Source organism: Lacerta agilis, chromosome 16 (genome assembly GCF_009819535.1).
Source record: "Lacerta agilis isolate rLacAgi1 chromosome 16, rLacAgi1.pri, whole genome shotgun sequence".
NCBI lineage: Eukaryota > Metazoa > Chordata > Lepidosauria > Squamata > Lacertidae > Lacerta > Lacerta agilis.
This window is the reverse complement of record NC_046327.1, coordinates 25,025,546-25,096,675: the sequence shown is the minus strand read 5'-3', so window position 1 is coordinate 25,096,675 and position 71,130 is coordinate 25,025,546. Positions and strand designations below refer to the sequence as shown.

General features: G+C 46.4%; 2 protein-coding genes across 5 annotated transcripts; one reads left to right on the top strand and one right to left on the bottom strand.

Annotated features, from left to right (window-relative positions):
• Positions 1–4,162: 4,162 nt before the first annotated feature.
• On the bottom strand, positions 4,163–14,687 carry COPS7A (COP9 signalosome subunit 7A). 2 transcript variants are annotated; one of them, XM_033173422.1, is made up of 8 exons: positions 14,575–14,687; positions 11,886–12,096; positions 9,878–9,953; positions 8,520–8,608; positions 8,219–8,421; positions 6,259–6,364; positions 4,925–5,076; positions 4,163–4,718 (listed from the first exon to the last, which is right to left on the bottom strand). In XM_033173422.1, exons 2-8 carry the CDS (start codon positions 12,045–12,047, stop codon positions 4,679–4,681), a joined length of 828 nt encoding a protein of 275 aa, XP_033029313.1. In that variant the 5' UTR covers positions 12,048–12,096; positions 14,575–14,687; the 3' UTR covers positions 4,163–4,678. The 2 variants fall into 2 exon arrangements, with proteins under 2 accessions (XP_033029313.1, XP_033029314.1); XM_033173423.1 differs by lacking the exon at positions 14,575–14,687 and adding an exon at positions 14,367–14,494.
• Positions 14,688–32,972: 18,285 nt separating this feature from the next.
• On the top strand, positions 32,973–60,546 carry PIANP (PILR alpha associated neural protein). 3 transcript variants are annotated; one of them, XM_033173461.1, is made up of 6 exons: positions 32,973–33,002; positions 49,926–49,995; positions 51,341–51,906; positions 52,920–53,001; positions 56,036–56,263; positions 59,975–60,545. In XM_033173461.1, the coding sequence occupies exons 2-6, from the start codon at positions 49,979–49,981 to the stop codon at positions 59,994–59,996; spliced, it is 915 nt and encodes a 304-aa protein (XP_033029352.1). In that variant the 5' UTR covers positions 32,973–33,002; positions 49,926–49,978; the 3' UTR covers positions 59,997–60,545. The 3 variants fall into 3 exon arrangements, with proteins under 3 accessions (XP_033029352.1, XP_033029353.1, XP_033029354.1); XM_033173462.1 differs by lacking the exon at positions 32,973–33,002 and adding an exon at positions 34,031–34,190; XM_033173463.1 differs by lacking the exon at positions 32,973–33,002 and having other exon boundaries at positions 49,926–49,999; positions 59,975–60,546.
• The last annotated feature ends 10,584 nt before the right edge of the window (positions 60,547–71,130 follow it).

The window sequence follows — 71,130 nt, the reverse complement described above, 5'->3', positions numbered from 1 at the left end:
CCACTCCTTTCAGATCAGAACACTCCGATCTCTTCCAGGGTGGCTAAATATTGTGCTGCAGTATGCAGGGATTAATTTTCACAAACATATAATTTTGCTTTTCATGCCTGGCGTTTTATAGTATGATCCAGCTATTAGCAATTTTATTGCTGTGGGTTTCTATTTTGTTTTGTCAGATGTTATTTTATATATCTGCACCAAAGTTTCTTTCTCGTCACTGATCGTAACAAAGAGATCGACTGATTGAAAAGAGAAGAAGAAGAAGAGTTTGGATTTGATATCCCGCTTTTCACTACCCGAAGGAGCCTCAAAGCGGCTAACATTCTCCTTTCCCTTCCTCCCCCACAACAAACACTCTGTAAGGTGAGCGGGGCTGAGAGACTTCAGAGAAGTGTGACTGGCCCAAGGTCACCAGCAGCTGCGTGTGGAGGAGTGGAGACACGAACCCGGTTCCCCAGATTACGAGTCTACGGCTCTTAACCACTACACCAAACTGGCCCTAAATTTTCCCCATTCCACAACTGCAATACAGACATTCAAGGGTTGCTTGCTGCAGCTAAAAATATATATACATGCATACCAAGGGCGTTGGGGGAGGGGCTGTGGTCTAACCCCCAGAGCCTCTTGGGCTTGCCGATCAGAAGGTCGGCAGTTCAAATCCCCACGATGGAGTGAGCTCCTGTTGCTCTGTCCCAGCTCCTGCCAACCTAGCGGTTCGAAAGCACACCAGTGCATGTAGATAAATAGGTACCACTGTGGCAGGAAGGTAAACGGCATTTCTGTGTGCTCTGGTTTCCGTCACGGTGTTCCGTTGCAACAGAAGCGGTTTAGTCCTGCTGGCTACATGACCTGGAAAGCTTTTCTGTGGACAAATGCCAGCTCCCTCGGCCTGAAAGCAAGATGAGAGCTACAACCTCAGTCGCCTTTGACTGGACTTAACTGTCCAGGGGTCCTTTACCTATACCAGGGATACAAACTTGAATAAAATATGGGGGGCACAGGTAAGCCCCGCCCCACATAATCAGTCACGGGACACAGCACACAAACACTATTTGAATGGGAATTCCCCTCAACTTTGAAGGGGTCTGCCCCCTTAAACATTTTATTGGGAGGGCCAAAGGGATCTCAGCCCCTAGGAGTTGGTTCCTATGGAGTATACATATTATCAGTTATTTTATTTTATTTGCACAGTGCCATCAATGCACATGGCTCTTCTTGGTTTTCTAATGGTATGCAGCATGACAAAGCAAGAAACAGTAAAAGGAGGGGGGGGGGAAGTTTCAGAAAACAACCTTGGAGGCACCAAAGGTCCTGATGGAAGGAAATATGAGAGTTCTTTGAGCTGAGGGAATAATCTTACTCTGCTGCAGGTCTAGTGAAGGACTTGAAATTTGGGGGTCAGTAGACTCATGTTAAACCACAGAGCCTAGGGCTTGCCGATCAGAAGGTTCAAATTTCCGCAACGGGCTCAGAGCCCATTGCTTGGTCCCTGCTCCTGCCCAACTAGCAGTTCGAAAGCACGTCAAAGTGCATAGATAAATAGGTACTGCTCCGGCGGGAAGGTAAACGTTTCCATGCGCTGCTCTGGTTTGCCAGAAGCGGCTTTGTCATGCTGGCCACATGACCTTGAAGCTGTACACCGGCTCCCTCAGCCAATAAAGTGAGATGAGCGCCGCAACCCCAGAGTCATCCGCGACTGGACCTAATGGTCCCTTTACCTTTACCTAGACTCAAGTCACATAGTTGGTTTCCAGGGGGAGGAATGGAAGCGCAACATAAATGGAACCAACCATAGAGGCTGCTTTGAATCACCAATACCAAATTTTGATCAACAGTTGCCCAGATGGATACAAATGCAGAGCGGTTTCCCCGCCCTCTCAAACCCAGATGAGACTAGGAGTTTGTGTATTATCTTATTGAAATGCCTGTGACTTCCTTCTAACTACCCATTATCAGCCATGACCTTCCTTTTGCATCATAATTCCCTTTCTGCTTTCTTTTACTTCTCCCAAGTAAGCATGGGGGGCGCCTCTCTTCTGTTTTTAACTGAGACAGTTCATAACTAATTATTATTATCTGTGCCCCAACCTACGCACGCCAAGGTCAAAAGTGCTATGTGTGTTCTCAATTTGTTTCTGAATTCAAATCAACAGCTCGTCTTTAAATCCATGATTGGTTTGGGACTCAGTGCCTAAACCAGGGGTGGTTAACCCATGGAAGGGGGGCCTGATCTGCACCTCTCTCTCTCGAACAATTTTTTTTACTGGCCCCTTCATATTCCTCCTTCCATTTTGGCAGCAACAGCAATAGGGGAAGCAGCACAGTACAGTCGTACCTTGATCTCAAACCTCTTGGCTCCTGAACAAATTGGCTCCCGAACGAGTGAGTGTTCCGGTTTTCGACCGATTTTTGGAAGCCAAACATCTGGCGCAGCTTCCAATTGGCTGCAGGATGCTCTTGTAGCCAATCGGAAGCCACGCCTTGATTTTCGAATGGTTTCAGGAGTCAGACTCCCAGAACGCATTCTGTTTGAGAACCAAGGTATGACTAGGATGGGTGGAGGTTTAAACTTCAGGGATACAAATCACCCCTCTTGCATCACCAGATCAATCACTTGGCGAGCAAGGAGGAATCACTCCGCCTGCATGGGTGCAATTATGTGTGAAAGTGTGGGGTGGCCACACCAACCATTTTGCCACTCCCACCGCTGGCATATGGCGCATAGCTGTCAACCTTTTCCTTTTTTTGCGGGAAATTCCCTTATTATAGCATTGGGAAATAGCAGGGAGGGTTGACAGCTATGTATATAGCGGTGGGGGACAGCAGGGAGGGTTGACAGCTATGGGCTCCCAATTGGCCAAGCAAGAAGCCGTATCAGAGTTCAATGACATATTCCAGTTAGGCAAAAACAGTTGAGGGAGGTACAAAGCAGTGTGGCAGAGCCTAAGAAGAGGCTTGAGAATGAGATTAAGAGTTGCGTGCTAGACTGTATTTCACCCCTGGGCCAGATGTTCCTCAACCTGGAGCCATTTATTTAAAAGCATAAAGATAAGTTTCTGCTAATTACCTTCTTCCAGAAAACCCTCTTCCAAAACAGATTCATCGCTGCATAGCTCGACAAAAGGTGCATCAAACACAATCCCCGCATTTTCAATGACCAGCAGCTATCAGCTGGAGATATATCCAAAATATAAAACAGGATTACGTGTTTCTGCATGCCGAGAGAATTTTCTGTGGAAGCGGAGGTCTAGAACGTTTAACTACCTTTTAATGGCTAAGTAAGAATTCTATTTTTTAAAAAGTTTTTTTTAATTGATTTTCATCAAGTTATGAATGAAAAAGCACCAAGTTTCCTCTGTGGCTTTCTATTTTCAGTGGTGGGTGAGATCTACCCCAACCCCTGATTTTAAGATGTGCATATATATTGGTCTATGCTAGAAATGGATTGCAAGGAACCACCACAGTTTCAACACTATGAGACCTGGGACAAACATGGCACGTATACTGAAGTTGCACATTTTGCCAGACTACTGAATGGTCAGAAACCCAAGCTTTTTTTTAAAATAAAAACTCACATGTTCATTTTTTCAGTTATTAGAGGGTGCATATACAATGTGGTCTCTCTAGGAGTGCTGCAGATTTTTGCTGCCTATGCTACTTCTGATACAGGCAAAAATGTTTTCCTTTTTAACCAGGCATTTGGTTGTATGATTTACATCCTATGCCCTTTTAAAATGTGTTTTTTGGTGGTGGTGGTGGTGGGGCTACAGGGTTGTTGTTTTCATTTTTGTTATGTATTTTGTGGTTTTCTATCTTGATTTTATTCTGTGAAATGCCTTGAGACCCCTGGGTATATAAATTCAATAAATAATAATAATAATAATAATAATCCCACTAGTTGGTCACCAACGTAATAAAAGTGACAGGGGCAAGGCCTCTCTCTCCTATGGCCCCAATCTTTCATTTGGGGGACATGAAATAATTCTATCCCATGCCAAAGGGAATTCTGAGCTCCACACACATCACCTCCCATCCTGTTTCCCCAAAAAGAGAAGGGTCTCCAGTGCGGTAATGAAATGAAACCAAAGTGAAGACAGCTCCTGTAGATATGTCCATAGATTTATTTCTTTAAATCGCTTTATATATTTATACTTTTTTTTCCCAAAACAATCCATCCGACACACTCACACACGCCCCCTCCCCACCCGATCCCAGGAAAGCAAATGATTTGAGATGTCAAACTGCGTCCCAGAGCAAATGTCCCAGGGTCTGCTCGCAGAACTAAAGTGGCTAACAGCTGCCAGATTCATTTCCACCCAGGCTTCCACAATATTCTGTTGGGTGCAAAGATAACTGAAACAGAGGTCACTTTATGGCTCTTTAAGATGCACCCCACACGAGGATGGGGACAGGGAGAGACAGAGAAGAGGGAAAGCAAAAAAAGAAGTCGTCGCAGGCAGAAAATAAGTGGGAAGGATTATGAGAGAGCAGCGGAAGGTGAGAATGGATGAAAGTAAGAGGGGAGGAGCAAAATGGAAAGAACAAACTACATGCAAGGGGGAGGGGAACAGAAAGAGAAATTGGGAAAGGGGGAAGGGGTTGCACGGAAAGACACCCAGGTTGGAGAAGAAAGCATCACGCGGGGGACACCTGCCGTCCTCCCCAGCCAAAGGTCCTGCTAGTTCGACTTGGACCAGATCTTTGCACTGCCTCGGAGCCTGCAGAGAAGGAAGAGGTGTTAGAATGAGCGCCGGCAGGAATTTCGCCTAAATTAGGGATTTTATAGACACTGCATGGTTAGTAATCACTGAGCCCCAAGGTAAGGGAGTTGAACTGCAGGCGAAACACAAGATGTGTGTGTGTGTGTTTTTCTAGCCCATGTGCAGAGAGAAGATGGCCAGCCTTGAACAGAATTCCACCTCACCCTTTGCCTTTGGAAGCTTTTTTGCTGGCCTGCCGCTGGTTGGTACCCGGAGCAGGCTCCCGGAGTTCGGAAAGATGCTGCTCAGGATCCTGGGATGTCGCGGCGGCTGCGGCTGCTGTCGTCACTTTAATTGTCTTCTTCAGATTTGCTACCTGCTGGGGCAAGAGGGCAGGGGGAGTGGGGGGGGGGGGAGAGTAACAAGGAGAACAAAATTAAAGTGCCCAATTTAAAGCAAACAAACAACAGCATAGTTCATTACCCTGGAGGGGAAAAAAACCCCATGTATGCACCAAGAATACAGGAAAGTTCTCTCCTGGCAGCTCAAGGAGAAGGTAGCTAGGCAATGCCTCACCAGACTTAACTGAAGGATGTTATCTTCTCTCAACACCCCAACCAAGGTGTCCAACTTCTGATTTAGGAGGGATCTGTCTCTGCAAATGTTTCTACAGTGTCCTCTGGTGTCCTGCATCATTTGCTGCAGGGACTTTCCATTTAAACTGAGGCTGCATATTTGTGTGTCATCTGATGTCATAACGATGTCAGATACTGATGATTTGGTTGTCAAAGTTGGCCTACAGGAGTGGGAATGATAAGGATATGGCCTGCCAAGCCAAGAAAGTCCCCCACTCCTGCTCTGCATACACTTTATGATGGGCAAACTAATGCCAGTGTACTGGAAGAAGCAAAGACCACCAGGGTTGAAGTGATGATTCTTCAACATCAACTTCACTGGACTAGTCATGTTGTGCGGATGCCTGATGATCGTCTTCCAGAGCAACTACTCTATTCCCAACTTAAAAATGGAAAGTATAATAATGCTGGTGGTCAACAAAAGAGGTTCAAAGACTCCCTCAAGGCAAGTCTTTAAAAAGGTAGTATAAACACCGACAACTGGGAAACACTGGCCTGTGAGCGCTCCAATTGGAGAACAGCCTTTACCAAAGGTGTCATGGGTTTGGAAGACGCTCAAACTCAGGACGAAAGGGAGAAACTTGCTAAGAGGAAGGCACGCTTGGCAGAACCCTCACCATGACCAACTCCCGCCCGGAAACCTAGGTCCCCACTGTGCAAGGATGTGTGGATCCAGAATTGGCCTCCACAGTCACTTATGGACTCACTTTTGAAACCGTGTTTGTGGAAGACAATCGTACTCGGCTACAAGTGATTGCCAAAGAAGAAGAAGAAGAGGGAATTGCATCTCTGAGTTTAATTCATTTGGGGGAGAGTGTACCTCAGCCACTCAAGTGTTCCAGGAGTATAAATGCAGCATATAACCCTATGCTTCAACACGTTAGATACCACGGAGAAGCTCTGTCTCAGTCCTGCTCGCTCACCTCACTCTCAATCTGCTGCTTGAGACCCAGCTGCTGCTCTTTGTGCTGATTAGCCCGGCTCACTTGTTCTTCGATGCTCGAAAGGACGACCTCACAGCCCTGGCACCTGTAAGAGGCAGGCAAAAGGTGAATAAGGCAGGACAGAGGCCTGCAAAGCTGCCAACAGGTGAACATCTGATAAGAGAAGCACAAAGCCTTAGAGAAGAAGGAGGAGCACAGGCATCAAAATACAATTCTGTAGAATTACAGGAAGCAGAGAAGTGGGAAAGATGGAAGAAGAACGTGGGGTTTAACATACAGGGCTGCAATACATATATAAAAACGCCACCATTAGGTTTTGCCACAGCTAGGGCCAGGGTTGTTTATGCCACAACCCCACTGAAAAAGCTCAGGGTGCAATCACCGAAATTCAGCTTCTGAAGCATCTCAGCTTTTAATTTAAAATAAACCACAAACACACATACAAAGTTGTTAGCGCTTACTGCTATAGTGTAAAGCTTCCCTGCGCAACCTTCCAGAGAACAAAAGGTTAACAAGATACAAATCCCACAATTAAAACGGAAACTTAAGCAATAAACATAGAATTCAAATATGCCAATGGGCTTGTCCGATATTGAAACATCATTACAGCGGCTCACTGCCAAGTCTGAAATAAGTTTTTGCTCAGGTTCTAGAGGCTGCCAAGGTACAGAAGGAACCCCTATGGGTCACATAAACATCTGAAACTTGGCTTTCCTGAAATGAAATTGAACTGTAAGGGGGCTACAACAGCACAAAGAAACTTGGAGAGCGGGCTCAAGTAAAGAGCAGCATAGCATGCAAAGTGGAAGGCCTTCCAACTCAGAAGCTCCACAAATACATGGTGCAAATGTGACCCAGTGGTTCTTATCTACCATTGATTGTGGCAGCTTGTATGGTGCAGGAGGGAAAGCAAAATGCCATGAAAGCTCATCTGAGGCTGATGAAAACAACAGCAGCCAAGTAAGAGGTTCTATTACACTCATATTTTTGGTACCAGTTTTTTGGGGGGGGTATTTTAAAATAATTATCAATAGGTGTTTTGATTAAATCTCAAAAGTTTTAATATCAGCTGGTGGAGGAGCTGAGGAGCTGCAGAGCCAAAGTAGGGTGTAAGGTACCTGATGACCCAGATCATAACACAGTTTTGATAAGTGGCTATCTGGGGTGTTTTTCTGATTCTTCAGCATGGCATTAAGTACATGGGTTGTACTTAAGGAGAGCCCCATCCCTGCCCCAATCAAAGCTGCTGGAATACAGCATCAGCAAAAGGTAAGCCTGGGTCCCTAATATCTGAGGGCTGGTCCTTCTTCCATCTGCTAACAAGCAGTGCCAACAAGCTTTTGTTTTGCAACCTGGGAATCGCTTTCTTTGGGTGTTTTTTTGGTCATACAGTGGACGCTCGGGTTGCGAACATGATCCGTGCGTGAGGCACGTTCACAACCTGCAGTGCCGTGTCTGCGCACGTGCGGGTCGCGATTCGGCGCTTCTGCGCATGCGCCGAAACCCGGAAGTAACCCGTTCCGGTACTTCCAGGTTCGGTGCGGTGCGCAACCCGAAATCGCGCAACCTGAAGCAGCTGTAACCCGAGGTATGACTGTACATGTTTCTGGTCCTTGAAGTAAAGAGAACATACTGCTTTAAATGCGTTGTAGCTTTTTGCAGGGAACTAACAAAGGGAGATGTTCAGGAATTACAAAGTTTGGTGTATGAAGCCACTTAGCCATTCTCACATCATAACACAAAACGGTTAGCAAAAGAAACACATGGTGGACACTGTGGAGCGCCCAACAGTGTGGCACCAAGGAGGAAGAAAGAGTTGCTATTGTTAGATTCCGCCCTGCAATCAAGATTACGTCTAGTTCCTTCTGCCAGAAGAACTCAGTTACAGCATGCCCTACTGGTCTGTGCTTGGCCTGTGTAAGTTCACAGTCTTCCTTACCATTCCTGAAGGGTGCGAGTGATGGCGCTGAGTTCCTCCCTGCGGATGTCCCTCCCAATGCTGTAATCGACCTCTAATCGCTGGTTGCGTTGGTCCAGGCTCCCCCGCAGTACATCTGCGTACACGGCCTCAATCACCAAGTCCTCCAGCTGACGCACATTCTTCAGCTGGAGCTGCTCCAGCAGCACTGCGTACGGAATGCACTGTGGGCGGTGGTGGGGATACAAGCCGGCGTGAGGTGCAATCCCCCCCAAATAATGAGGAGGACAGGCAATAGAACAAGAGGCACATATATTATTACCTTGAGCTTGGAAGCCAACGTGACAACAGACAGATGGCGCAATTTGTTCTTCTGAGCCTCTGTTAACGGAGGCAGATTCCCAGCTTCAGCTGCTCTCGGGAGACAGAAAGAATAGCTATTATCACAGCAGGTTCAATTCCTTCAAATCTTCGTTGCCAGCTTTGGATTAGGTTCCACCGTCTCTTTCCATGCTCCATCTTTTTTTCCAAATTTCTACTGCCCAGTACTTTATTTTGGGTCAGTCTCAGAGGCCCTGCTCTCAAACTGCTAAGGTGGGTTCTCCCCTTCAACAATGTACAAACATTTACGTAAGCAGAACACATACATATACAGTGATTCCCCCCCCCAACCCTCCAGTAATCCTACACACACACACACACACACACACACACACACCCCACACACTCACTCGGATATAGACCCTGAAAGTAACAAATCCAGAGTAGGCCAACAAGTCTAAATAAATGCCCACAACATTCAATTAATGTTTGATGTTATCGCTACCAGTAAAGGTAAAGGACCCTTGGTAAAGAACAAGGTGAAGTCCAGTCAAATGGGACTATGGGGTGCAGCGCTCATCTCGTTTTCAGGCTGAGGGAGCTGGCGTTCGTCCACAGGCAGCTTTCCAGGTCATATGGCCAGCATGACTAAACCACTTCTGGTACAACAGAACACCATAACGGAAGCCAGAGCGCATGGAAATGCCGTTTACCTTCCCGCCACAGCAGTACCTATTTATCTACTTGCACTGACATGCTTTCAAACTGCTAGGATGGCAGGAGCTGGGACAGAGCAATGGGAGCTCACTTCATCACGGGGATTCAAACCGCTGACCTTCTGATCGGCAAGCCCAAGAGGCTCAGGCGTTTAGACCACAGTGTCACCCGCATCTAACCACCCCATTCAAGCAATATTTGCTGTTATCGCTACCACTCCAGGGCCTGTCCAAGAACTGAGAGTCATTCTGCTCATATGCAGCACAAGCCCACCGTACTTGGCCAGAGGCAGTAGAAAAAGGAGTTGCAACAAAGAAGGGTAGGATACAAAAATAGAGACGACAGAGCAGATTAGCGAGATCACAAGCTATTGGACAACCCTCCACAATACTTCAATATCCAATGGCCCCGTTTTGTATCCTCATCTCCTTTCTGATCTATAGAAATGTCACCCACATCCTTCTGCAATCCTTGATCCTAGGCAGGATTGGTCCTGAGCTGGTACACCCTGATTTAGGATAAAGGCTTTTATTTTATTTCTCCAGATCCCTTAATTGCGTTGGCTCTGCTCTTGCTTTTCTATACCTTGCCTCACAATCACAATTGACTATTCCTGTTTCCCAAGAACAAGAGAAAACATACCTAAGTAATCTGAGTATGTCCCATACGCAAAGACTGTCAGTAGTCGGAATACAGCGGAGAACTCACTGTCAGCTAGCTGAAGGAAAGGGGGGGGGGAGAGAGAAACACCAGTAGAAACATATGAGAAATTACAACCATTTCTATTTGCTTAAAAAATCCTTTCCAATCTGTCTCAAAGGCAGGAACAGCACAAGTTTAATTGCTAATGAAATTGCTAAGAGTTCTAGTGTGTTCTTCTCTTAGAAATGCTAGTTTTCTATCATTTACTGACATATGTCTCCACTGCGGCCCAGAATAATCCATTCAAAGGTCTACCACCTCAATGAGAACCATGTCAGTGTGTGTTTGTTACACACACTCCTCACAACTTTCCTCATCTTGGCTGGCTGCATTTTACAGGTGCTCAAATTGCAACTTTTTGTAGCTGAGAAAATGCAATCCCTGCTCAGCCACAAAGCTTACTGGATGACCGTCACTCAGCCTAGCCTACTACACAGGAAAGATGGGATAAATTTATAAGGTAGCCAGATTTTCAAGAAGGTTGAGAGGGTGAAGAGCAGAATACCTATTTTTCCTCCCTGCCACTACAGCAAGTTTTTCCTACTATGTATTAGGATTCTGTGCTGCTCTCATTGAAAAGCATTGAAAAGAACACTGTATGACAGTTACAGATAGGTAGCCGTGTTGGTCTGCCATAGTCAAAACAAAATAAAAAATTCCTTCCAGTAGCACCTTAGAGACCAACTAAGCTTGTTCTTGGTATGAGCTTTCGTGTGCATGCACACTTCTTCAGACACACTGAAACAGAAGTCACCAGGCCTTTATACAGGTGAAACTCGAAAAATTAGAATATCATGGAAAGGTTCATTTCTTTCAGTAATTCAACTTAAAAGGTGAAACTAATATATGAGATAGACTCATGACATGCAAAGCGAGATATGTCAAGCCTTTATTTGTTATAATTGTGATGATTATGGCGTACAGCTGATGAGAACCCCAAATTAACAATTTCAACTTTGGGGTTTTCATCAGCTGTATGCCATAATCATCACAATTATAACAAACAAAGGCTTGATATATCTCTCTTTGCATGTCTATCTCATATATTCAACTCCAGTAGCTAATGAAACAATTGCTTACATAAATGGACTTTTCCACGATATTCTAATTTTCCGAGTTTCACCTGAATATAGTGAGAGAGTGGGGGGGGGTATTACTCAGAAGGGTGGTGGGAATGGGTGATTGGCTGATAGGTGTGGAAAACCTGTTGGCGACTGTTAACGACTGCAATTGGTCTTACAGGAAAAAGCAAGGGGTGAGATGACAGCTTAGGAAAATGGTATACTGGCAATGGTTTCCATATTGACTTCTCTGGCAAATGACCCCTAAATATCAGTTATGGACCTTCTAAGCACTGCAGAGGATGCACCATGTAGAGCACCAGCTAGTCCTCGCCATAATCCTTGCAAACTAATAGCATGCCAGGGAAGACACACTAGTCCTCCCTTAACGCCACCCATCATGAGGGAAAATCAGCAGCCCTACAGGGAAGCTTGTGTGCCATTACTGATGACCTCATTCCAGAATCCCAGATGGCTTTAAGGAACCCCAGGGCTTCACAAATGCCCTATGAAAAGCACCTACTCATAGCCTGTTTTCTTCAATCATTATGAGGAAAGGCCCCTAATCCCCATTCATTACCACACACCAGTTTGTGGCAGCTAGTCAGGGAGAAACCTGCTGGAGCTGCTCATTTAAACGTAGTGCAGAAATAAAGTTGTCAGGAGGTGTGAAACACTGAAACCCTGCTTTGTAGTGGAAATGTGTGAGGTTTATATATATATAGTCATAGTGCTATGTCAGGGCTAAGAGAGGCTGCCTTGCTTACCCTAAATAGAGGTATGAGGGTTTACTCCAATTTGGGGGGGAGGGAGTGGATTCCTTCATCTGCCTGCTTAGAGCACTATAAGGTCCCCTAGGCCATCATCTTCCACATCTCAGAGCTCACCTCGCGAACATTGGGCATGTCCAGCAGTTCCCCAAAGACGTAAATGCCAGGGGCTTCGAGCACTTGATGAATGAGGCTGGCCAGGGCAGCTCCACGGGCAGATTTCGCCAGCAGCAGGAACTGCTCCTGGTTCTGCCCAGTCACCTTCACCTCAGCTGCCATGATGTCACCAAGTCAGCCTGCTTCAGGGCCAGACCGCAGCCTCCGCAAGCTAAAGGAAGGAGCAAATTTGACAGCTGAAGATTTCCCTCCCATTCTTTCCCCAGAACCAAAAAAACACGTTAAACATGTACAATGGTACCTTGGCTTGCAAACAGTCTGGTTTGCATACATTTTGGATTACAAACACGTCAAACCCGGAAGTGAGTGTCCCGGTTTGCAAACTTTTTTCAGATTACGACCCATTTTTTGGGGGGGGGGGATTATGAACAAATTTAACCCATTGGCAAAAGCGCGCCTTGAGTTACAACCTGTTTTGGTTTACAAACGGACCTCTGGAACGGATTATGGTTGTAAACCAAGATACCACTGTACATTTACACAGAACAGGAACATAGGGAGCTGCCTTGTATCAAGACTAGTGAAGTGAGGTGAGAATATTCTCCTGAGAATATTCTCAAGAATGAGAATATTATCAAGAATATTCTCTGCTAGAAAACTGTCCAGAGAATATTCTCCACAAACTGTAAATTCTAATGTAAGAACCAGTTTTACAACCCACATTTTAAAAAATCTAATAAATAATAAGTCGACCTGTGTTATTGCCAGTGTAAGTAATGAATATTGTTGTTTTTTTGATCCAGTTACATTACTGGGCATTGTGTCATTCACCATTGGCAGTTCTGAAAGGTGAGCTACAGAAAACATCTCCTTTTTTTAGTTTAAAAATGCTATTCATTCATTTAATTTGATGAACATTTGAATTCGTATGTATTTCAACTATATGTAATAGCCTTTTTTTCTATTTTGGTGTGACCTTATTCTTAGCAATTCTATACCATGGGCCATACAGTGTGATTATTATTTTTATACAGAAAGTAGCTTTAATGCTTTATACACTGAAAGTACCTATGCCTATACAATTATGTGTAACACCATGTGAGGTGGCCTTGATTTAAACAGCTGGTGTTTCTATATTTTTATTTAGTGCCAGTAACTTGTTTTTGCAGTGCCATTCAATGGTACAAGGTCAAAGAATGTGAATTTGCTGCATTGCCCCACTGAATAAAAGTATCTGTGCAGTTTTTGGTTGCCATCTGAACAAGTTTACTCATGAATAAACATGTATATTAACTAATTATATCATTTTCAATGCATTAAAATGAATATTCTATTTTAAATGAAAATTCTCTAATATTCTCATTAATTGAGAATATTCTCGAGAATATTCTCCAAAAGATTGTTCTTGAGAATTTATTATCACTAACCAAGACAGATCATTAGCCCATGTAGCTCAGAATTACCTACTCAATTCCCCAAGGTTTGAGGCAAGAGTCTCTCCCTGTGCTGTTTTGGAGATGCCAAGGATTGAACCTGGCATGTTAAACACGCAGAACATGTGCTCTAACACTGAACAACAGCCCTGGTTATACAGGGCGAGTCCTTTAAAAGAGGCCCCGTGGATACAGAGTACACATGTTCCACGGGGCCTCTTTTAAAAGCCTCACCCTGTACTAGTGGAGTATGTGGCTATTGGTCACCCCTTAACAAAGCATTCTGTGGGCTACTCAAAAGAGAACATGAAAGAATAACATTAACATTTCACAATGCAATACAAACATAGTAAGATTAAAACAACATCAGAATATACTGCTGATTATACATCTGATTAGCTGAGCCCTAGCATACCTGCTCATATAAACAGCAGCAGTAGGTTTATTATGGGACCAACAATTTAACCCGATGGACGGTAGAATTTTTTTTGTTAACTCCTTAACAATCCAGGTAGCCAAAGAAGGCTACATTCCTAACCCGATCCCACCCATGTCCCACTTTCTTGTGAGCAAGGCCTGCTGAATTCTGAGTAGACATGGTTAGGGCTATGCTGCAGTTTACAAAGGCAGCTACACCCTGCCAACTCAGGGCTGTGTGTAAGGTAATAAGGAGCACACGGGCAGATCCGTTTGGGTCTGCAGGGCCTGGCCCAGGGATAGAAAAGGTAGGTGGGGGGGGGGAGGATAGAGAATGGGGAATGGGGGCGATGCAGGAGGGCACCAGCAGGATCAGCGCAAAGAATCTGAGGGATGGAACAGGTGGTAGAAAGGGAGGTCCACCACCTGCTTTTCAGGTGAGCGGGCCAGGGCCGGTCCAATACATTTTGGTGCCTGAGGCAGACCCCAAAATGGTGCTCCGCTTCCCCACCAAGGAAAAAGGAGTGAGGGAAGACTACATTAAGAACAAGGTGGGGGTGGGGGTGGGGTGAAGAATGACACCGGGGTCTGCTTCCCCTGTGGATCCTGTTGCCTGAGGCGCTCGCCTCACCTTGCCTCGTGTGTGGGCCAGCCCTGAATAAAGGTCCATATCCGGATCTGCTGCCCCTGTGGATCTTGCTGCCTGAGATACCCTCTCATCTTGCTTCATGGGTGGGCCGGCCCTAGCAGTGGGGGACACAGAGACCCATCTCCCTCTCTCAAGTCTCCTCCTCCACCCCCAGGCAGAGGAGACAACCGCTTGCCAGGCCGCTCCCTACCTGAGGTCTTTCCCTTCCCCGCCGGGACCCGCTGCTGGGGAGACCCTCTCTGCAAAAGAGACAGACCACTTCCGGGTTGGCGGCGTCACAGCTGCCCTCCAGGCCACGCCTCCTCGCGCCGCCGCCTCATTGGCCAGCTCTTCGCTTGGCCACGCCTCTCTTTTACATCGCCGGCGGAGGAGCTTTCTGAGCAGCGAGGTCGCCTCTATCAAGGGGCTTCGGCCGTGTTTCTATGTTTTGCTTTCGGTCGGGCGGGAAATCGCCTGTAGATTTTTTTCCCCTCACGCTTGAGTAAGGGCCGTTTGCCTAGGGGAAAGTCCTGTCCAGCCAAGATCATATTAATCTATTTCCTTCATAAAATGTAATAAACCGCTTGGTTGTTCAAACGCACACAAAAAAACAACCCTCAAAAGCGAAAACTGTTAAAACCGCGAAAGACATTCACAACCCCGCTCTTGTAAAAATATACAAAAGTTACGATGGTAGAACAGATTAAGATTACCTCAACTTTCTAAGCACTTTACATTGTGGGCATATAGGAGAATAATACAACTTGGTGGCCAATCGGCAGCCACACACCAAAATCCCGGCCATATAAGCCCCACTCCTAAAAAAAAAAAAAAAAAAAAAAATACTGTACAGATCAAAACGCGGAGTGAGAAAACATGCCTGTGCCTTTGCTCCACGTTTTGGCAATTTTAAGGCTGGCTCTATGTACAGGTCGGCTTCGCCCTGATCAAGAGTACAGTCCTTTCAGCGATAGGAAAATGTTTATTAAAAATAAATAAACGAGGCAGAGTACCTTTGAGCATGTGCAAAGTACTCCCCGTTCCCCTCACAAAACCTAATCTCTTTCCTACTGCTCTATCAGGGTTTCCCAAACTTGGGTCTCCAACTATTTTGGGACTCCTATCATCCCTAGCTAGCAAAAACCAGTGCTCAGGGATGATGGGAATTGTAGTCCCAAGAAACAGCAGGCGACCCAGGTTTGGGAAACCCTGCTACATTCTGGAAATTAGCTAAGGCGGTGAATTCTGCAGCAGCAGAACCGGATGCCTTCATGTGCCCCAGCTGCAACAAAACATGTCTCTTCTACATCGGTCTCTACAGCCACAGCAGGCACTGCAACCATCCAACAGTTAGACCTGACACCCAAAGGCGCACTCCTCCATTGTCTTCCGAGACAGACGGATGCCAACTCAACAGTATGTCTGTGTTTAAAACTGGACAAAATTCAACGAAAGGATGGTGTGTGTTTTATAATAGAAAGAGACTGTCCCCTCCCTCTGTATATGAAGATGGGCCACTGTGCAATTGTCATTGAAAAGAGGGTATGGTAGTTTCAGACAAAAACTGTGTTCAGCTGAGGTACCTTCAAAAGACCACGAGAGGCTCTGATTTTTCAGTGCTGTTGGCTGGAAAGAGGCTCTTTCCAGTATGAGGAACAGTAAGACACCATCTGATATTGTCTGTCTGCCCGCCTGTCTGTCGCAACAAGCAAACAGACCCACCAATTGTAGAATGCTATTTCCAGAGAAATTTTCCTGACCCCTACTTTGTCATATTTTCAGGAACGGATGAATACACTTTTAGTCTCTTGGCCAATTGAAGAGCATTAGCGGTTTGGCTTTTGGTGTGGTTGTTTTTGTGTTCATTTTGGAGTTAGGAGTGGAATTCTTTTTAAGGAAAACTTTTGGTATTTCCATATCTTGTTTGTGCTAATGAACTTGCCACTGTGTATTGTATTTTTGTATTTTATTGTCCTGTAAATTGCTTCAGGACTCCTTTTGGGTGTGTGTAGCAATATGAAAATGTAATAAACTAAACTGAACTACTGATCTATTATCAACACTTCCAGCCTAAGGCTGCAGTCCAAACTGTAATTACCCGGGAGTAAACACCACTAAATTCAATAGTGCTTACTTCTGGTATGTGTAGTCACACCATGTATTTTTATAGGTGTCTGCCCCCCTGCTGAAAGAATAATTGGAACTGTGGCTTACCCCTTGCAGAGATACAATTCCCAGCATCCTTAAACTACACTTCCCAGGATTTGTGGGGAGTGTAAATGCTTTAAATGCATGGTGTGCATGCAGACATGGTTAGGATTGCACCACCCACCTGTCAAATTTGGTTCGCTAGGAGATTAGGCCATAAAAGGTTTCCTCACTCCTGGCATCGAGTAAAGATATCCTGCCCTGTCAACGCAAACAGAAATGAATCTGACACTAATGAAGCCATGCTGATGTGAACAGTTGCAGGGGGGCAGGATAGGGAGCAGAGAAATAACTGCACTACTCTCTAGGGCAATAATGTGAACACACACACTGTGAGGTAGCACAGGCTGCAGGATGGTAATTTCATCAAGGGGCATCTGTTGAATTTCTTGGCTAGGCAGGGATGCAAACATGGTAGTATCACACAACACCCAACACATTATTCACCACACCAGCCTGATTTCACAATACCCTAGTTTATGAATATTCTAACATTAAAAAATATTTAAGAATGATGGAATTCCAACACATGGCGACACCAAAGTTCGGTGCCCAGTCATATTGCTGAAGCTGACTATCAAACAGCTATTCACCTTGCCGAGTCATGTGTGAAGTCTTTCTCTAGGCATTTAATTAAAAAGTAGCCAAGTGTAGCCTCTTGGAAAGGTCCAGCGTTCTAAAGGTGTTTTATGTGTGGCTGTGTGACATGACTTTCCTTCCCAAGTTTTCTTTACAAAATTACTAGTTTCATGGAGAATCCGCCGGAAGAGTCACCAAGTTATGTAAGGCGCATGAGAGAAATGTTCCATTCTAGCACAGTATGGGTCATTAGCAAGAAGTCATTAAAATGGTAGCGCTTGGAAAGCAGTGAGGGAATGTTGAAATTTCCTAGGACTTTCTGTAGCAGAACCATACTTACATGCCGAAAATTCCAAAGGAAACTCTAGCGTGAGGCTGCTATGTTGGAATTCGTTAGCAAATTTGACATTGAGTTCTGAACTCAATGTATTGGGTATACATTACGTTGCTTGCTCACTAAGGAAAGTAATTGTCCCTCCGATTTATTTGTGAGTTATCTTTGGCCAGCCGTTCGCCATAAGGTGCCAGGTGATAAGTTATCACAATATAACACACCATTATGAAAACAGATAAAACAATTTAAATTACAAAAAACAATTAAAACAATTTAAATTATGAAAACAACTAAAACAATGGAAGATGTTTCAGCCAGAACAAAATAGTCTAAATTCAGTAAAAGTGGTTCTGGCCTCACCAATGAAGTGGTTCATGCTACAATGTATTTGTTAGTTTCGCTGTGTGATGCGGGTGGCGCTGTGGGTTAAACCACAGAGCCTGGGGCTTGCCGATCAGAAGGTCAGCGGTTCGAATCCCCTCAACGGGGTGGGCTCCCATTGCTCGGTCCCTGCTCCTGCAGTTCGAAAGCATATCAAAGTGCAAGTAGATAAATAGGTACCACTCCATTGGGAAGGTGAACGCCGTTTCCATGCACTGCTCTGGTTTGCCGGAAGTGGCCTAGTCATGCTGGCCACATGACCTGGAAGCTGTACACCGGCTCCCTCAGCCAATAAAGCAAGATGAGCGCTGCAACCCCAGAATCATCCACGACTGGACCTAATGGTCAGAGGTCCCTTTACCTTTAAGATACCACTAAACTCTGATGGTTTTGGAGGAGGAGAGGGAAGTGAACGGACAGATTTTGTAGCATCATAGAGCAGGAAGGGACCTTGATTCTCTTCTCCTCTAGGGTTTCCCAGAATGGTTGATAATGACCCCTCCTGGCAGTGGTGTCCAAACTTTTTTCAAAGAGGGCCAGATTTGATGAAGTGAAAGGCTGTGAAGGCCGACCAAAGGGCCAACCAAAGTTTTTAACCTTTTTTTAGGATTGAAGTTGTTGAGCGTGGCTTTGCCGGCAGCCTCCCCTTTCCCTGCACGCCGCCAGCTGCACCCCACCAACCATCTTTCCTTCCTAACCTCCTTGGCCTGCCCCCCTCTGCAGGCAGGCGCATTGGCGCTGCTGCTGCTGCTGCTGCTTGTGCTGCTCCCACAAGCGCTCTGTAGTGGCGCAGGCTGCGGCAGATGAGGAGCCACTCCTCAACTCTGAGGTGGCGGCTGAGGATGGGCCGCTGCTGCCGCCTCCTCTCCCTCAGCTGTGGGAATCCCCTCAGCAGCCGCCCGCCAATCCGCTGTCATCGTCATCTAAGGAAGTGGCGGTGGTGGGAGTAGCTCCTGAGGGGCCTCGTCCACATCACCGATGTCCGCCCCCCCACACCCTGGGGCACAGGCGTTGGCGTGGTAACCACCTTCTGCTCGTCGGGCCTCTGGGCAGCAGTGAGAGCGCCGGCAGTGGGCTGTCGTTGTCAGGCAGTGTAGGATGAGGTGCCCTGGAGCCTCACAAGCAAGCGCGGGGTTCCGGTGGTCTGGCCAGCCGCGCCGTGCCCACCACATCAATGGCGTCTTCTGTGGGCAGCTCCTCCCAGGGCTATGAGGTGGTTCACGAGTTGGGCCCCGAGTTCTAATTTCTGGGAAAGGGAGGGGGCGCCAGAGGGATCTTTGCACCATGGCGCCGGATATGCTTAAGACGGCCCTGAAACTTTTGATGAACATCTTTTCAAATTACATTGTTAGAGAATGTTGCCACAGGAAGAGAAGGCGTGATTCTTTTCCCTCCACAAGATCTCTGTCAAGACAGTTCCTTAGTAATTCAAGCATCTCCCCAGCATCCAAAGAAATGTGGACATTTGAAAGGGGATGTACATATTAAATGTAGGAGAGGATGAGACAGTTCAAATAGGAACCGAGCAGGGAGAGCAGGCAGTTCCTCATGCACTGCGGATTTTTATGGCGATGTTTACTAAGACCTTTCACAGGAGGTACTGGCAGGCACACAGGCACTTACAAGCACCATGCTGGTGACCCCAGATCGTTTTATGCCATCCACATTTCCCAATATGTGTTTGGTAGCTGTTCTCCATAATAAGCTGCACACTGAAACATGGGAAGCGCATTGTAGTCTTCTATTCTTCGGTGATTGTTGGAGAGGATTTCTTCTTCCAGTGTTCGAGAACATTTGGCCATAATGAGAGTCTTCATGACCCATTTTCATTGTCTGCCCATCTATCAGTTCCCACAGAAAAGAAATGTAACTCAAAAGTTAGCCAGGAATACATTGATTTCAAAGAATTTCCCAAAACTAGGTGAGTATGTTTTATCAGTCCAGAAGGGAGCCACTATAAGGCGCACACACATTATAGGGGATAACAACTGCAGTTCCCAAAATGTGGGGCACCCTCCTTGATGGGCTGCAGCCAAGGGGAGTTGGAGTCAAAAGCATTTGGGGGGCACTATGTTGTCAAAATCTGCTTTAGGGAGTCCAACATGTATTTGTAGCAGAGAGTGTGTGTGTGTGTACATGTGATGACACCCAGCTCTACCTCTCATTTAAATTGGAACCAGTGAAGGCAGTGAATGTCCTATGTGGGTATCTGGAGGCAGTTGGGGGATGGATGGCGGCTAACAAATTGAGATTGAATCCCGACAAGACAGAAGTACTGTTTCGGGGGGACGGGGGTAGGGCAGGTGTGGTGAGTTACCTGGTAACTGTGCCCCTAAAGGACCAGGTGCGCAGCCTGGGAGTCATTTTAGACTCACAGCTTCTATGGTGGCACAGGTCAATTCTGTGTCCAGGACAGCTGCCTATCAGCTCCATCCGGTATGCTGGTGGAGACCCTACCTGCCCGTGCACTGTCTCGCCAGAGTGGTAAATGCTCTGGTTATCTCCCACTTGGACCACTACAAGGCGCTCTGCGTGGGGCTACCTTTGAAAGTGACTTGGCAACTACAACTAATCCAGAATGCGACTGCCAGACTGGTGACTGGGAGTGGCCTCCGAGACCATATAGCACCGGTCTTGAAAGAACCTACATCAGCTCCCAGTACGTTTCCAGGCACAACTCAAAAGTGTTGGTGCTGACCTTTAAAGCCCTAAACAGTTTTGGCCCTGCATACCTGAAGGAGCGTCTCCATCTCCATCATTCAGCCTGGACACTGAGATCCAGCTCCGAGGGCCTTCTGGCAGTTCCCTCACTGCGCGAAATGAAGCTACAGGGAACAAGGCAAAGGACCCACCCTGTGGATGTCATGGAAATAAACAACTATCTGACTTTTAGAAGACATCTGAAGGCTGCCCTGTATAAGGATTTTTTAAATGTGTGATGTCTTAATGTGTTTTAATTTGTTGGAAGCTGTCCAGATGGCTGGGGCAACCCAGTCAGATGGGAGGCATATTAATATTATTATTAGTTATCTGTGTGTGTCAATGCGTGTGTGGACAGTGGAGGATATTCCACTGGGGTTAGGGGGCACTGGCTCATCATTTTTATTCTGCCCTCAGCCAATCCATACCTGCCTGCCTTCTTACTTATAAACTGTTTGGCCCTGGCTGCCAGCTTCTTTCTCCTGTGTTTTTTGTTTTGTTTTGTTTTTTTGTTTCACTGTTGTCAAATTCAGGCAGGGGGGAGGAGGAGGTGGAGAACAAAACTAAAATTAGTGGGCTCTGCCTGTCATTGACTCTACCCATTGTTGGGCTCCCTGCCTTCCACACCACCAGCCCCTGCTGCACAAGAGCATAATGCTCCCTGTTATGGATCACAGCCACCTGTCTGCTCCTGGCTCAGAGAGCAGGGGCAGCAGCCACATTATAACCGCACAGAAGCCACAAGCCGTTTCTTTTGATCTGCTTGGAGAAACTGCCCCCACACCAAGACCCGCCATCCCTTTCCAGAGGGATGTGCAGAGCCACTGCTTCAATCCAATTAATTTTTGCACCCAACTAACATTTGCAATGTGGGGGAGCGCCGCCGCTCAAAACTCCCGCCCGTGTTTGCTCTCCCGCATCCTCTTCCCCCGCCCCGAGCGCCACCAGTCTGCTTCTCCGGCTGCCTTCATCTCAGGTTTTATCTCTCCATCGATCCTCTGCTCTCACATTCTCCGACACGCTTGCTGCTTTTCATTAGTCAGATAAAGCCAAGCAGCCTCAACAGCCATTTCTGCCTGACTCTTCCCTTCTCTCCTGACTGGCTGCTTCCTTGCGCTCCTGGCTGCTTTCACCTGAATGAAGCTCCTTTCTGGGCCCTTGGCACCTCTTTAGCTCCCCAAAATGGCGCAACAGATTGTTTGCTCCGGTTTAATATCGCACGGTAGTTGGGGCCTCATAATCACTCGCGCGCAAATAGGTGCTCTGTTCTCCCACAGGCACAGAGAGGGGGGACGTGTGTTTACCATGTTCTTAAGCACAGAGTTTTGAGACAGATAGTACAATTCGAAGGTCCTGGTTCACCAGGTGGCCATTAAGCCCATGTTGGCATAACACCATCACGCTCCTTAGGCACTCCCAGTAGGAAAGCGGAAATAACTCTCAAGTGTCAGTGAAGTTAACCCTTTCCCCCCCAAAAGAAACAAAGCAGCTCAGGTCTAGTGATCACAGCAACTCTTCCCAGTAGGTCTTGCCCCATGAGGCAGTTGCGAAGTCTGAAGGCTCCCACCTTCCACTGCTCTCTAATGCTCTTCACCTGGGGCCCTCTTCATTCCTCTTTGTGTTCTGGCAGAACAGGGAGGAGAGCTGGTCACAGCAGCAGCAGGAGACCCTTTGGCTGCTTCAGCAGTCTGCCTCATCATCTCTGCCTCTTGACCCCAAACCTCTGCAGCCTCCGCTTCTGCCTCTGATTCTGGACTGCTCTCTGCCCCCGACTCTTCCTGCTTGTTGTTGTTGTTCAGTCGTTCAGTCGTGTCCGACTCTTCATGACCCCATGGACCAGAGCACGCCAGGCACGCCTATCCTTCACTGCCTCTCGCAGTTTGGCCAAACTCATGTTAGTAGCTTCAAGAACACTGTCCAACCATCTCATCCTCTGTCGTCCCCTTCTCCTTGTGCCCTCCATCTTTCCCAACATCAGGGTCTTTTCCAGGGAGTCTTCTTTTCTCATGAGGTGGCCAAAGTACTGGAGCCTCAACTTCAGGATCTGTCCTTCTAGTGAGCACTCAGGGCTGATTTCTTTGAGAATGGATAGGTTTGATCTTCTTGCAGTCCATGGGACTCTCAAGAGTCTCCTCCAGCACCAGAATTCAAAAGCATCAATTCTTCGGCGATCAGCCTTCTTTATGGTCCAGCTCTCACTTCCGTACATTACTACTGGGAAAACTATACGGACTTTAACTATACGGACCTTTGTCGGCAAGGTGATGTCTTTGCTTTTTAAGATGCTGTCTAGGTTTGTCATTGCTTTTCTCCCAAGAAGCAGGCGTCTTCTAATTTCTTCCTGCTTACCAAACCCTGTTGCCTCTTCAGCTTCCGACACCGCCTGCTCCCCATCGGCCCTGTCTTCTCCCTCTGACCACTCATTGTGGTCCCACTACCACTCCCCCGGCTGTGAGCCTTCTTCCCCTGGGAGTTCCCTTGGGGGTTCCCCAGCTGGAGCCTCCCACCAACTCCTCTGCATCCAGCCAGTCCATGACACAGGCAACAATGACAGCCATTTCCACAGCCCCACCACCACCACCACTCGGTTGCCAATTATAATGTCACAGCTGTGGACGCTGCAGAAAAGCTATCAATTAACACTGAGCAATGACTGGAACAGCTTGATGACATTGTGGAACCCATTTCACACTCGCCCTTCCCACACACAGAGCAGAGTACAAGCACAATCCCAGAGACATACGACAACATCGCCTTCACCAGAGCTTCCCATGGCCCAGTGATCTGGAAGATTGCATGTACAACCCAGAGGCTTCGTAATAAGACAGCTTGAGTTCTGCTGGGGTGCCAATGTTTCCATATACACAATGCTCATAACATTTAGCATGTCCATTTTGTCGACTGCATAAAGACAGCAAAATTTTGAGTCTCACCCCTTTGCTGTAACTAGGCCCTTCAGATGTTAATTTCATGGCACATGCATGATGATTTGCGCTCATTACGCTATCAGGATAGTCATACACAATCCTGTTTTCAATATTATTCTCACCTGCAATGGTTTTGTGGCCGCCGAGACCACATAACACCAGTCCTGAAAGACCTACATTGGCTTCCAGTACGTTTTCGAGCACAATTCAAAGTGTTGCTGCTGAGCTTTCAAGCCCTAAAGGGCCTCGGCGCAGTATACCTAAAGGAGCATCTCCACCCCCTTCGTTCAGCCCTGATACTGAGCTCCAGCTCCAAGGGCCTTCTGGCGGTTTCCTCCCTGCGAGAAGTGAAGCTACAGGGAACCAGGCAGAGGGCCTTCTCAGTAGTGGCACCCACCCTGTGGAACGTCCCCCCCATCAGATGTCAAGGAAATAAACAACTGACTTCTAGAAGACATCTGAAGGCAGCCCTGTTTAGGGAAGTTGTTAATGTTTGATGTTTTGTTGCTTATTATTATTATTATTATTTTGTTGGGAGCCACCCAGAGTGGCTGGGGAAACCCAGCCCGATAGGGGGGGCTAATAATAATAATAATAATAATAATAATAATAATAATAATAATAATAATAATAATTACTACTTTGGGCTGCTCACACTGCTTCATTTCCAGCCAGTGCATGTCCTGTAAAATTCATGCTGAAGTCGAATGCCTTTTCATGCCACAAATTGTTGGGTCTTGTTGTTGTTTTGTCCCGATTTTGTTGCTCTGTAGCCCCTCCCAACAGCAATAATCTGATAGCATTGGGGATGCATTGCATAACGACTAATAAAGCAGAACTAATCCCCCACTAGTGCACTGTTGTTATGTGAAAAAACATTTTGCAGAATATACCTGCAACAAAACACAAGGAGAAATTGTGGGTAGCTGGGGGCCCTAACCAGGGAGTTAGCTTACCAGACCTTCCAAGTGTCCGTATTTTCCAGGGATTTACAGAAGCCACCCGAGTTTCTGATTTGATTCTGGAATGTTCCTTAAGACGTCTCTATTTTCATCAGAGAAATGTTGGAGGGTATGGAGTTATGCAACCCCCAAGCCAAGGAGATAAGTAACTATACAGTACAACCTTTAGAAGACATCTGAAAGCAGCCCTGTATAGGCAAGTTTCTCAATGTTTAATGCTTCATTATATTTTTATATATGTTAGAACCCGCCCAGAGTGACTGGGGCAACCCATAAAGACGGGTGGGGATTAATAATAATAATGGAATAGGACATCCCTATTTTCATCGAAGAAATGTTGGAGGGTATGCAGTCCAATTCCAATAATCAAAATGTGATATGGCTAGGAGAGAAACCCTTGCTGAGAGGAGAGGCAGGCAAGGGGGAGGATTCTGCACTTCACTCTCTTGCCCTCTTCTCTCCTTAAATGTCACCGCCATCTTCTCACTTGCAAAATGATTGTAGCAAAAATCTGTGTTTAAAACAAACATCTAATTTGTACCTTAGGGTAAAGACAGACTTCGCCTTTGTGTGCATTGTTTGCAACTGTGTTTTCTCTTCACCCACATATGCATCTAGCATGGCAACTCAAAACACTGAGTCAGTGCGCACTTCCAGACTGTCTCTATTTTTGGTCAGGATTCAGTCACATGCCAGCAAATTCGGGCTATGCAATTAAAATGGATTTGAAGCTCATGAGCAACAAACTCGCTTCCTCCAAAAACCAGACTTTTTGCAACAAGGAAAGTGATGGTGAAATGCACTGGAAAGTGCAGGATAATATTTTATTGACACAACATCATCTAACCTCCCAGAAAGCAAACCAGAACAAGGGCTCCTTAAATAACCACAACACAAGATTTGGGCAAACAAAGCAGGACGAATGCTCAGTAAACATGTCATTTGCTGCAATTTCTTCCTAGGTCTCTGACTCTCACTACGCCCCCTGCAATGCCCACCAGTTGGGGGGGGGAGTAGAATGTGGAGGTAGAGAGGGATACTTTGGTGATGACACCAATGCTAGGCAACAGATTCCCACTGCAATTTTTTCATCTCAACTTGAAACATACTGTAAATGCAGAGAAGCAATTTCCCCCTGTCCCAGGACAAAAGATATGCGCATGTACGTTGTAGGGAGGAATACGACAGCCAAACAACTTTGGCCCCTCTTAAAACTGGGATTAAAGTGAGCAATGGAACGGAAAGAGCAAAAGTGTGGATGCAGCAGGAAGAAGAGTTTGGACTTGATATCCCGCCTTTCACTCCCCTTAAGGAGTCTCAAAGCGGCTCACAATCTCCTTTTCCCTCCCCCCCCCACAACAAACACTCTGTGAGGTGAGTGAGGCTGAGAAACTTCAGAGAAGTGTGACTAGATCAAGGTCACCCAGCAGCTGCATGTGGAGGAGCAGGGAAGCGAACCCGGTTCACCAGATTACGAGTCCACCGCTCTTAACCACTAGACCACACTAGAGCATTGAGGAAGCACGGAACAATTGACACAGCAGGATAGCATGTGGACGGCTCAAGATACACCCACGTCAAATGTGTTTTTAATGCATCGGCAACATGTTGGTGCATACATTTGCAATAAAACAACAGGCTGGAATGGGCCCAAAGTCTCCCCTGGAGTAGGTGTGTGAGAAGCATGTTGATTCGTTTAGATCATCCCCGATCCATGACACCACATTGTGTGTTTATCTAATCTCTCACCTTCCAACATAATATCACATATAACTGAGCAGTAAGTTCAGGGCTGCCACCAAGTGTGCACTCCACAAAGACCCCCAGCCAACCACCATTCTGACATGATAAATGTGTTTTCATTTGTCTAAAATCTAACACCACTTTGTCATATTTACCTTTTTAGAACTCACCTTTTTTTTAAAAAAAAAACCTAATTGCACATCTAAAGAACAACTTGGTTCCCTCATGTTAACATCCCCACTGCCCTTCTGCATAATTTTCAGAAGTGTTTTGCTTGCTCTCCCACCATTCACCCCAATTTCCAGGATCCTTTTCCTTTTCCTTCTCAGAAGGATTCTCCGCCTTTGCATCGTCTGGATATTTGCTCTTTTATTGACCTTTCCTTTGGTTGGATTTTCGACTTCGCTCTGTGCTCTTCCAAAGGATAATAAGCACACACACACACTCAGAATTTGGAAAGAAATGGAGATGCCTGAGTAACTGAAGACACCTACGAGAAAGAAGTTGAACTCCTGGAAGTAGATGGACAGGCTTTTGCCCTGACATGCAAAAAAGAGTATCATTTTAGAAGCGGCGATGGCCTTTGGCCAATCAGCAGAAGAGAGAGGAAAGAGCTGCATTTCCTTTGAAACTGCTTACAGAAAGAGCCAAGCACAGTATGGATTAGCAGAGTGTGATTTGTCAATACGGTTTCTATTTGTCCTAAGAGAGCTTCAGATGAAAGAGTTGGAGAAAGGCAGAGAAGCCGAGATAATCCACAACATCAAAACTCTTTGTGTTTGTGAAGCCAAAGGGCTCAAACATACATGCATATGTGCTGTCAGTTACATGCTGACTACAGCTATACACTCAAGAGACACCAAAATGGCTTCCATTATCTTAAAGCCAGACTTCTCAGAAAGATGACTGTACCACCTTTGCCCTACCTACTGCCCTGGCTTTGAGGAATTTGGCTCTGCAGTTGTCAGAATGTACTATGAATATAGTTTTGAAAGTGTGTAAATGAAACTTGTAGAAAACAGTGCCAGAGTTGAGGGTTGGGGAAAGTGGTATCTCAGCATTCACGTCGCAGGCATTATTTGGGTAAAGACAGTGCCTGTATGATAGACAGTGTGGTACAGCGGTAAAAATGTTGGACTAGAACTGGGGAGACCCGGGTTCAAATCCCCACTCAGCCATGAAGCTTGGGCCAGTCACTGCTCCTCAGCCTAAGCTAGCTCACAGGGATGTAGTAAGAATAAATTGGAGAGCTCTGTGTGCCACTTTGAGCTCCTTGGAGAAAATGTGGGATATTAATATAACAATGATGATGATGATGATGATGTAAACTCATTCAGCTAAAGCATCACATTTTCTGCAGCAACAGGGACTCCAGCCCTTGTTAGAGAAAATGGCGGAAGGCCACTGAAACCAGCTGACATAAAAACACATTGAGCTGTAGCCAAAATGGTTTTTGCCTATTGTTGCTGTAATGAAATCTTTAAAAATAGCTGTTTTATTGCATATTTCATTTGTTGTTATCCTTTAAAAGGCCCAGGGCTGTTGCCAGGGGGGGGGGGAATTCAGGGAATAGGCCCACAACACAAATTAGTATAAACTTTCCCTATGTTAATTTACATGCATATGTGCAGATTTAGGCACCTGAGGAAATTACCAGTAAGATGGTATGTGGTTGTCTTCTCAATGGCTTTGCTGCATACCATGTAAGCAAAAGTAATAATAAATGGTTTAAAGTGGGGGAGAGGGACAGGGGAGCCAGTACGCAGTGCAAGGGGGTCAGTCACCTGCAGAACACCTCCCTGTTATGGCCATTAGATATCAGCAACATGGGGCACACATTACATAACCCTGTAATTCTTCCAGAAGCTGCTTCAATGTACACGTCGAGGCAGAAGCACTTTACTCAACTGATGACTTGCCAAGCCCTTATTCTGCCCCAATTACTTATTACGTTTTTTACATGTGATGCAAAAGGGAGGGGGGGAAGGAGAGGGGGGAGAAGGTTCCCAAGTGACCTAAACTGGCAGTTATTCCACTTACGCAGTTTTTTGAAGTGTAACAAATTCTGCAACATAACAGCTGTGGCCTGGTGATGATGAGCAAAAGGTAATTAGCTCCCCATCTATTTCTGCTTCAATCTTCTGTTCTAGCTATAAGTTCTGCAAAGTGGCTGGTCGGCCTGTCTGTCCTCTATGCGTTCAGAAACCTCTGGAGATATCGTTGCCCAGTTTGATGAGGCGGCTCCCGAGGTGGCTCTTGTCTACGTTTGGATACCGTCGGTGCCATTTTGAATTGAGACGGCAGACACTCCGACATGTGCCGATTCAGACACCTCCAGAAATGCTGTTCCCCAGTTTGGCATGTTGGATCCCAAGGTCAAGGGGGCAGGTTTCGGTTTAACACTGGAAACAGTTTGACGCCGTTTTTGAATCGCCTTTGGCTTGCATGGTGATGGCTGATGCAGGAGGCGGTTGGGGTGGTAAGTGAGGCAGGTTCAACTCAGATGGCCACTTCCCACGTGGCAGTGGCACTGGTGGCACCTGGGAATGGGAGATGGTGTCATGACTGGTGGTGGCTGAGGGGTGAATACATTTGGGGCATGACCTGCATCTAGCAGGGGCACATTGGGGAAAACAACACAAAGTAAGGGAGGGCAGAGAGGGAGGGCAAGCAGGCCTGCCACGGAAGCCACACATGTGCAGTGGCAGGCTGCAGGAGCTGCCCACCGAGGGTGCAATCCTGCAAGGTGCAGGGATGTGCTTCACCAGTGTGAACCTGCAGGGAATGGACTAGGAAGCCGCCCCCAGATTAAACATTATTTCTGCCCCTGAATTGATTCGGGCCCAGATCAGGGGAGCTGCGTATAACCCTAGAAACCAACAAATTACACTCTCCATTAATAGATCTCAATATCTGGGGAAGGGGGGAGCTTTCCTTAGAATTCCCAAGCAATGCCAGGTGTTTCCAGCTAATTCAGAAATAAACGTTGGCTGAAGCTGGAGAGGTTAACATTCCAGCAATGCTGCACACCTGCCTGGGAATCAGTTCCACAGTGACCAAGGCTGGCCCAAGGCATTTTGCTGCCTGAAGCACCTCTGTTCCAAATCCAGAAGCCACCAGGCCTGGCCGGTGAGGATGGCCAACTCCGGGGACGGGATAGCATTCATCACCACACAGCAGTAATCTAGTTTAAAGGGTGCAAGGCAGGTCACATGTTGCACACACGGCTCTGTCTTCTAACAGAGGGGGAAAGCCACAAGGCTCAAGAATGGTAGGGGAATGTGATACTGCAGTCTCACGGTGACAGATTTATGGCACTGCAGGCAGTTCACCACCATAGGGTGCCATGCTGAGGGGGTGCAAAATTGAGAAGACCCATCAATGAGAAGATCCATTCTGGGGCGCCAAATTTTGACCTTGCACCGGGTGCCATATTAGGAAAGATTACCAAAGGTCCCCCCCCCCTCACTCCAGCATCTTCCACCGGAGGCAGCTGCCTTACCCTGCCACATGGAAGGTTTGGTCCCGACTGTGACTGAAGCCAGTGGTGCTTACCCCTGACTAAACACGGATAATAAGATCAGGCTGCATGCATGCATGGGGATCTCAGCCTTAGGTTGCAACCTTTACTACAGTGTACATCTTATGGAACCCAGACTTCTGAGTAAATATGCACACGATTCAGAGCATATAAATGTCATATTCAGTTTGTAAATATCTGTCACCGACTCTCCACCCCAGTGCTTTGTATTTCTAGTCTGACAATTTAAGGATTTTTTTAAAAAATAAATAAATAAATATGGGGAGTTTCTTGCCAGCAATTGCTCCTCTCTAGGGATAAACTCCTTTGGGTCTAATCATCTGATGAGGCATAAATAACTCCCTACATCACAGGAGTATAGCAAGATGCCTTGCACTGAGTCAGATGATTCTTGGTCCAACTAGCTCAATATTGTCTCTGCACTGATTGGCAGTGGCTCTCCAGGGCTTTACGCAGGGAGTCTCTCCCGGACCTACCTGGGGATGCGAGGGACTGAACCTGAGGCCTTCTACCTGCAAGGCAGATGTTCTCCCACTGAGATATTCTCCACATCACACACACACACACACCTGGACATCCCCAACTACAAGCTTCCGAGTTGGACACCTGCCATTTCCAAAATGCTACAAACCTCTTCCGATCCAAAACTGCCAGACCTACTAATTGGATGTAGTCAGAGAAGCCAGTTAAAACTGTTAGCCAGGCATATAGGTGCTGTGCTCTTGTTGAGCTTCTGTACTGGTTTCCACAGGGCAGCAAAACTTCCAAGTAGCCAAATCAGCTCTGCCTCCCACTCTGCCACCTTTAAGTGTGCCTCCTGAGACAGCTAAGCTCACATTGCCTCTACACAGGGCATCTTCTGCGCTTCCTTTACGCTGTTCGTTGTGCACACCCCATTGCTTTGTCCGCTGGCTTGTGCCCCCTGTGCAGAAGGCTGCCTGCCCATGAGAGAGTGCAGCTGAAAAAGAGTTCCCTGCCTGCCCCTCCTGGAGAGGGAGCTGCAGCCATTCGCAATTCCATGGATGCATTGCTCATCCTGTGTAGATGGAGGAGCAGGGCTGTGCTTTTAGCTCTCTGCCCTGAGATTGCTACTCTTTTCTGCAGCAACTGCATCTGAGAGCCTGGTTGTCTGCAGTGAAATCCCAAGGTGGGAGCACCTGCTTGTGCGGTCAGGACACCGAGGTTAACTGCAGGCAGACGCATCGGGCCGTTGCAGAAGGAGGGGCAACTGGTGGGGTGGGGGCGGGTAAATGCACGGCCCTTGTTCCTTCTTCAGTACAGCAAGGCTCTCTGCATGCAAGTAATGCATAAATATAGCTACAGGCATCCAGGGAATTGTGGATGGCTGCAGCAGCTCCCTGTTGAGCAGCGGCGAGAGGAACTTTTGCAGGGCTTGCGATGCGAGTGATACACAAGAACATCCCTCACACGATCATACCTTGCTGCAGTCAACACGTGTGCAGCAGTACACCCCATCTCCTCTCTACCATTCCGAGCTTAGTCCAGGCGCGCTGGCTTTGGAACGCACCTCCTTCATGCAACCGCCTGCACACGTGCGCAGACCCTCTGAACGCGTGTGCAGCGCAACGTGTGAACAGCCTTAGAGTTTCAATGTTTCATCTGACAGCTTCCTTGTAGGGTGGGTTGACCGAGAAAGCCTTGAATTCCATCTAATGGCGAATAAATATGCACGGGGGAGGGGGGCGCGCGGAGACGGGACCCAAAATCCCCCTCCCTGGCCAGACACGCGGGTGCGCGCTCGGTGTATTCAGACTTCTAGCCACGCTCCGTGCCTCTCGCAAACCTCCCCCCCCCCACACTCACACTCGGAAGGCTTCAAAAGAGAAGCAAGGAACGGCAGGAGGCTCGCCTTTTTAAGGGGGGGGTGAAGAAGGCGAAGATGAAGGAGGGCTGGGAATGGCGGGGGGGGGGTCCCCTGGGGGACAGCACCCCTCCCCCGATGCCAAGGAGGAGACGAGGACGGCGGCGCAAGAAAGAGGGTCGTTAGAAGCGGGAGTGGCGGCGGCGGCGGCGAATGGGAGGAGGGGCGAGGCGGCTTCGTGGTGCGGGACCGAGCTGCGGAGGGACCAACGGGAGCAGCCATGGAAGAGCCCAGCCCGGCAGCAGCCGCTGGGGATGAGGAAAGCGCAAAGGGATGGTGGAGGGCAGGCAGAGTGGGCTCTCCTCCTGCCTCGCCTCGCCTGTCCTCGCTGCCCCACCCGCCCCTTGGCTCTCCTCCGTCTCTTCAGTGACGGCGGCGCGCCGAGTCCCCTCGCTCTTTCCGGCCCTCCCTGCGGGCTGGCTCGGCTGGAGCTCCAAGTGCGTTGCGGAGGCCGCTTCAGCCACAGGTGCTGCGCCCGGCAGGGCCCTTGGAGACGCCTCGCTCCCTAGCAACGCGGGCTGGCCTGTTGGGGGGAGATGGAAGGGAAATGCTGGGCGGGGGGTGTAGGGGGGGAGCAGAAGCAATATCTGCAGGGACAGCAGGTCGTGTGAAGGGGGAAACATGAGGGGCAGAGCACACACAAGAGACATGGCTCCTTCCGCCACTTAGATGTTCCGAGGCTACCAGGTGCGGGGAGCCACATACATCCCCTCACCGTCCCCTTTGCCTGGACGGAACCGTTCGCGCTCCTCCCCAAAAACGGGAGGCGGACCTCTCTTCCTGCTTGGGAACACTCTGCACATGCCCAGAGGCACTCTGATAAATTTAAAAAAAATCCTTGCGCTCTGGGGCTCCCGCAGGGCTGTGGGAGAGGCTGCTGCCCCAGCTGCAAACGGGGCGCGGGTGGTATGATATGCTGCCAGAGGTGTTTGGAGCGCGCTCGGGTATTGCCTCGTCTCCCCCTGCGGCGCCCTTTCCCCGGCTCCGGTAGCCCCACCCCGAGAGGACACCTTCCTTTCCTCCCTCCCTCGCGCCCTCCTGCCCATTCATTCCCTCGCCGGCTGCGAGAAGAGGTGCCCGCCCCGCGCGCAAGTTCTCCCGCTCGAGGGGGCGGCCTCTGGAGGCGCGCGGAGCACGCGGGGGTCCAGCCCGCCCGCCGGCAGCCCGAGGGTTAACCGCGGCCGGCGAGCGAGACAGACGGACGGGCGGACAAGACAGCCTCGGCAGAAGAGGCTGGCGCGGAGTGAGCCGCTGTAGCCTCGCCGAGCCCGCCGTGCCTGGAGATGGGAAGCGGCGTCGGCTGGGGGAAGTACGGCGGCACGCGGGCTCTCCCAAGCCCGGCGGCGTCCCTCGCCGCCGCTGCCTCGCCCGCCGCCGGGAAGGTGAGTTGCGGGCTGGCTCCCGGACGAGCTGCCCGGCGGGGACGGAGCGAGTGTTCTCGACGCTGCCCTCAGCAGCCGGCTCCGGCTCTCCTCCGCCGTCGCGCCTTCGCTTCCCCACAGAGAGAGGGCTGCGTATGGGGCGGCGGGCGCGTGCTGCTCCGGCTGCCGCCCCTCTTAGGTGGCAGGGGCGGGAGCGGGACGCTCCTTTCGGTCCGGAGCTGCCCGCCTTCCGCGGGGCTCCAGTGCGTCGAGGGGAGGCGCTGAGGCGAGGGGGTGCTCGGTGGGGGAACGGGGGTCCACTCGAGTCCCGGTTTTGTTTTCCGTGGGGGGGATTCTCTTTTCCTTTTGGAAGTGGTGGTTCTGAAGATGTGAGAGAAAGGGGTTTCTGTGGGGTCTGAGTGAGAGATTTCCCACCCCTCCGTGGGTTCCACAATGTGAAAAAGCAAATGTGTTTTTGTGGGGTTGCTTCTTGGACTTGGTGGCTTTCCTGCGTGTAGAGAGAGAGAGAGAGAGATGTGGACCAAGGAGGGATGTTCTGTTCAGTGCAGTGTGTGTGTGTGCGTGTGTGTGTGTGTGTGAGAGAGAGATCAAGGATGCTTCCTTTGATGAAGGAAAACAAGCCCCTGCTGGGTTTGTACTTGGCAGCCTCATCTGGTCCTATCCAACAGCCTTGCCCCAGCTCCATGAGCAACTCTGGCTCCAGCTCCCCACAGCTCTTGACATGCATAAGGCACCCAGACCTGTTGTGCCCAAAGAACAACTGCAAGGCAAGGAGGTATGTCAGGGAGGGAGGAGTGTGATAACTTGAGCCCCTCTTGTGCGCCGGCCAGGGTGGGTGTCCCACAAAAAGTCCAGAGCCAGGGCAGCAATGAATGCGTCACACACAGCAACACAATGCGAGGAAATCTTCCAGATTGCTTGTGGGTACCCATGGGGGATTCAGCCCCTCTGGGAGGGGCCTCGTTGCTGTGGTTGGACAGCCCCTTCCCAAACACAGGAAAATGCATTTGTCTCCCAGGATTTGCAGTGCCACCCTAGGCATGTTTACGCAACCCGCTCAGTTCAATGGCACTTATTCTCCCAAGTGTGTGCGCACTGGACTGTGCTTTTTGTTGTTGCAAGAGGTGGAAGAACAAAGCTTGCTGACATCCGTAGGCACGTTAGGATTCCAGGCCATCTGATCCACAGGTAGGTGGTAGTGAGGTTCGGTTTGATCGAACTGCTTCCCCCAGCAAGATTTGAGGCTAACACTCTGTAAACAGTGCATTAGCCACCATCAACATGAAGTCACAGCCCAGCTTTTGAGCACAGCAGGGACTCACACTTTTGGACAGCACCAGCATCCGTATTCTTAGTCCCAGTTTTTCAGTCTCTATAGAGTGTCAGATCTGTAGACGAACATAAGAAATGCCTGTTCGGTTCAGGCCAAGGGTCCCTCGAGCCCAGCATGGTCCCCAAAAGTAGCTAAGCTAAATACGTGAGAGGCTCATAGTGAGGCACAATGTAACACAGCTGTGCAGCATCTAGCAATTGGATGTACACTGCACCCAGCCATGGAGGGTTTCTTTGGCTTGCCCTATCTTCCACGAATTTGCATATTCCTTTAAAGAAAAGCCTCTAAGCTAGAAGCTGTCACTGCATGTTCTGGAAATTAATTCTAATTTATTGTGTGTTATGTGAAGAGCTACTTTTTTGGGGGGTCTGTCCTAAATCCACTGCCACTGAGAGAAAGAAATAATGTTCCCTATGTACTCCCACACCATTCATAATCATGTTCACCTCTATCATGCTCCCTGTTAGGCATCTTTTTTTTCCTGAATTCCCTTTTCCTTTCTCCAGAACATAGCAGGATCCATCACAGCAAATCTTCAGCCACACACACCAGCAGTTGGTTTTTGATACTCCCACTCCTACTGATTAAGAGTAGCAGTCTATTCATCTCAAGTCTAGGCCGGTGTGGGATTCAGAACAATGGTGCAGAATCCCACCCACCGTCTCTAGGGCCAGTTTTCCTTCTGCCCACATTGCTATATTTGTACGACTATTGAACATCCTTGCATGCATCTGAAAGCCAGGAGAGACCAGTGAAAATTTGTCTCTATAGATTTCTGGCTGAGCTTAGAGTAACTAGGGTCTTCCTTAAGACATCTTGGCAGCTGATGCAGAAAATCCAAATGGCTACACAAATGGCACAATCAGTCCAGACATTCTCCAGCATGTGATCCATTGAAATTAATCCAAGTGTGCAAAAACACAAGGAGTTCTCTTGTTCAGCTCCTATTCATTCAGAGGGTCTTGCACAGGAGAATTTCCTGGCTGATTGTGCCCTGTGGTTCAGATCTATCTTTCAGTCTGCATCACCATCATGGTGGCAGAAATCTGCCACCTTGAGGTAGAAGCCACACCTTTCCTCATGGTAGGGCCTCAGGGTTTTACTTCTGAATGGATATGTACAGGACTGAGCTGGAGAAAAAACAACAACCCTGTTTACTGTAAAGAAGAAAATGCACAGAAATTCTGGGAGCCTAGGCAAAAGCATACGAGACTCAGATAAATATTGTTATGTCAGGGAACAGTCAACTGTGAGATTAATAAGGGGAAGTGACATCTCACTGATCTACCCGAATTCTCCGAAGATGTCAGGCAGCATGTAGAACAGGGCGACCCAGTTGATTTAGTGCAATTGGATTTTCAGAAGCGTTTGACAAAGCCCTTCATCAAAAGCTCTTAAGAAAACAAAGTCATCCTGGAATAAGAGCGACAGTCTTTTTGTGAATCAGTAATGAGTTGTTGGGGGGTTTTTTGTTAAAAAAATATGGAAACTCAAAACATATTATTTCAGCATATTGTTCTGGCATAAGCCGTATTTTTTTTGATCTGGTCAGCCTTACTATTAAGCAAATTTTGAAGGTACTTAGGTTGTTGTTGTTGTTGTTGTTTTAAATCACCATGGGGGCACCATTTGGATTTTCTGCCTCAAGCACCGAAATGCGTTTTCTGTGCATGTGTTGAGAGATGTGCTGTGTTGAGGACTAGAACGATGACAGGGTCAGTGTCTGGCAGCGTCGCATTGAAAGGCTAAATAGGAAAGTGGGAGCAAGCATCTGTGCATCAAGGAAGCGATGTTAAACATATTCAACAACAGTGACCTCAAGAAAGGAAGGGAGGGATACTGAGGTGGAAAAACATTTTACAGCTGGCAAAGCTTTAAAGTCCAGAGCAGATTGCTGTCTTCTGGAAGGTCATTACACAACTGGGTGACTTTAGCAATAAAATGGCAGATGAAATTCAGTGTTGGAAATTGCAAAGTAATACACGCTGAGGGGAAGGGGGCGGGGGAGAGAGGGAGGGAGGGTCTGTATTAGAACTATTCCAATAAAAAGAGAGCACATATTTTAATGTCACCGTGTGGATCGAAGGTGTATTTGCACTTCCAAGTGCTCTGTTCAGGGCTGATCTTCCTACTACACCCACAGCTCAACCTGATGTTGCAGAGCAAGGGAGGAAAGGGGCAGAGGAAGGCAGCTAAAATGATCAGTGAGATGAAACAGCTTCCATAATAGACTTGAGGCTCCTTGAGCCAGATGACAGGAAGAGGATGCAACAGAAGCACACAAGAAAATCACCAGTGCTGTGAAGTAAGTTGATAGGGAGCGGCTGTTAATTTTACCTTGGCTCAATAATGCAAAAAAGAAGAAGCCGAGAACCTGAAGAGACACAGGCAGAAGATTCTAAACAAAACACTCAGTTTGATCCATGAATCAAATTTGCCACGGAACGTTTCGAGAGCAGAAAATAAAACTCTTTTTATTTTTATTTTAAAGGATTTAAAAATTCCCGGAGGAAAAAAATAAATGTCAGTAGCTATTAGACAAGACAGTCAGGGAATACAAACTAATGCTGGGGGTGTTTCTAAAATCTCCCAACAGCTAGAAGCTATGAGTAAATGACAGGAATTGGGTTACTGCTCAATTGCTCCTTATTTTAATCTGAAGCACTAAGCAAAGGTGGGTGTTGTTCTGGCATAAGTAGGTAAACTGTTGATTTATACATGCATACCTTTTGCTCCTAAATGACCTCATGAAAGCCCTTGTAAGCTTCAAGTTACCTCTTGAAATATTTCTGGAAAATGAGGAGGATGAAGCGACTCTAATCGACAGTCCAGCTAGCTTGTAATGTTGTTGAACCAGGTAGGCAGGCATGTCTTGGATCACTAACTGGAAATTCTGGGAGCCCTGAAATACTTCCAATAACAATAATGCTTAGCATTTATATGACATTTTTTTTATTGCTTTGCACAGATTACCTTATCTTTACAACATCCCTGTATGGTAGGTCAATATTATTATCTTGAGATTGCAGATGGAGGAAGGCTGAGGGAGTGGCTTGCCTGAATGCATTGAGTGAGGTCATGGCAGAGGAGAGAGCCAAACCAGGTTCTTTCTGACTACTATCTCAATCTCTTTAGCCACTATGCTAAAGTAACTTTCAACTGTTGGCATCATATATATGACAAACATTTATTCTGCTACCAAGGTAAAAAAAAAAAAAAGGTGCAGTCTGCATCTCTTCTCAAGCACAGGTCGTAGCTAAGGTTAATCCAGGAACGAAAAAGGCACCAAGCACATCTTATTTCACTGCTCCACCGAAGCGAGGAAAATTAAACAAGAGTGTGTTAATTAATTAAACATCTGACTGAAAGACATGATTCTCAGTTGTGTGTGCATGTGCACACTCACAAAAATTCTCACAGCCTTCTGTTAAATTTCCTACAGTTAGTTTTTGAAGAGTTCATGATGAACTCATGAAATTAATTGTCACAATATGTGGAGAAGCCACAATGTTAGGTGGCTTAAAAAACAACAACCAAAGGACTGGACAGATTTCTGGAGGAATGCTGGCTGTCACGAGTACCTTAACGCTACCTCCATTAAGTGAGTTCCTGATATAGCACTGCTGGTGGCCCTGTTGTCAGACAGGAGAGTAGGGAGAAATGGGAGAGAGGAAATGGGTTAGGCTCATGCTAAGATAATAGTCACTGTCCAATCCACCCCAACAGACAGACACACGTAGCAGTGGGATGGACAGCTCTGCATTGTTGAATTTCCAGTCAACTAATAGCTTGGTGAGGGTTGAAGCTGGAGCAAGTTCTGGAAAGGGAAGGTGAGTTTAGAAGTGATTGTGGGTTGAAACAAACAGGCCTGGTTCACAACACACTTCAAAAGTCTCAATGGGAGGATTTAGAAAGGGAAATGAGAGTTTCTTATCTGATCCTCAATAATACTACATCCACTATCCCTAGACAGATCTTTCTCAGTTTACTTTGAAACAGTCATTTAGGCTTTCCACATAGTGTCCTTGACATTGTGTCACTACTGTTTTGTTTTATGTTTAATAAGGAAAGGGAAAGGACAGGAGTAAGCCTCGAATTCACATCCACATCTAATTTTAAAGGCTTCAAACAAGGGTGTTGTTGTACTGAGACATTGGGCTCTGGACACGTCAGGTTCATTGATTGGTTCAACACTAGTTATTTACTGTGGAATTGCCACACTTGGTTCACTCACTTTTTATGAGGCATCTATATGACATCATAATGGAATTGCTATTGTCCAACACCACCCTAAGTCTCCCATCTCTTTTTAAAGGTCAAAGAAAGAAAGAAAGAAAGTACAGCACATGGTTAGCTCCATTTAGCAGTGGATTTACTTTTTTATACTCTGTCTTTCAATTTGCACATAAGTGTTTTTTCCCCGCTTACATTTTAAAAAAAAATATCAATGGTGCTTAAAAGAAAATTCATTTTAGCATAAATGTAGACATTTATTATAAAAAATAAGCATGTTGGCTTTCCATTCAGCACCATTTTAGAGAGTTGGTTTGAAAAATAAATAAATCATTTAAGTTGCACTCAAAATACTTTTTAGTCTATATTTTAAGTAAACATGTTTAAAATATTTATGCAGTAGCATGTAAATGAAAGACTGCTTGAGTGAAAAATTTAAAATTGATTTAAGAATAAGCATGCTGCTGCTAAAATGGCATAGATGTATTGCCACTTGCCCATGGGCCATATCACACCCAATAGTGTGAGCAGAACATGGTTGCTAGTTTAGACCAAAAACTGCTAGTTTAGAAGCACTTCAAGACTCTCCAGTTCTGGCTCGTTCTTGCTGTGCTGTGAGAGCCATAAATCTAGGTCTCATGCTTCAGTGAAGTGTTTCTCTCTGCTTCTGAAGAATCCTAGTCAGAGGTGGCTGTATCATCACATTGGTATCTCTTAGTGCAGTAGCATCTGTGGCACAGGAAGCTAATGACATGTTGGTATCTAAGGTAGCCTTTGAAATGACTGCCTGTGTTAAGCATGTAGCTCACTATGGATTTAATGAGCACCTTTAAAAAGCCTTTCAGGTAGTTTCACATGATATTATAAAGCTCGATAAATCTAGGCAGTTGGCTGATAGCTCATAACCTGTAAAGAACAGTTGACTCACTGATAACGTGGGAAGATGAAGCAGTGAGTGAAGCTTGTGGCAGCGATTGTCCTAGGTCAGTGTTTTTCAACCACTGTTCCGCGGCACACTAGTGTGCCGCGAGATGTTGCCTGGTGTGCCGTGGGAAAAATTGAAAAATTACTTTATATATAGTCAATATAGGCACAGAGTTAATTTTTTTAACATTTTCTAATGGTGGTGTGCCTCGTGATTTTTTTCATGAAACAAGTGTGCCTTTGCCCAAAAAAGGTTGAAAAACACTGTCCTAGGTCATCTTCAACATTTTCATCAATATTGTGGTCACCTATTTGTTTTTTTAGAAAGGGGACAATACCATTTTACCAGAGATCGGCTGTGTGCATTTAACAGTTCTGCATGAGACTGTGATATTTTCCACGGACCTCAGGTTCCTGTTTTCATTTCTGTAAAAGCAGGTTTCCAGACCTTATGGCTATGAAGACAAGCCTGCAAGTGTGCACGAAACGACGAAGGAAATATCAGATGCCCATAAAGGTGGCTGAATGAGATTTCTAGGGGTCATTGGAATTTGATTTCAATTAACCCCCCAGACCTCTTTGCCCTTCCCTGTGATCATTAGGAGAATAAATTTTGCAAAGTGAGCAAAATATGAAAAGATGCACACATTTTATGGAAACAACAAAGAGTCCTGTGATACCTTAAAGACTAACACATTTTAAAATGGTATAAGTAGAAATTTTAACACAGAGTACACAGAGATCTGAGTAGGGAGAACACCCAGTTCGGTGCTCTACCTTTTTTAACATACATCAACAAACCACACAAAGTTCACAGGAGAGCAGCAAAGAAGATCAGGGAGGTGTTGCGCAATAAAAATGCTGGGAAAATGAAGAAAGTGAGCATGTTTAGCAAAGACCAGAAAAAGGTGGAGGGGAAATGTTTGTACAGTTTATATCCAATTTAATGGTGTAGAACTTAGGATCTTGAAGTAAGGGGGAAACCAATTTCCTTAGGTCAGTAGAAGGAAATGCGCTTAGCAAGCAGGGTGGTCAGTTATGCACCACTAAAAAAGAGGGCACCGATTTGCATAAAATTTGCATGTGCTAATTTATATGGCTAGAAGTAAATTTAGAAACAATTTTCTATAATTTAAATAGAGATGCACTACGGCATTCCCCATAGTGGGAAAAACTTTGACTAGGTGACCTGCTATGAGCCTGCTTGCTAATTTATATGGCTAGAAGTAAATTTAGAAACAAATTTCTATAATTTAAACAGAGATGCACTACAGCTCCCCATAGTGGGAAAAACTGCATAGGTGACCTGCTACGAGCTGCCTTAGTCTGCTGCCCAGGTGCAACTTCAAGGCCCTGCTCTCCTTCTAATGACGATTAATCTTTAAACTGGAAATAGAAAAAAGTCCTCAGGAAAGTAGGACATTCAGCCACCTTATTAGTGGAGAAAAGATGAATAACATACATAAAGGAGAACTTCTGAGCCATAAAAACTGACAAACTACAGCAGATACTATATGCATTCAAATTATTTTGGGCCAATGAGACATAAGGAGCCAGTGAAAGAGAGGAAGGTTAAACTGTGGTGCAAAAAGCATGGCTTAGAGTTAATTGGCAATGGCAGCCTTGAAAGCTTCCAAAGGGAAGTAAAAAAAAAAAAAAAAAGGCACATACCAACTTGACATTTAAATAAATAGTTTGGAATTTTAAAAGACAAAGAGGTATGAAATGCCAGGGCTTGAGACAGACCGTAGAATGGCACCTCTCTTCCCACCAGGGAAGAAGCGGTGAGGGAAGATCATCAGGAAAAAAGGGGGGGGGGAAGAAAGATCAACACTGGGATTTACTGCCTTGGTGGATCTTGCTGCCTGAGGCAGTTGTCTCACCTTGCCTCATGGGTGGGCCGGCCCTATGAAATATACAGTAGGCCTAGCTAGAGCACAAGTTGCCGTAGACTGAAAAGAAAAGCTGAAGTACGTAATAGGCTAAGTTCACATGTAACACTAAGCCAAAGCATAACTTTGCTTCTCCTCCAGTCCTGCTGGTGTTGCACTTCTGTGAGCTAAGCCATAGTTTGGCTTGGTGTTACGTCTAAACCAAGGCCTGTGGTTTATCTCACTCCAGGCAAACCACAACCTGTATCTAAGGTTTGTTCAGTGGCTCACTACTTTTTTGGTTACAGGTGGGTAGCCGTGTTGGTCTGCCATAGTCATAACAAAGTAGAAAATTCTTTCCAGTAGCACCTTAGAGACCAACTGAGTTTGTTCTTGGTATGAGCTTTCGTGTGCATGCACACGAAAGCTCATACCAAGAACAAACTCAGTTGGTCTCTAAGGTGCTACTGGAAAGAATTTTCTACTTTTTTGGTTTCCATGGCTAGGGGAGATAAAGCATCAGTCCAGCTTCAGACATAATGCTAAGCCAAGCTGTGGCTTAGCTCACCGTATTGTGGCAACAGTCAGATCAGGGCAGGAACAAAGCAGCCACCATCTTCCCTCCAGGATCTGCTCATTCACACCCTGGTTTGGCTTAGTGTTGCATATGAACCGGGTCATAGGGTGGCATCAATTGAAAATAAACTTCAGGAATTGCAGTGGTTACAAGGTGATAATGTATGTGAAGTGTTTAAATATTTAGCAAGAAATGGCATATGAATGTCCCAAGAATGCATTAACCATGAGGTTTGTGCTCCTTCCTTCTGAGGGTTACTGCTTTCTGTTCACTCCACCACCTGACACTCATTTGGAAGAGAGAGAGAGAGAGAGAACATATATCTGTCTATCTGCTTGCCTACCTATAGGGTGCCAATGTGTCCTGCTTTACAAAGGACACTCCTCTGTTTTGAAAGGCTCTCAGAAGTCAGTTCTCTGTTTGAAGGTGTCCTCTATTTGACAACTGCCCAGTCCAAGTCTGGCTTAAAGATAAGAAACATAAAAAGGGAAAGCAAGAAGCCTTGGAAGTTGCCCATCAACAGTCATGAGTACGTGGACATCAGATTTAGCAGGCACACAAGTCCCCTGATGTCTTCCCCACTTTGGTGAGATACAGTACTGTATTTCTATTGTAATCGCAGCAATTTCTGAATTTGCTCCTATATTTTTTTTAAAAAACCACATGTTTTTCTTAATGTTCTCCCCTCCTTTCTTTTGGTAATGCATGCCCACTTTTTTGACATGACCACTTGATTTACCTGTTGAGAGAGAGTGATCTCCCACCTGAAGCAATGCAGCCACTTGCTTGGGAAGTGGTGGGCTTAAAAAAATAAATGCTGTAGCCATGGACAGATGGGTTGGGCTAGATGACATTTGAGGTCACTTCCACGATCTGCTGTTTTTGGTGATCTAAGCCTCTGTGAAAGAAGCACCAAACACACATGCGGCAGAGGAGGGCTGGGATCAGCAACCACAAGGAACAGCAGTCTAGTATATTGCACTTAGGGAAGGTCATGAAGTGAGGGGAATCTCTGCCATTAGGGTAGAAGACAATGTGTGGCAAGGGTGATAAAAGATGCTGGAAAAGAAAATAAGAGCCAGGTAGTGTGTGACCTCATGTACACCATCTGATTATTAAACAATCGATCATAGCTCGAAATTGTTGAAAAAGCTTTGTGTTTGAGGCAGGTTGTGAGGTGTTTCGAAACACCCGTGGAGGATGCAAGCCAGCATTTGATGCCACAACAAACATGAATAGTGAGAATAAGGTCTTGAAGAACTGCTGTTAGATGATGATTCAAGGCCTAGCAGCCAAACGTGTGAGGGGGGGAAGTAGAACTGAGGGAAGTGGCCAAAGAAAACTTTGGGTTTTGCTCGAAGTTGTAAAGCTGGCAGAATCAATTACAGAATGGCAGAGCGAGGTTTCTGCTTTAATAACAGATGTTCCAGCCGCCCTGGACAGTATCAGAAAAGGGAATCTAGCTTAAAAGCAACATTTTAATTAAATGTGAGTTTTCTTCTAAAGAACACCCCTCAATTTTACACTATATGTGAAGAAGAAACTATTAAACCATCAAAAATGGATGCAGAGTAATTCATCGCAATCAGCATAAGGTAATATGTTTTATTCCTTCCTCTGAATTCCATCTCAAAGCTCACATTTTCCTAACCGCCCCACAACCCTACTCAGCCTTCACCCCCCCCCCTTTAACATAGATAAGAGCTGCACACACACCATATTTTTGAAGCACACACACCCAAGAATCCTGGGGAACATAGTTTATCCCTCACAGAGCTACAATTCCCAGCACACTTAACAAGCTACAATTCCCAGGATTCTTTGGAGGTGGGGGGGGGGGGAGAAATATGTTTTAAATGTGCTTGAAATGTAAGGTGCATATGCAGCCAGTCTAAGTGTGGGTAAACTCATTTGCTCCCAGTCCTTTTCTTAGGTTTGCCTGGCTCTTCTTGCTAGCCTTTTCTCTCCCCACTTACCGATACAATGACAGAGAGAGAGAGAGAGAGAGAGAGAAAGTAAGTTTTATTTACGGCCATTGGCCCAACACATAAAAATACAATTCCAAAACAACCTATAATATTTAAAACCTTCGCCAGAGGCTGAAACCCTCTTCTCGTTACTAAATAAAAGCACAGACTGTCCGACTATCTATTTTCGCATTTTGGCTCCTGGATTAGCGGTGTTCTCCTGACCATATCAGAGCCCTTTTTTCTTCTTTATAGCTAAGACTCTGGTTCAAGTATTTGGCAACAGTGCGTGATCTAGATGGATCTTCGTCGTTCAGTAGAAATCTCAGTTTGGTTTCTTTGGCATCACCCGTGCATCCCACTAAATATGGAGCAAGAAACTTACTCCTGAGCGAGGAATAATGAGGACAGCTAAGGAGTATGTGGTGCAGCGATTCAGGTGATCCGAGAGAGAGAGAGAGAGAGAGAGACAGAGAGAGAGAGAGTAAGTAAAGGAATCTTAGAATTGTAGAGTTGGAAGGGACCACGAGGGTCAACTAGTTCAACCCCCTGCAATACAGGAACTTTCTGCCCAACGTGGGTCTCGAACCCACAGCCCAGACATTAAGAGTCTCATGTTCTACCAACTGATCTTCCCAATTTGGCGAAGGTGGGCCAATACTAATATGTGACTGGAACTGGACCATTAGTTGTAAGTGCTTTGGGGCAGGCTGTGTGTGTGTGTGTGTGTGTGTGTGTGCACACACACACACGAGCTGCAAAGTGCCATGTACATTGATAGGATTCTTGTCCCAGTTGATGTGTTTATTACAGTTTGACACTGCACCTTTAAAGCACATTGAAAACATACTTTCCTCTCCAAATAATTCTGGGCACCGTACCTACAATCCCCAATAACCCTTAACGAACTACAGTCCCCAGAATTCTCTGAAGCCGATGGAAACATGCTTCAAATTTGCTTTGAAGACTGTAATAGTGTTCAACACAGCATAAATATTTTGTGGAATATGACTCTGTGAATGCTATAGGTGGCGCCTGTGGTATCATTGATTGTGAATAACACTGCCCTAGCCCTCCCCCTGTGCCTGGGCTCTTAATTTTTTTTATTTTAAATGCCACTTTTACTTCTGTAGAGGCAAGCACTTCCCTTGCTATGCCACTTAAACTGGCAAGTGCTTGCGTACCCTTTCAAAAATAAAATGTCAACAGCAATGCCCTGATCTTCCATTTTGTGAAATGCCAGCCCTCCACATCCACGAGTCACCTTTTTATATAGGGCTCATTCATTTAGGGCATTTCATTACATGGGCACACACAGCTCTTTGCTTATACCCCCAGCTGTATGTGTCACTAGGGGGTGGCAGAGGCTAGCAGGGCAAGAACCCCCTTGCATATGTACTGCTCTGCACATGTGGGAGATGAGTCACTTCCCCCCCCCCTTAGCTTCCCCACCCTTTCCCAAGGTTGTGTGTTCCCCCCTCTCAACCGAGAAGCACAAATCTCTCATGATTTTTTAACAGCAATAATGGACTATCCCCTGCAGCTGGGGCTTCTCTCTCTCTCTCTCTCTCTCTCTCTCTCTCTCTCTCTCTCTCTCTCTCTCTCTCTCTCTCACACACACACACACACACACACACAGAGTGTTCCTTCCCATTCCTCCCCCCCACCTCCATTGCACATGCATCTCACACCACTGGCACACAGTACTAGAATTAGTGCAACGTGGAAAATAAAATCCTAAATGTATCCTGTCCTAAATATAATGAGAGCCTGAAGTTGTTTTTTGGACATGAAGATAGATGCTGCAGGGGAAAGAAGAAAGAATTCAGAAGTGAAGCTATGGAGAGGATAAAAAAGATCTGAAGGCAAGTCTTATGAGGGTGGGCCAAAAGCTCTTGGTGTGGCTTGCCTGGAGAAAAGAAGATTAAGAAGGGGTATTTAAATATTTAAGAGAATTTTAGAAAGAAGATGGGGAGCAAATGTTCACCCTGTTCAGTGATGTAACGAGTTTAAGCAAGAGGCAGGTAGCTTTCGGCTAAGCATGGGGGAAAGGCTGCCTGAATTCAAGCAATGGAAAATAACTGCCCAGAGAGGATTCAGAATCTGCATTCTTGGAGAAAGGGCCTCAAATGGCTTCTGAGGGGGGCGTTTCATGCTTTGAATAACAGTCATTTATGTACCACGTTTCAGGGGTTCAAAGCACACGTTTGGGTTGTAAGCCCCTTGAGATAGGGACCTGCCCTCTTGTACTCTCTAAAATGCCAGGCACTGATGGTGCCATATTAACCAAACAAATAATTGCAGAGGGAAATAGATCTATGACCCACGTGTGGGTAATTAATAAAATAATCAGCTGGACTCCTGGATTCAAAATGCAGGGCATAACACACTCTCCAGTGGGGAAAAGACCCAAGCAGAGTTTAAAACACTTACAAGGTCAGGCAGCAGTATAGTGTGGGTATAACAGGCTGTTAAAAAGGTAAAGGGACCCCTGACAATTAAGTCCAATTGCGAACGACTTGGATTGCGGTGCTCATCTTGTTTTAAAGGCTGAGGGAGCCAACGTTTGTCCACTTCCACAGACAGTTTTCCCGGGTCATGTGGCCAGCATGACTAACCCGCTTCTGGCGAAACCAGAGCAGCACACGGAAATGCCGTTTACCTTCCCACCGGAGTGGTACCTATTTATCTACTTGCACGGTGTGCTTTCGAACTGCTAGGTTGGCAGGAGCTGGGACTGAACAACGGGAGCTCACCCCATCGTGGGGATTTGAACCGCCAACCTTTCAATCGGCAAGCCCAAGCGGCACAGTGGTTTAACCCACAGTGGTTTACACCCTTTTATATATTCTGTTTACTTTGCTTACAGTGCTTTCCCCATTTCTGCCCCTCTTGCAATGAACAAACCACACTCTTAAGTAATTTTTAAAAGCTTTACTTACAAAATTCTAAAGTATGATTCATGTGTTATTCCATGCAGCAGCAAGGAGAACACAGGTAGAATTCCCTTGGGTACAAAGTACCGAAAAATGGTTTCAGGCATGCAGTCTGAGCTTGGAGCAAGCTCAGACACTTTCTTCCTGGTCAGTTACATGGTGTGAAGAAGAGTGATGAAAGAAGATTTATTTCCTTCCTCATTGGAGACGAGGGAGTGTGACCTGAGTCTAGCATTACAACTTTGTGGTCTTTAACCCCTTCATGCATTAACTATCCCTATACCTGCTAGTTTACTTCGACTACAAATTCCCCACAGAAATAACATTACAGACATTCTTTCTACAATGCTTATCACATACATTATTTCTGTAATCACATGCATGACGTCTAATGCTTATGACAAGTCGAATATAGAAAGCAGGAATGTATTAGGATGGAACTAGATGTTTCAGCTGCTATGTCTGCTCCCCCTGTAACATTTAATAATGCAAGGCATGTGATGTGTTGCCGTTCCACTGAAAGTTTCCCAGCTACTGCTGATCCACTTCACTGGCTGCTGCTCCATGGGGTAGGGAATGAGAGGAGGGAGATTCATAATGCATTATAAAGCTACATGGGCAGGGGGAAGGAGATGCAGGCAGCAACAACACATCACTCATAAATGTGCAGCTTTTATACATCTCTTTTGTAGAAGAGGGCTGGCCTGATTCATACACCATGCCAAGTCAAGGCATGGCATGCCGAGGGCACAGCGGCGGATTCACACTATCCCAAACTCGCCGTTTAGCTCTCCCAAACAAACTATGGGTTGTAAACCAGGAACAAACCTTGGTTGCAGCACCTCATGGATAGTCCAGAGAGTGGGGGGGGGGGGGGGGCTCAGCAGCAAAATGACTGGAGAGTAGCAAAGTGGCAGGGATCTCCTCAGGAGTCCACATACTCGAGTTCACACAAAGCTGTGGTTTGGCTTAGTGTGACTCGCAAGGCAAGCCTGTGTTGCTCACTGCAACATCTTCTAGAGAACTTGCAGCTGAAAATTATCCAAAATAGTAAGGTCCAAACTGGCTCTCCCCCCCCACACACACAACAGAGGTTGAACCACCACCTTCTCTTAGGGCAGTATGGATCACACCCTCTCTCAAAGAGGCGCTAGTCACTTCTGAAGTCTAGATCGAAAGCTCAATTCTGTACAGTTTCAGAAACCAGGAAGGTCAAGGATCTGAGGAGCAGGTAGACCTCAGCCTTCCAAGCAGCTCAAGTCTGTGATGGCAAAAATAGACAATGCTTTAAATTAAATCATTTCCCCCTCCAAAAATGTAGTACTGTAATGGTTGTACCCATGTTTCCCTTTTTATTCCTCCTACCAGATCATCACCGGCGCTAGGAATCGAATTGTTAACGAATCTATGACTCTTCTTTCTCCTTTTATGATTAACCGACTCCCCCACATTGCCATTATTACCTATGCTCTCTCTTCTTCTCTCCTCTCTCCAGGCCCCAAAGAATCTGCTCAGACAAAGCAGCACTCATATTACCCCAACAACCCTTTTTTAAAAACAGGAAAATCCGCTTCCATCTTCTCCCCCCTGCCCCCGGCGGCTTTCCGCGGGGTTTCAAATGAGCCTGAATTTAAACACAATATAAGTGTCTAATCACAACTGAATCATATTCTATGAGAACATGTTCAAGAGATTAAAGTAACAAGGCTGCACAATAAAAGAGCTATTTAGCAAGTAGTAAAAATGCACATCAGATTCGCCAGGATACAAAGTGAGAAGTGAATTTTACTTTTCAAGACAGAAATGTACTCCCTGCATCTTGTAATCGTATAAATATATGGCCATCTGTTCTAGTCACCTTTTATCTGTCCGTTCAGTTCCCCCTCTTCCTTTCACCCAGACTTTGTAGGCACAGACACACACACACACACACACACACACACAAAATAGCCGTCTTCCTTGCTTACCCTAGAACCCGAAGTCTGTCTGACAGCTCTAGCGAACAAGTCAGCAAAACATTAGCATATTGATTTTCCCTTCCAAGTTTGTTTGCTGAAGGACTTGTGTCAGCCACACCATTGTCAAGCACAGAGCCTTGGGTTTCATTGGGCTCCCCTTGGAGGAGGGGATGTTTCTCGTAAAGATATTATCTCCAGTCCTTGAAATGACTTGCAAGGCTTACAGCACCCAACTTCTCTGTATTTGCAGATGAGTTGTACCTGGGGCGTACAAGCTGGATCAGTTTTTGAACTCTGCACCCACGACGGGAGACCGGAGTTTTGGGAAATAGTAGCAAAGCTAGGTTGTATAATTGGCCAGATATAAGTGCAAACATACAATATCCGTATCCCAGCTTGCCATTTTTAAAAGCTATTCGGCCATAATTTGTATCAAAAAAATTGTGCGTGAGAAATGGAGAGAGTGCGGGCAGTGATTAAAAGGGCAAAAGGGAAAGCCATTTTAGCCATCCAGAAAGTAAACACTAAATATTTTATGGACATATTTTTTCCTCTCTCAGTCCTTAAGCAGGCTGGCGTTTTCTCACTTGATTCATTCCCTTTCGCTATCTCCTGTGTTTATCATTCTAATTTTATTCCTATTCTTTTCCTTGCCTCCACGCACAATTAAAGTAGCTCTTTATATTAAATGGATTACATGCTCTGTGCTATAAATAAATGCAGGAATTAAGATTCTCTTAACTTGTTTAAGTGATAAGAAATCAGAGGCACAAATCCCCCCCTCCGCCCCCAGCCCTTGGAGGAACAGCAGCACGTGTGTTCGTGGCTGTGAGGCTCACATTAATTTGTGTGTGTGCTTGATGTTGTTTGCGCTGCTGCGAGTGCAGGGGGGGGGGGGAATGTGCGCGTGCAATGATAAGCCAGGGACATGTTTTCTCTCCATGTCAGTCTGTGTCCTGCTTATGTTCATAATACATGGCATGTTTATAAGGATTGAAGGGACTTGATGGAATGTAATGAAAGTTGGTGGTCACTAGGCAGCCGTGCATCAGCTGCGCTGAAGGGACTTAGGAACGCTTTGGCGAACATTCAACTGACATTCCTTTTTTTATTCCTGGTTTTAGTGAAGAATATGAGGCAGATTTACCGCTGAGTGGAGAAACAGTCGCCTCTAGATATGGAGACCACCACCTGGTAGGTTTGCAACTCTTTATTTTAGGAAGTGTGATGGGAATGGGACGGGGGCCAGGCCACGAAATGAAAGAGCTGGTGATTTAGGGAGGCTCAAGGCAAGGGATTGTACCTACAATAGGAAGGGAGTGAGCTAGTTGATGCATTAGGATTGGAGCTGTGACAGGTGGGAAGGAAGTGTGCAGCTATGGCACCTGCACATGGCTTCGTAAATCATCGTTTGTGAAGCCATGGACCATTGTCTGAATGTGGCTGTTGGGTCTCCAGGGCCCAGCATCCAATGAGAGACATGAAGAAAACTGGGCACCCCTGCAAAATGGGAGTGAGGGGTATGCATGAAGTGTGCATAACCCCCCCCACACACACACACTTACAGGCTAGGCTGCTTACACACCACACATTTAAAGTGTGTGGCTTGCCCCAAAGAATCCTGGGAACTGTGGTTTGTAACAGCTGCTGGGAATTGCAGCTCTGAGAGGTGTGACGGTTCTCAAGATGCTTTGGGGGAAGCCCTGCCCTTTAAATCTATGGAGTGTACACAGAAACAGTTGCAGATCCTCCTGGATAAAGAGGTTGTTGGAGGTGGCGCTTAAAACAGAAAGCTCCGTCTTCAGGGCTAGCAAATTAACATGGGGTTACAGTCTGTTAGTTATCCCATGGATGTCCCATTAAATCAGGGGTCAGCAAACTTTTTCAGCCATGCACCGGTCCACTGTCCCTCAGACCTTGTGGGGGGGGCGGACTATATTTGGGGGGGGGGGGAAATGAACGAATTCCTATGCCCCACAAATAACCCAGAGATGCATTTTAAATAAAGCACTCCTGCCAGCTCCTGTTCATTTAATGCAGGGGTCTCCAAACTAAGGCCCAGGGGTCAGATGTGGCCCAATCGCCTTCTAAATCCGAATCAGCATGTTTTTACATGAGTAGAATGTGTCCTTTTATTTAAAATGCATTTTAAATAAAAGCACACATTCTACTCATGTAAAAACACCAGGCAGTCCCCACAAATAACCCACAGGTGCATTTTAAATAAAAGGACACATTCTACTCATGTAAAAACATGCTGATTTGGATTTAGAAGGCGATTGGGCAGCATCTGGCCCCCGGGCCTTAGTTTGGAGACCCCTGCATTAAATGAACAGGAGCTGGCAGGAGTGCTGTTGGGCACTTGCACAGATCATTGGCTTCAGCTGGGCTTTTGCAGAAGTGCAAAGTTGACTGCAATCTCCACCTTCCACACTTCATGGGAACCAAAACTCCACTGCCTGAAAACACAGCCAGCGAGCCCCACAGGCAGGGACTCTCCAGCTTAGTGACGTGCATCTCTCTTTCTCCCCTTCCACAGCGTGATGCTCCCTCTGGTCTCCTGCTTCCACTTGCTGCAGCTCTGGCCTTTCTTACTTCTCGCTTCAGCACTTCCATCCCACAGCGGCTGGTCTCTGCGCACCCGGGGCCTTCTGGCAGCGCGGCCCCTCTGCAGCCACCGCAGCCCTTCCTCCCCTCGGTCCGTTTGCATCTGGGACAAGAACCCAACCCCGGAGAAAGGATCCCGCTCTACCTCACAGCGCCACCGGTCTGTGGTTCCCAAAGGGGCTGGGCTGCGCAGCTCAGTGCGCCTGAGGCGCCAGGCTCAGGGGGCCCGGCCTGCCACTCCGTCTGGCTTTGAGGATGGCCTGTCTTCCTCCCAGTACCCCTGGGCCATCGTCTGGGGCCCCACAATATCCGTTGAGGATGGAGGCGACGCCAACTCTGCCAACCCTGGCTTCCCACCTCTGGGTTACACCTTCGTTTCGTCAAGCGGAATGGCGACAGCGCAGCCCAACTCCCACTCCCTGCTACACAACGAAGGGCTCAACCTGCGCCAGACCCCAGCCACCCTACGGCCCTTCCTTTTTGGGCCACGGGGAGAAGGTAACACTCATCTTCTTCTCTCGATTCCTTCTGGTGTTGCCAACTTTTTTATTTCTTTTCCTATTATTATTTAGAGTTTATTGATTTCTTTTTTTCCCAGCGGACCAATAAAGAGAACATTATGAGAAAAGAAAGAAAAGGGGGTGTTCAAAACTGTAATACAGGGTTTCCCAAACTTGGGTTTCCAGCTGTTTCTGGACTACGGTTTCCATCATCGCCGACCACTGGTCCTGCTAGCTAGGGATGATGGGAGTTGTAGTCCAAAAGCAGCTGGAAACCCAAGTTTGGGAAACTCTGCTGTAATACAGTGCAATATAGAGCTACATAAGTAATGCTATTATTCCAACAAGTATACAATTAGTAACAAGTTGGTCTAATTTTTATCAATGCATTCCAAGTTTCATTACATTTATCCATGCGCAATTTGCTTCTAAAAGCAATCCCTTCGTGTGTTGCAAGAGTTGTCATATCTTCTATCCATTGATCAAAGGGGGGCACCGTATTATCTTTCCAGTGAATCAATATCAGTCTGTTGGCAGAAGTAAGGGTGTGAAGAGTCCATCTGCGTTGACCAGCCGTCAAACCCCATGTCATTGGTTTGTGGTTTAGGATAATATTAACATCCGACAGTTTTAACACACCCCCCCCCCAAGTAGAATACATTTTAATACTTTTATCCAAAAGTTCATAAGCGTCGGACACTGCAAAAACATTTGTTTCAAAGAACCATTTTCCTTATTATACCTCCAGCAACATGTTGCCAGCTTTTTCCCCCTGACTGGGCTCCTGTGTACCTTTAATCGCTTGAGTGGCAAGCAGAAATCCTACAGGTGAAGCTTTTCTTAAAGCTACAACTGCGAGCTCCACCTGCAAGAGTGCTACTTTCAAAAAGCACACAGGAGGGCAGCCAGGAAAACAGTGGAAATCTCGGGGGGGGGGGCATGGACTGCCTGCAAAATGGTCAGGAGCTGCATACCCTACTTACTGACACTTCCTGTCTCTGTCTGTTCCAGGTGTGGACCCTCAGCTGTATGTCACCATTACGATCTCTGTCATTATTGTCCTTGTTGCTATGGGGATAATACTCAAATTCTGGTGAGTAGGTTTTATGTAGCTGCAAAAGTTAATGCCATAGGATCGCAACTCACAGGAGATGAAGAGAGGCACCGGGGATATGTTGTAATTGAGGACAATGCATCCACATGGCTTAATATTGAATGGAAAGCCAATTTTGATGTTCTTGGAGATTCTCTATTCTCCAAACATTAGTTTGGGAGCTGGGAATATATTTTGTTGCACAAACTGACCCTTTTACAAGTGGTCAAGCTCCATAAATAAAGTAAACGCCATCTAGCATTAAGGGTTTCCTACGTTAGTCAGTACATGCATCCCTAATACAGATCTGCAAAAAAATATGTTGGTTATATATTTATTTACAAAAGTGAAAGACAGCTGCAATGCTAAAGTATGTAATTTAATGACTTCTCTCAGTTTGTTTATGACATTTTAAAAACGTTCTTTCCCTTGCCTGTGTTGTACCTTGGTAAAGGCCGCATAAAACTCCACATAAAGGCCACAACTAGCCATCACTACCCTACTGAACAGAAGGAACCCTTGATGATTCTTCTAATATCCAATTCTTTACAAGTGTGAGCTGCAGAAGAAGATATAAGGTCCGAAAACACACTTGGCAACTTTTAAGCAACTGACATTTTCAGTTTCACATTAACTCCTTAAGTTTTACACAGCACCAATTTGGACATTGGGATTTGTGTACTGGGATCAAATTATGTCAGATTTTGCTTTAAATACCATGTAGTTCGAACATTTCATAACTGCATTAAAATGCACAAACATCATTATAGAGTTATATGGTAAGTTAGGGAATTGGTATGTTATATTTGAACATTTTAATTGACTTCTTTTTCAGTTGGCATTTTTTAAAAGTTAGGCATTTTTCTTACTACTTTGTGCATAGCTGAGTCTGCGCCATTATGCTTTTGTAACATGCTACTTAAGAATGCTTTGGCCACCTCATGAGAAGAGAAGACTCCCTGGAAAAGACCCTGATGTTGGGGAAGATGGAGGGCACAAGGAGAAGGGGACGACAGAGGATGAGATGGTTGGACAGTGTTCTCAAAGCGACTAGCATGAGTTTGGTCACGAAGAGTCGGACATGACTGAACGACTGAAGAACAACAACAACAACAACAACAACAACAACAACAACTTAAGAATGCAGACTGGTGTAACATTAGTAGGGCCATTTAGAAAGCATGCTCTCCATGTGCACTACAAACTTACTTTTGGGAAAAATAATTCTGTAAGTTTGCTTCAAAAGCCAGCTATAGGCATTGCTGATTGGCTAGTGACTGAAGTCGCCACAATAGCTCCTCTCTCCTATCCCTGGGGAAGTTTTGCAACTATTTTAAAAATGCTAAGATGAAGGGTGAATATAGAAACAGTTAAACATACATGTGGTGTTTTTACAAACATATAAGGCAGGCAGATCACTTGAAAAATGTATGGTGGAAAGACTAGAGTGCTGACTGAACCAGCTTGATAGAATGCCTATCTGTCATGTGAATGTTGAAGTTGAGAGGAAATTGGGCATATACTTCAAATGAAGAACCCACTGTATCATCACTTTTATTACCACCTCTGTCCTCCCAAACCACCAAATCAAGTTGTAGATGGCTTGGTTTACGCCCATGTCATATTTCAAGTTCCATTGAAGGGATTATTTCTCTGACAGGTATTGATCTTGAAAATTTCATTTTGCCCCCCGCCCCCGCCCCTGCTTCAGTTTCTTACAAAAGCAGAACACAGCTGTTTGAAGTGCTGGTACCCACACCTGTACATAATACCTTTTAAAGCTACCGGTATTCTTCTGAATTGTCATCTTTATTTGTCTAGAACTCACAAACAAAAGAAAAGATCCTCTTTTCATACTGGAATTTTAGTTCCAAGCTGAAGATCACCTTCAGTGCAGACTTGAGGAGGAGGAGGAAGCAAACTGCATCTAAAAAGCAGTAGGCTTGGGCTGGTTGGCCATCATTTTTGAGCAAAAACCAGCATCCTTTTGATAATTGCATTCTGTTTTTCTAGCAACAATGCTCATCTCAAAACAGCTCAAAACAATAACATTACTATTAAGAATGAGTAAGCGTTTCAATCAGTGCAATCATATCCAAACACAATAGCATGTGCTTAAAGCAAACAAAAAAACCAAAAAAACCCACAAATAAATCAAACAAACAATTAATACAATTCAGTGTAAACTCAATAGTGATTCAAAATATCAGGAATGGCTGCTGAGCACCAGCTGTTTACTGCCGAATCAGATCAGACGTCAGTCTGGCTTTCTGCGAGTTGGGTTTTTTCCCCGATTCAGCAGTGAACAGTGGGTTTTCCTGGGGAAAGCGGTAGGACAAAAGAAAAACCTCTCAGACCTGTGCCTAGAAATCACGGGACATGTCCCAAATCAGATCCTTTTTGAGAGTAGATTGGTTGTGCTAGGATGGCAGAGCCCGTTAAACCATTGCACAAGACCTAAAGTTCTGTTATGCACTTGAAGCACTCTGGACCAATAGTAACGGTCCAGAGGCACTCAAAAACAAAACAATTCATTAGTAAGATAAAGCTCTCCCCGACAGCCAGGTTTTAATTAAACAAATAATTTGCGAAAGGATAAAGGTGTTCCAAAGGGAGCTTCGCTGGACAAGGAACGGACGCAGCTGCCTTTGTTGATGTTGCCTCTGGAAAGGATGCGACCCAGAGAGGAACCCTACTGGCATTGGGAGAAATATATGGGTAAAGGCCCAGTAGGCACACATGGCTTCCACCCCACATCCAGTATCATCATTATCCTACGTGGTGAAAAGCTTGAGCAGAGAACTAAAGGTCCACTCCAACTTGGAGTCTGTATTTTATGTCAGCTGTACAAGTGGACATTTCACGTTCCCATTGTACTTCGGGTGCACTGTATATTCCTTACAGTCAGAGGAAAGGTATTTGGGTACCAGGAAAACAAATTAAGGCATGGATGCACAATCCTCTGGTTAGGTCGCAGCTTTCCTGATGGTAACAGCCTTCTCTTCCCCCCCCCCCACCCCCTGGCTTTCTGTAGCTGGGACAGGAACCAGAAACGACGTCACCACTCCAGCCAGCAAAGCGGATTGCAGCAGGAGGGTAGCCATCAGCCCTTAACGGACCTATCTCCCTCTGCGGTCAGCATCCTGGGACCCTTCAGCGACTCACCGACTCCTACACCAGACATGATGGAAACTGGACAGGGATTGGAAGGCATGGAGAAGCTAGAGGGACTAGGGAAGACCAGTGCCTTCCAGCTCAACAGGTAACTCGCACAAATTGCAAGTATCAATCAATCGATTTATTGTATATAGCCAAAGACCTTCGCTATGAACAGCAAAGAGCAAAAGCAAGGCAATACACTGGAAAGCACAACTCCCAGCAGTGCTTGATTTATAGCATGGAACACAACTACTTTATAGTATGATCCTGGGACATCCAGGAAATATTAAAAAAAATGCAGCTACATAAGAACATGAATCATTCCCAAAATATAAATGAGTTTTGTCAGAACGGCGATTGTGGATCACAATTAGGATTGTCCTCAGTATCACTCAATGCTCTTGCTCTCGTTTTGAAAAGTTATCTGCAAATGGATACTAGACTAGACTAGACTAGACTAGATTTTAAAAATTGTCCAGTAGCACCTTAGAGACCAACTAAGTTTGTTCTTGGTATGAGCTTTCGTGTGCATGCACACTTCTTCAGATACACTGAAGCAGAAGTCACCAGACCCTTATATATAGTGAGAGGGTGGGGTGGGGTTTTTCTCAGAAGGGTAGTGGGAGATGGAGAAACCCCACCCACCCTCCCACTATATATAAGGGTCTGGTGACTTTTGCTTCGGTGTATCTGAAGAAGTGTGCACGCACACAAAAGCTTATACCCAGAACAAACTTAGTTGGTCTCCAAGGTGCTAGTGGACAATTTAAAAAAAAAATTAAATTTACTTCGTCTGCGTCAAACCAACACGGCTATGCTATGCTATGCTATACTGAAATGTTTAAATGAATCTTCCACATTTGCCATCCTCTCCTGCTACGCCCTTTGAGAACCACTGCACTACAGGGTCATAATAGCCTGACCTAAGGGGAGGGGCATGTCACAAAAGCAATACAGTGGCCACCATTCAAGCAGATCGCATAAAAGATTTAAGAAGTGGGTCCCCATATGCATGCTTGGTCTGAAGGTGGGTCCTGGCTCTGAGAAGGTAGGACAGTCCTGATGTAGTACAAGTATAATGCTGGGAAAGCAGGTCCTCTTTCAGCTGAAATGCATGTTCTGAAGATGACTCACTCTCAGCTGTACGTACCCAGTGTGCAACAGCTGCAGCACTAGAATGCAGAGCTGTAAGCTTTGGCCTGTTTTAATCAATGGATTAATCAACCAGATCTGCAGTTCTTCGTGCAGTTGGCTTCAGTGAGATTGTAGCAGCCTCACTGTTTGCAGGGATGCAACCCAAAGCTGCGGTTGATTAATAAGTTAAGGCTGATCAAATTTCAGTTGCTGGGACCATGAGCTGCACATTTTTTTATAGTAGGTATGTTGCATCTGGTATGCTGCTCTAAAGAAAAACAAGAATTGTTTAATTGGACTTGTCTTCTGACAACAAACCGCCGAGTTTATTTCATTTTAAGTGCTGGCACTGGTATCTCAAAAAGGCATCTCTTTTTGCCCTGTTTGGGTTTGCCCTGTTTACTCCACATGTAATGCAATCACATGGCAAGGGAGAGGGGAGGTAGTGGCAATGCCCCTACTGCCATGCCCCTGCCTGCCCTGCGGAAAGGGGAAACAATTGTAGTGCAGATCCAGCTCTTTATGCGTGAACTTTCCCTCCATAATAGTTCCACATCATGGCCAGAGCCTAGGTCTGGTAGAGAGGATTCCCCTACAGACACCCTGCCACCACATGCAACCTGTTGTGCAAGGGTGAAGCAAGCTGCTGTGGTCCCATTTGCCCCCTCTGCATTAGTACAAGCACAGGGTTTGTTTTTTGGGGTGGGATGTGATGGTGGTGGAGTGGATGCCCAAATAGGGGCTACTGAAGTTTTTTTTTTATGATGTTCAAATCCATTTATATCTAATCAATTAAAGGGTGGAGCCTTAATGAACTACAGCCACAAGTTCTCCTAAAATTATCTTGATGTGGTGATGAGATCAGGAGCTACTCTTTACGACAGGGGTTCTAAAGGGTGTGGGCAGGAGAGGATGGCAAGTGTGGTGGGATGCAGGGCCGTCTCATCATAGGGGCTGGGTGGCGCGGTGCACCAGGGCACCAGGCCCCCCAGGGGCACCCCCGCGAGCCCGCCGGCATACCGGGCGCCCCCTCCCCAACCCGCGCCCACCCCCATGGGCTGGTGGGCTGGCGCTTGCGCGCCGGCGGGCGAGTTGGAAGCCGGCTGCCCTCCGGAGCCCCAGCTGGAGCGCTGGGAAGGGCGCGCAAAGCCCCGCACCGCTCCAGAGCCACGCCCCTCATCCCCCGCTCGCCTACCTCCCTCCCGCGCTGGCCGCCCCTCGGGGGATGAGGGGTGTGGCGCTGGAGCGGCACAGGGCTTTGCGCGCCCTTCCCAGCGTTCCAGCTGGGGCTCCGGAGGGCGGCTGGCTTGCAGCGCCACGCCCCTCATCCCCCGCTCACCCCCCCTCCCGAGGGGTGGCCAGCGTGGGAGGGAGGTGGGCGGAGAGGCGGCCTACCGGGGGCGCCGAGGGATCGTCGTGCCACGGTGGCCGATCCCCTTAAGACGGCCCTGGTGGGATGGTTCAAAGAAAATCAAAGAAACATTTAAACATTTCAGTGTAGTATAGTATCAAAGTATTTTAATAAACGAGATTACCTGGCAATAGCAAGCTCATTCCTCTCATCGAGTTTGTAGGCATACTTAAGGTACATATGCAAAAAGCTTGTTCATAGGTATATTTTGGGAATGATTTGTTGTTGTTTTTATAAGAATTTATTAGGTTTTAACCATAATAACAAATACAAAATACAAAATAGACAAAACACTACAACAAAACTACAATACTACAAAAAACAAAAAACAAAAAAATAATAGACAAACACTTAATCACCTATTCTTATCTTATTATTTTGGGAATGATTTGTGTTCTTATGTAGCTGCATTGCTTTATATTTTCTGGATGTCCCATGGTGTCAGGCTTTAGGGAATTGGATCCCTCCCCCAGTGGCAGTAATTAGGAAGATCAAATGAAAGGAGCGTTCTTACCAGATAAGTTCTTTAATAATCGCAGCGAGAGACAAAGGAATGCATATCTCTCTAAAAATGGTGTTGCTCCCAGTTAAGGTTTACCCCCTCCGTCCCCATTAATCTACGTCACTGCTATGTCAGGTAATCTGATCTTGTTGCCCTGCGCTTTCTGTTCTATCACCCTCAGATCCCATCTAATCCTAGGCGAAGAGGGGGTCAGGAAAGCTGTCCAAGGACACTGAATCTGCCAGCTGTCTCTCCTGGTGTTTCTTCTTCTAGCTGTTCCTCACCCAGTATTTCCCAGCTTTCCCCCTCTGGACTATGCACCTCTGCAAACCACTGTTCCAAATCAATACTATCCTCCTGCCCTTGGAAAGGTTCAGGAGAAGGGGGTGTGTGCGACTCCCACCATTCCTCCTCAGTCCAGTCCCTGATACATGATCATATTATAATGTAGTTGTGCTCTGTGTTGCAAACAAAGCACTACTAGGAGTTGTTTCTTTTTGTTTTCCCATGTAAAAAAATTCAGTGCGGCTCCAGCAAATTTTTATTCTCAAAGTGTGGCCCAGGAAAAGAAGTTTGAGAACTTCTGCTGTAGTACAAAGGCTCTGGGGGAGACTTAGAAGTGCACCCTATGACAAAAGAACAAGAGACCAGATGTCCTTACCTCTGAGCACCTCTGAACATGGTTCATCACTCTTTCTCTTTCTCTTTCTCTTTCTCTTTCTTTCTCTTCCCCTTTCTCTCTCTCTCCAACCTTGTTTCCTGCACAGGATCCCACTGGTGAACCTGTGATTGCCCTGGAAGCAGCAGGCCCGGCTCCTTCGTTGCGAGACCAAACACTGAGTTTGCCAGAGAGTCCCATAGAACTGGCAGCCCTCCCTTTTAGTTCCATCCGCCTGCGAGTATGGTACTGCTACTCCTCACACAGCAGCAGAAGTATTGTAGACCCCTTTGTGCCCTGACATTCCGTCATCATTGCAGACCCAGCCCAAATCAAGGTTTTAGCTCAGGAGGAGCTGGGCTCCGTGGTGGGTCCTCATGGCAGAGATGATGACTGGGGCGGTCTAATGGGAGCAGAGGGGTGAGGAGGGAGGCCTAGAAGACAAGAGCTATTAGCACCTTAATGGTAACGTTTCAAAGATATCCCTTGTACCCCCGGCATAAACATCCATGCACAAACATGTATTTATTTATGTTTAAGTAAGCATGCTTGATAGTGGGATGCAGAAGCAGGATCTCCTATTCGGTGTCTCCCCATCTTTCTCCTTTCCTCATCATGCGGTTTTGAAGCATCTTCCAAAGAGCCAAAGCTCACAGCACATTCTCCTGAGCCATGAATTCCTTTCTGTATTGTGGGGATGGGCATATATGGAGGGGAAGTGGGGTGCAGGAATATCAGATACTCAGCACTGGTATCAAATGGACATGATTCCCTCATCCGTCATCTAATCTTCTTTGGCTGCTTTCGCACCCACCCTCTTCTGTGGAATTGCCATCCGTTGCTTACTCACTTTTTATGGTGTGTTGTGCCATTGTCATCCTACTGCATTCCAGTTTTTTTCCTGTGCTGGATTCTCATCTTTTTTCCAGATCTGATTTGTTGCAGTTGTGGAAGAGGAGTAGCAATAAAGATTGCAACATGCGCCTGTCTACTAGGGACACACAAAGCACGACTGGAGCTTTTTACAGGCTCCTGTGCCTTTAATTAAAAACTTCCTGGCTTGCAGTTGCAGTCCATTTTATTGCTTTCCGATGATCATGGTACAGGATAATCATGAAAAAAATTGTCTATCGCCTTTCAACCTCATAATTTCCCTCATGTCAACTTCTGTTCCACTTGGGGAGGGGGAGAGGTTTACATTTCTCACCCCCCCCCTTTTCTAATTTAAAAGCAAACCAGCATTATTTTGCTGTAAAGGTGCCAAAATGAGAGGAAATAAGTAACTATAGCCTCCATCCTCCCGCAGGAGCAGAAAATTACAGCTGGAACATGTAATTAAGAAGGGCTACTGAAAGGACAGTTATTAAGCTATACACTATAATCCCTTTCCATTGCTCACCAAAAAACAGTAAATGGGAAGAATCTTCAAGAAGGAATGTTTTAATCAACATTGCTGAAAGCCTTTATAGAACTAGACTTACCAGTGCATAAACATTATGAGATTCTTGGTCACGGAGGAAGGCATTGCTGGATAGCATAGTGCTCTTACCATGTGCAAGCATGGAACTTCTGTTTTAATTCTAGTTCCAGCTAATTGCAGAAAAAGAATGCCTCAGGCATGCGGGTGGACTGTAGTGTGGAAGCGACACATTCGGTATTTTTGCCTCATTTCCTGCATCTCCAGATACACCACCCTCCCTCACTCTAGCGACTGTGACAGCGTTGCAACTCTCCCTCTTTCTCAGACTCCATTCTCTTCCCCTGTCTTCCGTAGCATATTTTTTTGGCCCTGTTCCATGAATTGCTTCCTGTCCAAGTTATTTTTTGCTAAGCCTGGTTCAGTCTCAGTTCAAATGTGTGTGTTCCCCACCCCCCAAAAAGTATTTTACTAAGCTTTTTTTTTTAAAAAAAAAATTAAAAGTATGCATATAAGTTAATGGCTGGCAGATGGCTTTTTGCCCAGCTAAGGAATAGTAGACCCTGGAGTAGTACTAGGTGCGCAGCTCCTCCTGATAGCTAACTGGAGGGCACTGCCTAGTAGAACAGCTGCAGTCCTCACTCTTGGAGCAGATGTCCTAGTAGCACAGTGAATAAAGATTTAATACCTTTCTAACAAGGTTCATTGGCAAAGCCCCATATTGGCCAGGGATGCCAACTAATCAGGTTTTGTGGTGGGGAACCTTACTCTGCCCTTATACCTTTATTAACAATTGCTTCTGCAGAAATCAGCAGAGTAAGCTTTCTGTGGCATGGAGATAAACATCGCCTGCTATATCCATCAAGCTGCTGTTTTAAGTTGGCAGGCTGCATGGTACCTAATAATGCACTGAAGTTAAAGGGGACTCAGTCATTTAAATTTGGGTCATGCCCTGGGCTTGAGAAGGCCATTCTTGTGCAGCAGAAATAGCAGCGTCAGGTCCAGCCCAATGCATTCTAGTGCCTGAACTGTGCAAAGTCAAATGTAGCCCCTCCTTAACTTATTCAAGTTACAAAGAAAGGAGATTCCAACTAAACACCAGGAAGAACTTAGTGACAGTAAGAGCTGCTCAGCAGTGGAACAGACTCCCACGAGAGGTGTTCGACTCTCCTTCCTTGGAGGATTTTAAGCAGAGATTGTATGGCCATCTGTCATGTATGATCTAGTTAAGATTCCTGCAATGCAGGGGGTTGGGTTAGATGACCCTCGGGGTCCCTTCCAACTCTAAAAAGGTAAAGGTAAAGGACCCCTGACAGTTAAGTCCAGTCGCAGACAACTCTGGGGCTGTGGTGCTCATCTTGCTTTACAGGTTGAGGGAGCTGACGTTTGTCCGCAGACAGTTTTCCCGGGTCATGTCGCCAGCATGACTAATCCGCTTCTGGCGCAACGGAACACCAAAACCAGAGCAGTGCACAGAAACGCTGTTTACCTTCCCGCCAGAGCGGTACCACTTTTTTTGGCGTGCTTTCTAACTGCTAGATTGGCAGGAGCTGGGACTGAGCGACGGGAGCTCACCCCGTCACAGGGATTTGAACCGCCGACCTTCTGATCAGCAAGCCCAAGAGGCTCTGTGGTTTAGACCACAGCGCTACCCATGTCCCACTCTACAGTTCTATAATTCCATAGCTTCTCTACTAAAACAAGCATATTTCAAAATAATGGACCCTGTACAACAACGCAGCCGTCCTCATGTTAGGTCATCCCCCTGCGTGACCATGTGAAAGCTCTAGCTTTCTTCGTAATTATATCATCTGCACTTAACAGACTATTTAGACACAATCATTTCTTGGGGAGATTAAAGTTGATGTATCCCTTACTGCCCATGGTCCAGTTAATTTCCTCGCAACTCACCAGTGTCTTTGGTCCAACTGGTTTTGCAGTGCAAAAGCTTGCAAAATCCAAGCACAGAAATGGGCGTAATCTCCCAGATTTTGAAGGACCCTTTGGCAGGGAGATCCCTCCCTGGAAAGCCCCAGCTCCTTTTCATTGCTGCTGCTGCACATTCGCTTGCCATGTTCCTCCTGCCTCATTGTGCCCTGTGGCTTCTCCTTCTCCTTGCCCTTGTCCCTGCTCAGTCACACAGAGAAGGCAGGTGAACAGGCAATGGAAGCCAGTTGGTAGTGAGTGCCCCTGCTGGGATGTGGGCCTCAGGAGATGCCCAATGATGCCAACCCTTGACGCCAGCCCTGAGAGAGGGAAGAGTGGGACAATTGTGCACACCATAGTCAAGGATGCCATCAACTCTAGAAGGGAGGGAACCATCTATCTTCAGCCTCACAGAGCCCTTGGATTCTTACATGGTGATATTTTAATTTCTGTAAAGGGCCAAAGCCCTTGAACATGACCATCCTTTTAGTGACAGCGCTGCTTGCATTTAACACCCACCTTAAATAGGTGGGCAAGATGCTAAGAGTAAGCACATTAGAGGTTTCTGAAGGGGATGGTTGTACGGTGAATGCAGAGCCCATCCCTGCAGTGCATGGCCAAAGTTACTTGTTCTGCACTATCCCCAAGGTGCCCATATTGCGGGCAGGGGAGACGCACAATCAGCATGGGATGAACGCTTGCTGTGCGGTCTGCATGACCTAGGGAACCTGCAGAATAAAAGCTTCTTGGCTTTATTTTATTTTTCCAGGAAATGCTTCTGGGCTAAACAGGTGCAGAGTGCATGCCCCTGTAAGGCGTAGGAGAACTTTCTGAATCATGGTTACTGTTTTTCCAGGGCTGCCAGCGTGGATGCCACGATTCTATGCAGGCGCAGAAAAAAACATGGAATGTGATGCCAGGTGCAGGATTCAGCTCCCTGAGAAGCCCCAGCCTTCATTTAAAATAAGAAGCTCGCCCTCTATGACTATGCAGATACCTGTACACTTAAAAAATATGTGGGTAGTCCTTTGGGGAAAAGTTAATATTTCTGCAGTCAGGCATTCCAGTCTTTACAGCAGCCATAGTTATTGCACAAATTGAGCAGATGTGCATAATTCTCCTGTTTTCCTTCTTACTCTTTTTACACCATTCATTCCAGTTTCGGTAGTCATGAAGATGTGGGGCGCTAGTCATATATGCAAGACACAGAAGCCCTCCCATTCCCCCAGTTCCTGGAAACCTCATCCCACCCCCACCCCCTTTTTGCTTCTGAGATTTCACCAGCTTAGCATATTTTAAAAACAAAAGTTGAGATTCTCAGCAAGCTGAAATCATACCAGGTCTCATGTGATGGAGTGGCTGTGCTGCTGCATTGGTCTGTTGCCTTCTGTCACATTATGGCCCAGGACAACGCAAGGATTTGGTGGAAGGGCATTCAGATGCTCCCTCTCCTCATCCAGGAAGCTTTCCCCCATTCTCTCAAGCTGAGTTGAAGTCCTGAAAGACAGTCTCCCTTCTGGGTTGCCTGTTCCACTCAAGTCTATCCTGTTTAGGGAAGCTTTTAATGTTTAATAGACTATTGTATTTTAATATTTTGTTGGAAGCCACCCAGAGTGGCTAGGGAAACCCAGCCAGATGGGCGGGGTATAAATAAATAAATAAATTATTATTATTATTATTATTATTATTATTATTATTATTATTATTATTTCAATATTACAGCCCCACTTAATACCATTTCCTGCTAATTATGCTCTTTCTTTTCCCATTTTTCTTCTGTGTCATTATACTTTCCTCTCTGTTTGATTGCAGGCTGTCTTTCTATTTCAGCATTCCCCCCCCCCTTTTGTATACATATGGGACCCAAAGCAACAAAACCTAAAGAGTTACCCATTCCCCCTTGGTACCAAAGGAACAAACAAATCACAACTAACTTAAAATTTTCAGTTATTTGTGTATATGCATTTATTTGGTCGATTTATATGCTTCCCTTCAAAATAAGGGCCTCTTCAGAGGTCCTTTTCGCTGTGCATCTGTGATGACTTGTGCTCAGGATCGTATTAGGACAGTTATACCCAACCCAGCCTTCAATACTGTTTATGCCTACAAAAGTTGTGGGGCAAACATACTGCTTCATACCCAACTGGTGTATGTCTCACAACTTCCAGCTGAAATCCTGCAACTTTTTTATACCACGAATGCTTAATGGGAATAATATTACTGGTGAAACATCGCAGAATAACTAATAAAGCGGGATCACGTGTGGGTGGTTCAGTATAAATCCACCACTAACACACTGCTCTTACATCAATGACAGGTTGTAGAATCCACCTGCCGAAAAGTGGTCTGGAGGGGCTAAAGGAATTTTCAAGGGGGGCTCTCAGCAATTAAAAAAGACACACATGATAAAAATCTGTTTCATTTGGACTCAATCACAATAACTCCTGTCCAACCCCAGTCAGAACAAAGAGTCCATTCTTTCAGCTATCACAGCCTTAAGTGAGTCAATTATAGGAAAAGAAAAGGTGGAGGGGGTAGAGAGAAAAGGTGCTGGAAAGAGATTTGAGATGCAGGCAAAGCCAGTGGGGCGTTTGGGAGACGGTGGAGGTGCCTGGCCCTTGCCTGCATTAGGTGGGCATCTCTGCTATCCCTCCTTTTATTCTGCTTGGCTACCACCCCTCTTAGCGTCCTCCAATCGCAGCTCCTGCCCACGATGGGCGACTTGACCAACCCATGACAAATTTCCTGCACAAATGTCACTTCCATGTAGGAAACGGATGCCTCGCTCCAGTAGTGACCGCGAGCAGTCAAATAGAGAGTAGCAGCCAGGGGCAAGAGGTTCAGCAGTGGAACAGAACGGGCATGGAGTTTTGCCATAATAATAAGCATTAATAAATAAATAAAAATTAAATGTCACAATTTCCTCTGTAGTATGGAAATAGCACTATAACGCTGTAATATAAATAGATTATTTTTTTGAGTAAGATTGTCTGTTTCTTGGAAGATTGGGTCATGGCTGAAGATGCTCTGGGGAGTGTTCTGAATAGGCTTGGTTAAAAGAAGAAGAGGGAGTACCTGCAAGAGATCCTCTCCTCTCCACTCCTCCCTCCCACCTCCACCCCCCCCCCAATTATACCACTGTCACATGTAACAAATGCCTGTTTGGCATGTGTACCTGCCTGGGGAACCCGCCACCCACTGAGTCGACTTCTGGCCAAATAAACGCATGTGCATTTGTGAGACGTGTGACAGTGTCCCTGCGATTTCCTCTCCTGGAAGTGCTATCTGTGCCTAGCACATCTGTCGTGTGTGAAGCAGGGTCTTTCGTGTGTCTTGCCCCTCCCCTGCCCCTTGTGCACCGTACGATATATTTTTGTAGGGTTTTCTTCTCCTCGTGGTGAAATTCTTAAATTCTTGTGGGATGTAAGTTTCAACATTTTTAAAATAAAACTTTGCAAAATACTGAAAGCTAATGGCTGGCTGCGTGCTGTTGTGGGCTGCTTGCTGCCTGATTGCTATGAACAAGCTGATCATTACCCATTTCTATTTTATTATACTATATATATATATATTTGCCTTAAAGCAATGCCTGGGCAGAGCTTGGGATCTGAGAAAAGAATGTTAACGTTTCTTAATGGCCCAATGCGGCCGGTAGATGTCTCCTTATGGGAGCTGGTGGTCAGAAGATGCTTTCTCACTTACAGAGATCTCTCTGCTATGTTTGGAAGGGGAAATCAGATGATCAAACTTGTTCAAGGTGGTGAGGGGATAAGGGGTCAGCAGGCAGCCAGCAACTGACCCTCTGGTGTCGTTGCATTGGACCAGACATCATGTCTGGTGTGGGGCGAGAAAAGATGTGGCTCCAAGGAACAGTTAGGAACTTAACAGGAGCTCCTGATGTTTCCTTTGCGAGTGGGCTTTGCTGGCTCAGCCGCCCTAAGGAGTTCCCTACCAGTGTAGCCAAGAAGGCTGGCTATTAGTGTCGTTCAGCAAGCTATACCTGCACATGAGCATGCTTCTTCTGCAGACAGGTTGCCAGCTATTGTAGTTTGGTGGCAGTCACCAATCCCACCCTCCGTAGCTAAAGGGAAAGGTCAGGTTCCTTGTGTGTGAGAGGGAACAGAACACTGTATTCTGCTCTGGTCAGACCTCACCTGGAATACTGTGTCCAGTTCTGGGCACCACAGTTCAAGAAGGATACTGACAAGCTGGAACGTGTCCAGAGGAGGGCAACCAAAATGGTCAAAGGCCTGGAAACGGTGCCTTATGAACGGCTTAGGGAGCTGGGTATGTTTAGCCTGGAGAAGAGAAGGTTAAGGGGTGATATGATAGCCATGTTCAAATATATAAAAGGATGTCATATAGAGGAGGGAGAAAGGTTGTTTTCTGCTGCTCCAGACAAGCGGACACGGGGCAATGGATTCAAACTACAAGAAAGAAGATTTCACCTAAACATTAGGAAGAACTTCCTGATAGTAAGAGCTGTTCGACAGTGGAATTTGCTGCCAAGGAGTGTGGTGGAGTCTCCTTCTTTGGAGGTCTTTAAGCGGAGGCTTGACAGCCATTTGTCAGGAATGCTTTGATGGTGTTTCCTGCTTGGCAGGGGGTTGGACTGGATGGCCCTTGTGGTCTCTTCCAACTCTATGATTCTATGATTCTAAGATGCTGGGGTGGCTCAGTTGGTAAAGCATGAGGCTCTTAACCTCGGGGCTGTGGGTTTGAACCCCACGTTGGGCAAAAGATTCCTACGCGCAGGGGGTTGGACTGGATGACCCTCAGGGTCCCTTCCACCTCTATGGTTCTACGCAGTTTAGGGAGAGGCAGAATAATCAGCTGGAGGCCAGGAGCATTTTAGGGTGCAGAGATCTGGTGTGAGTTAGCACATTGCTTTCTCACATCAGTGAACACGCTGCTTGCCTCTATTAATGCAACTGCTTGCATATTTAAGATAGGACAAAGCATTCATTTATTTTTTAAAGAAAATAAATCATAAGCCGCCAGTGTCCTCTCTTCTCCTCCCTTGAAGGGAAGCTGGTAGCACAGGAATGTCTCGCTGCTAGTGAATTGGAGAGCATGTAACAGTTCATTACGGGGAGAAATCTGTCTAGGGAGTTGGCTTGGGAAATGTAAGGCATTGCTTAACATGTTGATTCTGTGCAAAAGGAAGATCAACTCCATTCTGGTCTCTGGTTGCTCCTGGTCCTCCTTTCTCTCCTCCAGCCCACATGGTGGTAGTGATGGGGAGAAACCCTCCTAGCAGAGACTCTTATATCCACGGGGCTTGCTCAAGATATTTTGGTACCTGAGTGGGAAATCTAAATGCATCTTCTCCCTTCTTGCCAGTTAACAGTGTGTGCAGTGTATGTGTAGCGGGGGAGACACAACCCACTGGGAAGTCCTCATGCTTGAGCTTCACAGGAGAACTTTCTGGTGGGTTGCGATCTACAAGTCGGATCTGACTGTCTCCCACTCGTGACACCTTTAATAATAACATAACAAAACCTGACACCCGGAGGGGCTGCCTGCCTCGTCCTTCTTCCACGGTTAGGTCTACCTCAGAATTCCCGTGCTCAGTTCTGTAATTGCTGCTTTGGCTTGCAACATACAATTTCCCATCTCAAAATCTTGGATTTTTGTAACATTTTAATTTCAGGCTGCAGGAGGGAGGGAGGAGAGAGGACAGAAATAACTGGAAGAAAAGGAAAACCAAGGCAGGGAGCGGAACGCTTGCTCGCTCGCTCGCTCCACTCCCCATGGCTGCCTCCACGCTTTCTATTTAAGGCTCTTCTCCAGCCTTCTCTTCTGTCTAGGCTGCTGCCAACGTCCCAGGTTTCCAGGGTTGTTCTGCAGCCTGTCGTCCCCCCCATCATCTGCTTAAAATCCCCACCCCACCCCCGCACTTCATCAACCCTGGCAATCAATGATGGAGAAAGGATTTTGGCACCAGAGCAAAGCATTTCAGTGCCACACTTTAGCCCTTGGCTCTCCAGAGGATTAGACTGAGAGGGTGGGCTGGGAGTTGGATTAATAAACCCATGTTGGCTGAGATGAAGACCTCTGTCTAAAACAGGAGTACAGGAAACTTCAGAGTCCTCAAGGGATTTTGAGAATTGAGGGTACCCCAGCTCTGGACACAGAGGATGGCCCTACATTTAAAAGTTATTTTCAAACATAGGCAGAACCCACCACACTCGGGGGATTCTGACTGAGCTTGTGTCGTTGTTCCCACAGTAAATATGGGACTGCTGTGTGGCAGCTGGGAGTGGGTGGCTAGGTGTCATATCGCTGCCGCACACCTCCCCCCCCCCCCCCGTTTCTTTCTTAAGAACTCGATCATAGAGCGAAAAGGTACACTCTGAATTTGCAGCCATTACCACAGCTCAGTCCAGGCCAATTGTGAGTGAGGGTGCTGATGTCTAAAAAAAAAACCACCTTCGCCTTAGGAGTGTTGAGAAATATGTACAGATGTACTTGAACATAGTTGTGGGGGTGGCTCTTTCTGCTTCGGAGTGAGCTCTGCTTCCCCTCAGTTTTTCTGGACAGAATCCCAGTTGCCTCTTCCTATTTGCAAACACACACACACACACACACACACACACACACACAGAGTCCACTTTGGCTTTTTCCAAGCACCTCACGTGTTTGTCTGCTCAGCACTATTTTAAAATAAGTTTTTAACACTTCGTCATCCTCCTCCTTTTAAAACACTTTTAAGAAGGCGAGGTGGCTAATTATATCTATGAAGTCTTTTGCTGTGTTCCACAGATGCTTAGCCTCGCTCTCCTCACCTCAGGGTGCGTTACTGAAACTCATCCCTAACCTGTTTTCTAACCTTGACGCAAAACCTTTAACACGGTGTTCTGGCCTAAAACGTTCCCTCATATACTTGCTGCCGTTCCTTCCCTTTGGCAGTGCTTCTGTCACAGAGTCCATCCCAGTCATGGCTCTGGGGGAATGGAGTGGGGAACATCTCATTCAAGAAAGAGGAGTGGAGCTTTGCCGAGTCCTCCAAGGCTGCACACAGACATAGTCTCTTAATTGCTTGGGGAAAGCCTTGCAGATGAGAGGACTTAAGACAGTTGTGGGGAGGTGGGGCTGATTCAAGGGGCAAGACCTACTGGGGATTAGCTGCTGTGCTCGTTAGGCTTGACACTCCATCAAGTCTGTGAAGATCGTGTTTTTGCTAATAAAGAGTTAACTCCAAATGGGAACGGTGTGATTTACTGCTGGCTCGCTCTTTGACACCAAGTGACCCAATCCCAAGGACACTTTGCCTGGATGCCCATGCACCACACCTGGATCTCTGCCTTCACCCTCCTCAGCTCCCATCCACCCAGGAACAGAGGGAATAAAAGACCTTGGCAAGATGCTCAGAGCTGGTGGAGGAGAGCTGGCAGCCAGGTGGCTTCATTACCTGGGATCTCCTTGAGAAGAGGGAGAAGCCAGCCAGGAACCAGGTGTGCATTGACACCCAGCAGATGGCCAGAAAGGAGGCAGAGGTCCCTGAAGGGATATAAACCTCCAAGCCTCTCTGGACCTTTGCTAAAGTAATGGTTCCCTATTAGGTGCCTATAGGAAATGCCAATTAATCCAAGTGGCAGGTCTGGCTCACCCCATCCCTGAGACAGGAAACTGATGATGGACAAGTCCCTCTCTCCCTGGTCCCACCCCCTCCATGAAAATCCAGAGAGATTCCTGGAGCCATAAATATTGCCTCTGGTATGTGGTTCTGGGCTAATAGCATGCTAATGCCTGGATAGCTCAGTTGGTTAGAGTGTGGTGTTGATAACGCCAAGGTTGCAGGTTTGATCCCTGTATGGAACAGCTGCATATTCCTGCATTGCAGAGGGTTGGACTAGATGATCCTCAGGGTCCCTTCCAACTCTAGAATTCTATGTTTCTAATGGGACCTGAGCCCTATG

Excerpts from the sequence above, each read along its gene's own strand:
- COPS7A (XM_033173422.1), bottom strand. The coding sequence starts at position 12,047 with ATGGCAGCTGAGGTGAAGGTGACTGGGCAGAACCAGGAGCAGTTCCTG. Across the intron at positions 6,365-8,218 it reads ACTCGCACCCTTCAGGAATG|GTGCCAGGGCTGTGAGGTCG; the intron begins GTAAGGAAGACT and ends TGCCTCTTACAG. Across the intron at positions 4,719-4,924 it reads AAAGCTTCCAAAGGCAAAGG|GCTCCGAGGCAGTGCAAAGA; the intron begins GTGAGGTGGAAT and ends CCTTCTCTGCAG.
- PIANP (XM_033173461.1), top strand. Across the intron at positions 51,907-52,919 it reads TTTTGGGCCACGGGGAGAAG|GTGTGGACCCTCAGCTGTAT; the intron begins GTAACACTCATC and ends TGTCTGTTCCAG. Across the intron at positions 53,002-56,035 it reads GGGATAATACTCAAATTCTG|CTGGGACAGGAACCAGAAAC; the intron begins GTGAGTAGGTTT and ends GGCTTTCTGTAG.